Raw genomic sequence first — 72,089 nt, 5'->3', positions numbered from 1 at the left:
AAGCAATCAATAGTTTCCAACTGGACAACGCCTTTAATGGAAACCCTATTTAAAATGCTGTGTCTGAAAAATCATGAGGGGGCACTAGGGCACAAAGGCAATAAAACTAAAATGCAAGACAAGGTAGATACAGAAAAACATCAAGTGTAGAAGCAAGGTCTGGACTAAGAAACCATAGAAGCAAACCCTACTAACAAGAGACAAAGTTAGGCTACAAACATAATATTAGAAACATACAAGGATACAGAAAGCTAGGCTTGGAATAGGATACTATAAGCAACAAGGAATATTTGATTTTAACACATCCACCATAAGCTTTAATGAGTAACACGCTGCAGAAGACATGAATACTAGCCAATGAGAAGCTACAGCCAAATGAAGTTGGCTTCAGCAGTGTGGCCAACTGATTCACCTAATGGATTAGTTATAGGACACTTGCATTATAACTCCCCCAATAACAAGCTAAAAGACAGATAATTCCTGCTGATCAGAACAGTATTGCTTAGCAAATGTTGACTTCTTTTGATATAAATAGGAAAAGCTAAGAAGGCTTTCTAATTGGTCACTTCCAAGGAGAAATCACCAAAAATTATTAGGGTGTTGTTAAATGGGTCCATAAACTGGAATCTGGTCTTAAGAATGTTGATTTGTCCATGAAGTGCAAGTACTTTGCTATCAGCTAACATAATCTGGGCACCCCTTTCTGATTTATATTGACCAAGTGTCACGTTGTGCTCTTGGGACCTGTAGTTCTATGGGTTTCTAGTAGGGCACTTCCACAAGTGTGGGATAATTTAGTTGCTTGAGTGTGTATTGCTCCAGTCAGCCAATCCTCACCAGTCTGCTGTATATAAATGCCAGACCCTTTTGCTAGAGGGAGCTGGCCATTTATCTTCTCCTCATTCCTCCCTGAACCCTGGTGTATGAAGTCATGCATGTGTTGCTTGGTGTTGCTGCATGCATGAGGTTCTGGGTGGGTTTCTCTTGTCTGTCAGTGTTAACAGTGTTCTGTTATGCTTGTATGCTGTTTACCATCTAGGGTGAGCCAGGTCCCTAGGTTCAAGGGCGAGGCCGCCCCTATTGGGATGATTGGCCCGCTTTCAGGATGGACTCCCTAGAGTTTATGCTGTCTAGTTAGAGTACGGATTCAGGAGGCAATGAGGACTTATGGGCTTATGAGCTTAAGTATCTTGGCCAAAATACAAACCAATACCTCATATGTACTTTAGCTATTCCATCTTCTTAGGCATGTGGGTATTGTAGGTAAGTGTTCTGGTGCTTGTCAGTCATTGTTGGATTTCTACTCACAAGTCCAGTTTGCTATTCGCGTTTGTCCTGGGCGTAGTGTTACAGAGACCATTTGTATAAGGTGCAATAGTTTCTGTCTAGGGTTTCATGATTGGTATACTCGCTTCTTGTTATGAGGCCTGTATGGATAAGTCCTGTACGAAGTTATGTGTGTAGAAGGAGTTGCTATTTAAACATTTTTTATACCCTAAGGGTCCAGACGCTCCAATCAGACTTGACACCTAGTTTGTTGGCTCTTTGCCAGACCAATGTGGCATGTCCTTTATACATTATAAGGAGTAGGTATACACAACAATGCCATAGTTTTTTCAACTCCTGTGTGGGCACTAATACATTCGTACATTCAGGTAACTCCATCGGAATCTATTGTCTAGCTCCTGAATCTGTCAAATAGAACTTAGTTCTCCTTTTAAAGCTCTTCTATCAGGAAATGTTATCACAAGGCAAAGTGTCTTGACTTGGACAAATATTTGAATCAAGTACTCCCATGTGGTGGCTCAGTTTAGGACAATATACCTATGATGTTGCTGGATATTTATCCACTAGCCAGTTTCTATGCCAGTAACCGAAGTCTAAAGTTGGGCATTGGTTTGCAGTTTGCATTTTATTTTACAGTTATTCTACCCATTTCATTTTTAGTAATAGTTCTTGTAATTACATTCCTTTTTATTAGTTTAATAATAAAATAAGTTTGCCTGATGAGTAAAGTCTCTCTCAAATAGCTCATGATTTAAAACAAATTCCTACTGAATAAACGTGATTATATTTAATTTATAATATGAACCGTCCATATGGCTTTTAAACAGCCAGTAATCCTCTCACAAATGTATTTCCTCATGAGAGGTTTTTAATGTGGATTTACATGCAAATAGTCTTCACCAACTTACTTTTCACAATCTAACAAAAATAATGAACAGAATGTAAAATGCCAATATACTGTATCAGTGCCGGTACATATTAGTGCCGCTACATATTCTTAATAAGTGTACAGTACTTACAACATGTTCTATTATTTCTACCTACCCTTTTCACCCAATATTGGGGTAAATATATTCTATAAAGTTTGTTGGTATAACTTCAGGGGAAACTAAATTTGGGGACACAAAACCACCGAATGTCATTGTGGGTTTTAGCTTTCTAAACCTGCCCATGCAAAGCTGGCCATTTCCGCACTGTGTAGCAATTGACCGACACACAAGCTGCAGCCGATGATACCATATCCTTCACTATGGAAAGTGAAGCCCACCTGCATAGAATGCTCGGGGTTTAGAGACCGCAAACCTAGTGACAAAATAAACTCTGCATTCCGGGCATAACGATAGCGTCTTCCGTCTATCAGCCGCTGTGATATTCATTTGGTGGACATTCTTCCATCTAATGCTTTGATGTTTGATTTCCCAGTAATTATTATGTATTTATTTACTATTTCATATATGAATTTATTTAGGTCTATGTTTTTTAATGTAGAAAATAGGATTTCCACCTAGCGGATGCTGACAATGCCTCTGATATCTGACCCGTCCGCCTGCCATGATATCAAATGCTGCGGACATTTTTATCAATTTCTCATTATTACATACATATTACTTGCTATTTATCTTTTTTCTTCTATTCTAATTATGAGCTCATATTACAATCAGATTTAGGACGTACAGAACAGTCTGTGGATTGAACATGTGTTCACCGCATCACTGACCTTTGACTTGTAAGCCCACCATCATCACTTTTTCCTATTTAAGTCACCATGTTTTCTTCTACCAGCATGGTCGGTGGAAGCTGTTGATACAATAGTGCAACTAATTGTCTGTCTATTTGTATATTTGAAATTAAAGACATTTATATTTATCTTCTGGGGTCTCTGGTGTGCGCCGATCAGATCTCCAAGACTACTAAAATCTGGTTCCATTTTGTGGCTTTTGCATTATCCCTAGTCAGTCCAGGGGCGGCAGCTGGTGCTTATTCAGTGACTACCACATTCAGTCATGTGCTAGTCACAGCAAATCCAGGTGAGCGGGATTGGTTGTGAGATTTTGCATTACTTGCCAGCAGGTAAACACATGAGGAGCTTCCATCCTGTGTTTTGTATAGTTTAATCTCAAGGGGACTATGGCTAGAAGCATGCTTGTATTTGTTTACATGCTTGCATTAATAATTCTTTACATTTAAAAGGAAAAAACATCAATTATAAATAACTTTTGCAAGTGTGTGCATATCAAAGAGGCAGATCATTCAGCTGCTATGTGGCCATTTCATCTAGCTCTAATTGGTCTCATACCCTTTGCAGCTAGGTCAAGAGAACCTGTGCATGACACTTCTCTCCATGGAATCTGCTTTGCGAGCAGACAGTGGGTTATAAATCGTCCCAAGGGCTATGAAAAAGGCATAAGAAGGGAAATAAACACAAGGGACCTCATGCCATGAGTAGAAAAACTAGAACCAAAATTGGAGCCAACTTTTGCTAAGGCATCCCCTCTCTAAAACTGAATCTATGAGGTCAAAATTCCAATAGGCGGTCCTATCAGTGATTGATAGCTATTAGAGATGAGCGAGCGTACTCGGAAAAGCACTACTCGCTCGAGTAATTTGCTTTAGCCGAGTATCGCTGTGCTCGTCCCTGAAGATTCGGGTGCCGGCACGGAGGTAAGATCTTTCTCTCCCTCTCTCCCGCCCGCTCTCCCCTGCTCCCCGCTGCGACTCACTTGTCAGCCGCAGCGGCACCCGAATCTTCAGACCCAAGCACAGCGATACTCGGATAAAGCAAATTACTCGAGCGAGTAGTGCATTTCCGAGTACGCTCGCTCATCTCTAATAGCTATCTGTGTGTGACTGTGGAGGCAGACAATCACTGATAGGACCAACCTTCGGACTGTTCAGCTTAGAATGAGCAGAGATATAAATGAACGACAAATAGTTCCACTGAATCTATCCCATAAAACTATATATTAATCTGCTCGTCTCCTCCTGCTCTACAACGTGGTGCCTGCAGATTGGAAAGCATTATTGAGTTGACAGACCGCGGGAATCTAAACGATAATTGTCCCGTGTAAAAGGGCCATAAACTGTTATAGTAACTGAATTCAGATGTATCACTCCTAGAGATGAGCGAACGTACTCAGTAAGGTCGATTTCGCAATCGAGCACCGCGATTTTCGAGTACTTCATTACTCGGGTGAAAAGTACTCGGGGGCGCTGTGGGTAAGCGGGGGGTTGCAGAGGGGAGTGGGGGGAGAGGGAGAGAGAGAGAGCTCCCACCTGTTCCGCGCTGCTACCCCCGCTCCACCACGCCACGCCCCGCCCCCCGGCGACCCCCGAATCTTTTCACCCGAGTAGTGAAGTACTCGAAAATCGGGGTGCTCGATTGCGAAATCGGCCTTACTGAGTACGTTCGCTCATCTCTAATCACTCCCAACCAACAACAGCAGGCATTACCCTGTACCCTTATCTTTAAATTATTATTAATTTCTTGCTATTTCTATAATACTAGTACATTGTTTCCGTAGACTTCAGTCCTATCTGTTTAGTCCTTTTCTTCAAAAATATGTCTAATTCCACTATCACACCCTCCCATAGAAGGTTCATGCAAATGAAAAGATGATACATGGCTTGGGAGTGAAGCAGTTCCATGTTTATATATAAGGAGTTACATGTTTATATATAAGGAGTTACATGTTTATATATAAGCAGTTCCATGTTTATATATAAGGAGTTACATGTTTATATATAAGGAGTTACATGTTTATATATAAGGAGTTACATGTTTATATATAAGGAGTTACATGTTTATATATAAGGAGTTACATGTTGATATTTCCTTCTGTTTGTACATTCCAAAATAAATAAACAAGCTGCATGAAGTATTTGCTCTGACAATATGCGGTCCAGATTTACTGTTAATGCAAATGGCATATTTAAATGTAACCTTCATGCGATTTTGGGCACTTAATGAATCTCGGGCTTCTAGGTAAGTTTGTACCAAATATGTTTCAGGAGTAAAGTGCCAACTTGCACATTGCATTTTAAAAATAGTTCTTCCAAGCATATAATTTAGTATGTGAGTGACATTAAAGAAATACTTGCTAAGGCAGTTCATTAGCATGGCTATAAACCTTTGTAATTATTTTTTATTGGAACAAAATGTCATCCTCTTATACGCCGGTAAGAAGTAACAAGAGACTTGAAAGAAGGAAGGTATAAAAACACATTTCTACCTCTAATATTAGATGATCAGACTCTACTTTTCAAATCAAATTATTTTACAATCTTTGTGCTGGCAGGAAAAACAAATTAGAAGCTTCCTTTGTTTCTGCATTGTTCCCAATACATTATTCAGCAGCAGCTAATTTAACTATTTTTGTGCTAATTTACAATACTGCTGAATTAATGCGGGGAAGATAATCTGCTGTATTACTGAAAATGCTTTGTTTTTACTCTATTTCTAATTTATGGTAAATGTCTATTTGTGGACTATTGGAGCACATTAGCATACAGCGCCTCATACTGTACTCTACCCTATCAAATGAGTTTAAAACAATACTTGATGCTTATCATATGAATAACTGATTAATAATCAGCATTTTCATTGATAAAAGTGCATTGGAGGTTCACATTGGTTGATTTCTGCATAGCTTCTTTTAGGGCTTCTGTAGACCGGCGTGTGTTTTTGCCACAGAGAATAGAACCCATTGATTTCAATAGGTTTTCTCACATTCTGCATTTTTGTGCGTAAAAGCCATGCAAATGCTCTATTTTTGTGTGCATTTGAGCACCCAAAGCACCATAGAAGTCTACGTGGGTGCACAAATGCACACCCCGCATGCACAAAATTGTGCACTGAACTGTGCGTTTTTGCCATGTTAGTTAGTAACCCAAGGGACTAATTAGGCTGCCCAGACAGTTCAATCATGGTTGGATGTGTCCAGTACCGATGTGAGCGGCCTGGTAATGTAAAAAAGTACAGTAGAATGCACAGAGCCGCACAGGATAGCGCTCCCTTCACAGCACTACTACGTCACACTATCATAAGCGTATCTACTACAGATGAGCGAACGTACTCGTCCGAGCTTGATGCTCGTTCGAGTATTAGCGTGTTCGAGATGCTCGTTACTCGAGACGAGTACCACGCGATGTTCGAGTTACTTTCACTTTCATCTCTGAGATATTAGAGCACTTTTGTGGCCAATAGAAAGACATGGAAGGCATTACAACTTCCCCCTGCGACGTTCAAGCCCTATACCACCCCCCTGCAGTGAGTGGCTGGCGAGATCAGGTGTCACCCGAGTATACAAATCGGCCCCGCCCGTGGCTCGCCACAGATGCATTCTGACAGAGATCAGGGAAAGTGCTGTCTTGCTGGAGCTGCTATAGGGAGAGCGTTAGGAGTTATTTTAGGCTTCAAGGACCCCAACGGTCCTTCTTAGGGCCACATCTGACCGTGTGCAGTACTGTTGAGGCTGCTTTTAGCAGTGTTGCACATTTTTTTTTGTTTTGTATATCGGGCGTGCAGAGCATTGCGTCCTCAGTCTGCAGTCTTGTACATAGTATAGGGCCAGTACTGGTGAGGCAGGGACAGTGGGAAAGGTGAAAGAGATATACTGTCTATATAGGCAGTGGGCTTTTTCAAACAAATTTGGGAAAAAAAATATATTTGGGCTGCCTGTGACCGTCCTCAGTGTACTGCGTGTCTGCTGGGGGTAGTAGTCCTAATTAATACGCAGATAAGCGTTACAGCAGGCTTGCGCAAAAGTGTTTCCTGGCTCTGCGTTGCCCGTTACATCACCGCCGTCATCCTGTCCACATTGAAACAGTATACATATATACGCTGCCTACAGTATCTGTCTGCTGTCTCAGCTCTGCCTTTCAAAAAATAGAAGCAAAATACTTAAGGCCTACTACTGGCGTTTGGCCACTTGACTGCTTCTGCGCTGTGATTTCCACTAGCTCAGTCATACACACCTAGGTCTTACTACAGGCGTGCGCAAAAGTGTTTCCTGGCTCTGCGGTGCCCGTTACATCACCGCCGTCATCCTGTCCACATTGAAACAGTATACATATATACGTTGCCTACAGTATCTGTCTGCTGTCTCAGCTCTGCCTTTCAAAAAATAGAAGCAAAATACTTAAGGCCTACTACTGGCGTTTGGCCACTTGACTGCTTCTGCGCTGTGAATTCCACTAGCTCAGTCATACGCACCTATGTCTCACTACAGGCGTGCGCTAAATTCTTTCCTAGCTCTGCGTTGTCCGTGACATCACCGCCGTCATCCCGTCCACAGTGAAACAGTATACATATATACACTGCCTACAGTATCTGTCTGCTGTCTCAGCTCAGCCTTTCAAAAAATAGAAGCAAAACACTTAAGGCCTACAAGTGGCGTTTGGCCACTTGACTGTTTGAGTGCTGTGAATTCCACTAGTTCAGCAATCTATCGAACACCCAGAGTTCTGCGCCGTCCACTGCTGCAACTCTGAATCCTCTGGCTGCTGCTCCTCCTTCCTCCCAGCCTCCTTACTCCATTACAATGACACATTCTGAGTAGCAGGCAGACTCCCAGGAACTGTTCTCGGGCCCCTGCCCAGAATGGGCAGCAATAATTCCTCTCCCACCGGAGGAGTTTGTCGTGACCGATGCCCAACCTTTGGAAAGTTCCCGGGGTCCGGGGGATGAGGCTGGGGACTTCCGGCAACTGTCTCAAGAGTCTATCACTCAGGTAGTAGTAATTGCAGTAAGTCCGAGGGAGGAGCGCACAGAGGATTCGGAGGAAGAGCAGCAGGACGATGAGGTGACTGACCCCACCTGGTTTGCTAAGCCTACTGAGGACAGGTCTTCAAAGGGGGAGGCAAGGGCAGCAGCAGGGCAGGTTGCAAGAGGCAGTGCGGTGGCCAGGGGTAGAGGCTGGGCCAGACCGAATAATCCACCAACTGTTTCCCAAAGCGCCCCCTCGCGCCATGCCACCCTGCAGAGGCCGAGGTGCTCAAAGGTCTGGTAGTTTTTCACTGAGAGTGCAGACGACCGACGAACAGTGGTGTGCAACCTTTGTCGCGCCAAGATCAGCCGGGGAGCCACCATCACCAGCCTCACCACCACCAGCATGCGCAGGCATATGATGGCCAAGCACCCCACAAGGTGGGACGAAGGCTGTTCACCGCCTCCGGTTTGCACCGCTGACTCTCCCCCTGTGCCCCAACCTGCCACTGAGATCCAACCCCCCTCTCAGGACACAGGCACTACCGTCTCCTGGCCTGCACCCACACCCTCACCTCCGCTGTGCTCGGCCCCATCCACCAATGTCTCTTAGCGCACCGTCCAGCCGTCACTAGCGCAAGTGTTGGAGCGCAAGCGCAAGTACGCCGCCACGCACCCGCACGCTTAAGCGTTAAATGTGCACATAGCCAAATTGATCAGCCTGGAGATGCTGCCGTATAGGCTTGTGGAAACTGAAGCTTTCAAAAGCATGATGGCGGTGGCGGCCCCGCGCTACTCGGTTCCCAGTCGCCACTACTTTTCCCGATGTGCCGTCCCAGCCCTGCACGACCACGTCTCCCGCAACATTGTACGCGCGCCCTCACCAACGCGGTTACTGCCAAGGTCCACTTAACAATGGACACGTGGACAAGCACAGGCGAGCAGGGCCACTATATCTCCCTGACGGCACATTGGGTGAATTTAGTGGAGGCTGGGACCGAGTCAGAACCTGGGACCGCTCACGTCCTACCCACCCCCAGAATTGCGGGCCCCAGCTCGGTGCTGGTATCTGCGGCGGTGTATGCTTCCTGCACTAACCCACCCTCCTCCTCCTATGCAACCTCTGTCTCTCAATCAAGATGTGTCAGCAGCAGCACGTCGCCAGCAGTGGGTGTCGCGCGGCGTGGTAGCACAGCGGTGGGCAAGAGCCAGCAGGCCGTGCTGAAACTACTCAGCTTAGGAGAGAAGAGGCACACGGCCCACGAACTGCTGCAGGGTCTGACAGAGCAGACCGACCACTGGTTTCGCCGCTGAGCCTCCAACCGGGCATGGTCGTGTGTGACAACGGCCGTAACCTGGTGGAGGTTCTGCAGCTCGGCAGCCTCACGCACGTGCCATGCCTGGCCCATGTCTTTAATTTGGTGGTTCAGCGCTTTCTGAAAAGCTACCCACGCTTGTCAGACCTGCTCGGAAAGGTGCGCCTGCTCAGCGCACATTTCTGCAAGTCCCAGACGGACGCTGCCTCCCTGCACACCCTGCAACATCGGTTTAATCTGCCAGTGCACCAACTGCTGTGCGACGTGCCCACACGGTGGAACTCTACGCTCCACATGTTGGCCAGGCTCTATGAGCAGCGTAGAGCTATAGTGAAATACCAACTCCAACATGGGCAGCGTAGTGGGAGTCAGCCTCCTCAATTCTTTACAGAAAAGTGGGCCTGGTTGGCAGACGTCTGCCAGGTCCTCGGAAACTTTGAGGAGTCTACCCAGATGGTGAGCGGGGATGCTGCAATCATTAGCGTCACCATTCCTCTGCTATGCCTCTTGAGAAGTTCCCTGTAAAGCATAAAGGCAGACGCTTTGCGCTCGGAAACGGAGGCGGGGGAAGACAGTATGTCGCTGGATAGTCAGAGCACCCTCATGTCTATATCTCAGCATGTTGAGGAGGAGGAGGAGCATGAGGAGGATGAGGAGGAGGGGGAAGAGACAGCTTGGCCCACTGCTGAGGGTACCCATGCTGCTTGCCTGTCATCCTTTCAGCGTGTATGGCCTGAGGAGGAGGAGGAGGATCCTGAAAGTGATCTTCCTAGTGAGGACAGCCATGTGTTGTGTACAGGTACCCTGGCACACATGGCTGACTTCATGTTAGGATGCCTTTCTCGTGACCCTCGCGTTACACGCATTCTGACCACTACGGATTACTGGGTGTACACACTGCTCGACCCACGGTATAAGGAGAACCCTTCCACTCTCATACCCGAAGAGGAAAGGGGTTCGAGAGTGATGCTATACCACAGGACCCTGGCGGACAAGTTGATGGTAAAATTCCCATCCGACAGCGCTAGTGGCAGAAGGCGCAGTTCCGAGGGCCAGGTAGCAGGGGAGGCGTGGAGATCAGGCAGCATGTACAGCGCAGGCAGGGGAACACTCTCTAAGGCCTTTGACAGCTTTTTGGCTCCCCAACAAGCAAGACTGTGTCACCGCTCCCCAGTCAAGGCTGAGTCGGCGGGAGCACTGTAAAAGGATGGTAAGGGAGTACGTAGCCGATCGCACGACTGTCCTCCGTGACGACTCTGCCCCCTACAACTACTGGGCGTCGAAGCTGGACACGTGGCCTGAACTCGCGCTGTATGCCCTGGAGGTGCTTGCTTGTCCTGCGGCTAGCGTCTTGTCAGAGAGGGTGTTTAGTACGGGTGGGGGAATCATCTTGATAAGCGTACACGCCTGTCAACCGACAGTGCCGACAGGCTTACACTCATAAAGATGAACAAAGCCTGGATTTCCCCAGACTTTTCTTGTCCACCAGCGGACAGCAGCGATACCTAAACAATACGTAGGCTGCACCCGCGGATGGAAGCATCGTTCTCTATCACCATCAAAAAAGGGGACCTTTTAGCTTCATCAATCTGTGTATTATATTCATCCTCCTCCTCCTGCTCCTCCTCCTGAAACCTCACATAATCACGCCGAACGGGCAATTTTTCTTAGGCCCACAAGGCTCAGTCATATAATTTTTCTAAACAATGTTTATACGTTTCAATACTCATTAAAGCATTGAAACTTGCAGCTGAACGAATTTTTATTTTTACTGGGCTGCCTACGGGCCTAGTTACAAATTAAGCCACATTAACCAAAGCGATTAATGGGTTTCACCTGCCCTCTTGGTTGGGCATGGGCAATTTTTCTCAGGTACATTAGTACTGTTGGTACACCAATTTTTTGGGGCCCTCGCCTACAGTGTAATCCTTGTAATTTTTAGCCCACCTGCATTAAACCTGACATTACCTCAGCTGTGCTGGGCACTGCAATGGGATATATTTATGTACCGCCTGTGGCTTCCTGGGACCCACCCATGCTGTCGGTCCACACGGAGTTGTAACTGCATGTGTCCACTTCTAAAGAACCCCTGGGGCTGGGGCATGCAGTGTGGGCCGAAGACCACCTGCATTTAATCAGACGTTAGCTTTGCTGTCCAGGGCACTGCAATGGGATATATTTATGTACCGCCGGTGGGTTCCAGGGAGCCACCCATGCTGTCGGTCCACACGGAGTTGTAACTGCATGTGTCCACTTCTAAAGAACCCCAGTCTGACTGGGGCATGCAGTGTGGGCCGAAGCCCACCTGCATTAAACCTGACATTAGCTTTGCTGTGCTGGGCACTGCAATGGGATATATTTATGTACCGCCGGTGGGTTCCAGGGAGCCACCCATGCTGTCGGTCCACACGGACTTCACAATAGGGAGTTGTACCTGCCTGTGTCTACTTGTAAAAAACCCCAGTCTGACTGGGGCATGCAGTGTGGGCCGAAGCCCACCTGCATTTGATCTGACGTTGGCTCTGCTGTCCAGGGCACTGCAATGGGATACATTTATGTACAGCCGGTGGGTTCCAGGGAGCCACCCATGCTGTGGGTGCACACGGAATTCCCATTGCGGAGTTGTACCTGCCTGTGACTATTTATAAAAAAAACGCGGTCTGACTGGGGCATGCAGACACCTTGACAGAATGAATAGTGTGTGGCACATAGGTTCCCCATTGCTATGCCCACGTGTGCAGCTCCTGATGGCGGTGGCACAGGATTATATTTCTCATTGCTTCTGTACAGCATTGTGGGCTATCGCCACGTCCCTTTTAAAGAGGGTCGCTGCCTAGCCGTGCCAACCCTCTGCAGTGTGTGCCTGCGGTTCCTCCTCATGGCAGACGCACTTATAAATAGACATGAGGGTGGCGTGGCATGAGGGCAGCTGAAGGCTGCGCAGGGACACTTTGGTGTGCGCTGTGGACACTGGGTCGTGCGGGGGGGGGGGGGGGGTTGGGCAGCATGTAACCCAAGAGAAGTGGCAGCGGAGTGTCATGCAGGCATTGATTGTGCTTTGTTGGAGGTAGTGTGGTGCTTAGCTAAGGTATGCATTGCTAATGAGGGTTTTTCAGAAGTAAAAATTGTTGGGAGGGGGGGCACTCTTGCCACTATTGTGGCTTAATAGTGGGACCTGGGAACTTGAGATGCAGCCCAACATGTAGCTCCTCACCTGCCCTACCTATTGCTGTGTCGTTCCCATCACTTTCTTGAATTGCCCCGATTTTCATAAATGGAAACCTTAGCGAGCATCGGCGAAATACAAAAATGCTCGGGTCGCCCATTGACTTCAATGGGGTTCGTTACTCGAAACGAACCCTCGAGCATCGCGAAAATTTCGTCTCGAGTAACGAGCACCCGAGCATTTTGGTGCTCGCTCATCTCTAGTATCTACACATTTGCAGGAGCCCATATTTCCAAATCTAGCTTAATCTGGCATGTCTGCTCGTGAAGCTGCAAGCTCAGAGCTCAGTGGGGTTTCCCTGCAAGGCATGTCATCTTTAATTTCACAATTTTTATAAGGAAGTAAAAAATAAGCCCCATGTGCGCCTAGGGATTTATATTATGTCCCCAAAAAGTGCTAAATGTGCTGCATTACATCTTATTGGAGGTTATATCGAGCACCAGGTACTTGAATCTGGACCATCTTCAATTTAATAAAAAAACGTTTCTGAAGGATGGCTTCACATGACCACATTTGTGCCTGTTAAATAAATGCACGCTAAACACAGAGAATAGAGCCCTTTGCTTTCAATGGGTTTGTTCTCATGAGCATTTGGCGTGCACAGAAAAAAGTAGCATTGCTCTATTTCCCAGCGTTTTGCATAGCAATGGTGCCATAGTAGTCTGTGAGAGGTGCGCAAATATACAAGAGGAAACAATGCGGAAAATGCAAGGAAAAGAACACATCTGGACCTCATTAGGCTAATTAGTCTTTTAATCCACCGAAAGTATGTGTAGCGCACTAGTGGGCTGTCCTTGCATGCGCAAAAAAGAACAGGAGACAGACATGCACCAGAATCTGCCTCATCAAACCTTCTTCATGAGCAAATACGCTGCAGCGAGCGTTTCTGTCCGTACGCTTGTGTGAAGAAGCCCTAAGGGGAACAATGCTGTAATATATACATCTTGTATACAGTATATATACACTGCAGAGGTAAAGGCAATGAGTTTGTAGTGCAAAGTTTGCATTGTAGCTTACAGATCCATGAAATGCTGCCTGAAAACTGCAACCATTTTTTGAGATATTGAATTTGCCAATCCATGTAAATAATCTTTTAGTAATTTGGATAATAAATTGGTGATATTAATAATAATAATAATAATAATAATATCCCCATTTTTCCCACTTTCCCATTTTCAGAATTTCTTTTCATGTGTTTTTTGTTTCGAATAGACTAGTGTGGGGTTTTGCCAGAAACCAATTACCACCATCCCTCTGCAGCTCTCCGATTTCAGATTTGCTTGATTCATATTCAGAATACCTTCCATGTGAAAACATTGACAGGTGATAATATAGAAACCTAGAAACTCAATCTCGCACTCTGTCCAAACACCGAGCCATGCTAATGAAAAAAATCACTTGTCAGCTCATTTTAAGGAAATGCTGAATTTCTCCGTCTAATGTCTGTGTATCACTTTCTTTCCACCAAATCAATGCTAATAGAGTCATCCTATCATTCAGATAGCTTTTCACTTCTTTTTTACTGGCTCCTGTGTCAGATTCCTTTTTTCATGATGCAGTACGGATTTCACGGAGGTTATTCACAGGGAGATTTTCAACTTTTTCAGGTGCAAATATTTCAGCTGATAAAATGTGTCTGATTGTATCAAAGTCACTTGAAAATGAATGCCACAAAGTGCTTATTTTAGGCAACTCCCCTCTGCCATATCAGCAGATGCTGAAAATATATAAATCTATGTATTTACATTAAATATAGGCAGGTGAAATCAGGGGACCAAGAGAATTGTGATGCTCTACACAACCTAAGGCTCTTCAACACGACTGTATGATTTTCACGATAACCCGTACTATCGTAAGATCGCATGAATGAATCATTACTGTGATCGAGTACCGAACTTTAGCCGCGTATTTTCTGCCATTCACACGGGCGGTTGCTTCGTATATGCAAAAAAATATGCTGCAGCCCGGAAAACCATCGATCGGCAGAAATCATCGGAATGACTGCTAATGCTTAAATAGGGCCAGCTGTCTTCTTTTCCCAATATTGAATGCCGAGTAACTCTGTTCCCCTCCTTTTTTTTTCAGCTTCCGTTAAAATCTATGGGAGACCTACCTTTTGACCCGGCATATAAAATCAGCGTCTGAAAACAGTCGCCAATGTGCTATTTTATTCCGGCGCAATTTCTTTGCCCACCCAAAAACCGTTCATCTGAATGAAAATATTAGAATCCAATGCTTCAGGTGGTCACAATTTTTGTGCGATTTTTTTTTAAGGGCTAAATAGCTGCATCTATATGGTCATGGGAATAAGACCTTAACCCTTTCCAATCCACTGTCTGACATCTAAAGACACTCTGATGTCGGAAGACGTCCAGCAGGGTATTCTTACGGTATATTACTGGCCACTCTGTTGTCGGCGGCCTCTCCAGCATGTCCCATACCGCAGTACTAGCTCTAGCTGGCAGATGGCACCATTGTATAATGGCAGAAAGACAAAGTCCCCTAGAAAACCCTGAATTGAAAATAGAATTGCAAAGGGTTAATCATGGAAAGAAGATGTTACTATCATATGTGAATGTTGCCTGGTTTTATAAGCGTTTTGTGAAGTTTTGATAACGTCTAGTTTTATGAAAAGAATCCCAATTCATGTGCTTCAAACATTGGGGTAGATTTATTATTCAGAAGGTGCCAGTATTGTTCATGCTTTTGCTCCACATTTATGACATTTTAGACATTTTTAGATATGTTTTATGAAATGTTTGAAAAAGGCTTTACAGGAAAAGGGGCAAGGCATTACTGCATCACTATGCACCAAAAAAGTGCCAACAGGTTGATGCAAAAGCTGGCATATAACTAAAGCAATTAATGGCTGCTATAAACTGAAGGTGTGTTTGGACGGAGCCATATCATTCCAAAAATCATTTAAATGAAAAAAAGTTAATGATAATCGTTCATTTTAAACATGAGCCAACGACGAACAAGATTTGTCGTTCAGTTTCAGCTGGCATAAAAAATCATCATTAGCGTCTCATTATGCTTAAACACTGATAGTTCAGTGTTTCACATAGGAATCTATGCAAATAGGGAAGATGGGACAATATCTCTGCGGAGCCATCTATTGGATGGCAGCATTCCTGCAAATCACTGTCCGACCCTTTATACAGGTCTTTGTAACAATGATTGGGAATTGAAAACAAAGCCAGAATCAACACAGCTGTTTCAGGGTGTTTGCTCCTCATCAGTGTGCAGCAGGACCCTGGCTTGGCTAGTGAAAGGCCTATAACATGGGTCAGGAGGGGTAACATTACTCCTTAAGAAGAGCACCTAAATTGTGAGTAGACTTATAAGGCCATGCATGCTCCTCTGGGAAATATATGCAAATAAGGAAGATGAACAATACTTCTGCAGCGCCACCTATTGGATAGTAGCATAAGAATGTTAAACACAGAATGATAAGCGAAGGAGAGGGTTACGATTCCCAGCGATGATTTGCTTGTCTAAACAGGCTGTTCATGAGAATGAGCCAGTGATGACGTCACCAGATTGTTCGCTTAGTCAAACAAGAATCGTGAGCTTCTCGTTAGATATAAAAGAAGCATTAGACTAGACAGCCTAAAGATGCACCAGATTTATCTTCCAGCATGAGGGTGCGTTCACACGAACGTATATCGGCTCGGTTTTCACGCCGAGCCGATATACGTTGTCCTCATGTGCAGGGGGGGGGGGCTGGAAGAGCCCAGGAGCAGAAACTCAGCTCCCGCCCCCTCTCTGCCTCCTCTCCACCCCTCTGCACTATTTGCAATGGGGAGAGGCAGAACGGGGGCAGGGCTAATTCCCGGAACATAGCCCCGCCCCCGTTCCGCCTCCTCTCATTGCAAATAATGCAGAGGGGCGGAGAGGAGGCAGAGAGGCGGCGGGAGCTCAGTTCCTGCTCCTGGGCTCTTCCATCCTCCCCCCTGCACATTAGGACAACGTATATCGGCTCGACGTGAAAACCAAGCCGATATACGTTCGTGTGAACGCACCCTTTGTCCCATTGATAAATCTGGTGTGTTTTAAGGCTGTCTAGTCTAAGGGTGCTTTTGCACGGAACGAGAAATTGTTCACCTGAGCAAATGAGCAAATGGTGACACAGTTTGCTTGTTTGCTCAGATGGTTAGTTTAAACACAAATATAAATCGGGTTTTTTAAGCAGGTTTGTTCAGTCGTTCAGGTCCCTGTACAGTCAATGGTTTAACTCCTGAACTGTCAATCTGTTCACTAGCAAGTATGTTTCAAAGCTGATATTTCTTGGAACTGCAGTCTGATCCTTCAGTTTCCTTTCTCATGTAACAGGCTTCAGAGATCTTATTAGCACATTAACTAAACATGTAATATAGTATGTTAGGCTAAAAAAAGACAAATGTTCATCCGTTTCGGCCTGCCCCCCACCCATTGTTGATCCAAAAGAAGGCAAACAATCCCCAATGAGGCAGCAGCAAATGTGCCCCCCAAAAATTCCTTCCCGACTCCATAATGGCAGTCAGAATCATTTGGATCAACATTTGAAAAGTTCCTACCTGACTCGAAAACCGACAGTCGGAAGATCCCTGGATCAACAACTCTTTTAGATGGCACAATTGCCATTTGTATAAGTGAACAAGTTGATGACATCATCACCAGCTCGTTTGCTCTTGTGCAGCCTGTTTAGACAGACAGATTCATCATTGACTCATTCAACAAGAATCAGACCATTCTCTTTCAGTGTTTCACATTTGCTAAGTGCAAATAAGGAAGATGGAACAATATGTCTGCAGCGCCATCTATTAGATGGCAGCATTCCTGCAAATCAATGTCAGACTCTTTAAACAAGTCTTTATAACAATGATTGTGAATTGACCACAAGCCTGAATCCATACACAGACAGCTGTTTCTGGGTTTTTGCCAATCCTCAGTGTGCAATAGATTTCTGGCTAGTTAGAAGCATATGACTTGGGTTGGGAAGGGTATCATCTCTCCTTAAGGGGAGCACTTAGAAGGTGGGGAGATTTATAAGGCAATGCAAGCATTGTGAAACACTGAACGATCAGTGCCTAAATAGAATGAGAAGTGAATGAGCCAACAATGATTTTTATGCCTGCAGAAACTGAATTACCATTCTCTTCTGGTCGTTTGAACGATTATTTGAACAATAAGCCTTCCATCTAAAAGCACCCTTAATTCTTCCTCAAGATGTTGTTAATGTGAGCAGTGCCGTCTTAACAGCATTATGGGCCCCCCGGGCAATGCAGTGTACTGGGACCCCTACGACAACCACTCACAGGAATAAAGTGGAGTAGAGAGTTAGTAATTGGTGACCTAGACCGGAGAATCGGAAGTCGCCTTTACACATGGCACAGACAGATTGGAGCCAAGCTCATATCCCGCCATACAGAATTGTTATATGTAATACAAGGTGTACTGAAATGTTACCATACATAGATTAGTAGGGGGTCCGCAGGCAACTGCCCATCAGGCCCATGCGTCAAGATGGCACTGAATGTCAGTGACCTCTAGTGATGCATGAGCAGTGAGAAGATGATTTCCTTACAAAAAGATGTTTTTAGTACATTAGAATAGATATGGTCTTATCATAAAACCAATACCAATCATGTATAATTAATTACTAATAGGTTGCAGAGGCAATATCTGACTGCAGAATTTGAAAGTGTTGTTCCTTTAGGCTACAATCGCATTATGCCTCCCTTTACGCCCATGGATCCTGTCCTGATCCTGTTTTCAGGATTTCAGATGTAAATCAGGATAGGACCGCTGGACATAAAAGGGAAATGTAATTTGAATGTAGCTTTAATAAAGTCAATTACTTTATGCTGTTTTGATGCTTTTGCTTTCCAGGTACTCAATCCGCAAAGGAAGTAGGATTGAGTAATATGATTGCACTTGGTCATGCCATCACTTTTGTTGGCCTTTTTCAAAAATGTGTTGTCAAATTAATACATGTCAAAAGTTAATTGATAGAAAATAACACATTTTATACAAGAATTACTTAAAATAAATGATATAAAAATGTTTCTTCCATATTCATAGTAGCAGTCCCAATGTCACAGGGTCATTTCCTTCCATTTCTGATCATTATTATAAGCTTTACTCACTTTAAATCATTTTGTTGAGGCTATTGTGTATTATGTCATCAGATTACTTTACCCACACGATGAATAATAACAAAATACCTGGAATTGTAGAGCCCAGTTGACAGAAAAAAGCTGATCAAGGCCCTTGTTTTTAAGAATAATGTTACTTGTTCGATGAATGTGTCTGCAAAGTGAATTATGGTAGGTCTGATGATCTTAGTGTTTCTTAGCCATGTGCTGTAATACACAGTGGACCGAAATTGCTGCATGCTTCAGTGATCTCTGTTTCATGTTTCATGTCAGTTCCAATGCAGTGCATCAGATCTGACAAGGGGCAAACACACTTATGTGAACAAGCCATAAGAGTAATAGAAATAATTTCAGTTTTATCCCAGGTGACAAAGTAGTTTCTATTGAGTCAATGGACAGCAATAGTCACAATTAAATGGTCGGCAAATATAATACTATTTAGATAACACAGATAAAACATTTCATTTGTTTATGTTATAATAGCTTTTATGTTATAATAACTTTTATGGTTTACATATACACATATGAATTAATTAAAAATCAAGGTTTTATTGGACTAAATTTGATTGCTATTGTACTATAGAACAACATAACTTTGTGCAACGCACTACAGAATGTCCAGGGAATAATGTTTTTCCTTGTTCAGAGAGCCATAGGAGTGTAGGGTGTGTTCAATAGGACGTGTAATGCTCCCTGGGAAAAAATATGCTAATAAGTGATTAAATAATTCCTCCACTACATTAACAATTGGGAGGTGGCTACCCTTTGAGCCAATATCTTACCTCTTAACAGGACTTGCAACATGACTGGGGATGTAAGCCAACCCTGAAACAGCTGTTTGTACATGAATTTTATGGTTTGGCTTATATCCCTAGTCAAATATAGCCTTGAGAATTGAGACGGGCTGAGGAGGTACTGTCAGGGACACTGATGCACCATTGGTTCAACAGGGCACCTTGTTGGCAGGCAAGCACCACCAGGGTCAATGAGGCACTTGGTGGATGTGGTGGTGAGGTGCCTTGGTGGCTCCAGGGAGCTGATGAGGCAAAATCAGGGACTACAAAGTACCCGTGAGATGAAAATGTGGCATCAGGGATAGCAAATCAATTTGCTGGCAGTGAGGCACATATCAGGAAAGCAGGGCATTCTAAGTGCAGTGAGGCACTTGGTGAGTCATTGCATGTGGCATAAAGGTTACATGGGTGGCAAGAGATCAAAGGATAGGCACAGTCAATGTCAGTGATACGGCAGGTGCATAGGGAGTCACCTTTGGATTTGATAGGGTATATGAAGGGCAGAAATGCAGTATCTGGGATGATGAGGTAGTGGGAAAAACAGTATGGAATTAGGAGGTTGGAGTTCAAAAAAATAGAAAGGCTCCAGGATCCTGGGTTGGATAATGGCCCTATACCATGACCCAAAAACATTGGTTCGGATGAGTGGGATGCTCTCCTCAACCATAAAAATTAGAAATGCCATGAGACAGGGCTGGCCCCCATCACCTTTCTTATATGTTTTGGTGGTGGAGTCCTTGGTAAATGCCCTCAGAGGAAATATTGATATTCGAGGATATGAGGCAGGGTTATTTAAGCACAAATTGGCATTGTTTGTGGATGACCTCTTAATCTATATGAAGAATCCTAGAATAGCCTTGCCAATAATCCTAAAAGAATCTGAAAAATTTGGAAGAATTAGTAACTTTAAGGTCAACATTCATAAGTCTGAGATCCTCAACATAAACATCCCAACAACTGAGGTTTCAAATCTAAAAACATTTTTGCCATCCATTGGAGAGATGATCATATTTGATACTTTGGGGTTCTCCTGATCACCAATGTAGACCAACTATTCAATTTGAACTACAAACCCATGCCGTCCTGACTCGAACCAGACTTAAATAGATGGCGACTCCTTACCCTCTCCTGGTTTGGCAGCATTAACATCCTGAAAATGGACTCCCTCCCCAAATTACTCTACCTTTTCCAGACCTTCCCTATCAAATTGCTTAGGGTCTTCCTATCTCGTGTTCGAAAGACCTCTGTTGACTTTGTCTGTACTACAAAGTGGCTATGTGTAAATGCATAATAGATATATTCCACTACTGTTCTTCCAAGTTGTGGATGAAACTAGAGCAGAACTCTTCCTTGCATCAGGCATTAGGAATCTATTGGCTCACATGGTAAAAGGGACAATAGGGACTAGAATTTTCACCTTTTTTGAATAGCTTTCTTGATATTTGGGATGGCTTTACAACAAGTATGGGTCTGATCCCAAGACCGGGCCCACTCACTCCTCTTGTGGGAAACCCTGACCTACTGGACTTGCTCAATAGCTCTTCCCTTCTATCTAGACTAGAATCCCCATTACCACGTATATGAGACCTTCTGACCAACTCAGGCATATATCCTCTCCAAAAAATACTGGGGGAAGAAAGCCCGTTGGCTGGGGCATGGTTCCAGTAGCAACAAGCAGGCCATTTAATTAGATCCCTCATGTATAAATTCCAATTAACTGCCCCACTATCCCACTTTGAGGAGTTCTTCATCTCATCTGCGCATACGACAGTAGGGATCTCAACGGTTTACTTAATTTGGTGGCAGAGGCCGACCCAGGACAACAAATGGGATGAGAAAGGGAGTTGGGACGACCTTTCCCAAAAGAGACATGGAACAAAGCTATTGCTTTAACAAACAAATCTTCCATCTCAAACAAATTTCAAGACCTCAATTATGTTATTATCCCAATCATATAGAACACCTTCTTGACTTGCTAAATGTATCCCCAGACACCAAACAAGTGCTAGAAATGCTCCTCTAATGTTGGTACATTCCTCCATATCTGGTGGTCCTGCCACTTGGTCTCCAACCTCTGACAAGAGGTTAGTACACTATATAATTCAGTACATAGGGGGACAATCTCTCTCTCACCAGAAACAGACCTTTTAAATATGATACTAGGACCTATCTCTAAACATAAAAAGGGTATACTTAGATTCTCCTATTGGCCATGCATCAAATTATCCCCAAACTACGGAGGTCCACAGTACCTCAGGAGGTTGATGTGTTTAGAGGCCCTAGACCATATATTCTACCTGGAGCAACTCAGCACAAACGGCAATAATACATTTTCCAGCTTTGGGTCTATCTGGGATATCATTCTGTGCTTCCCCTGGCCTGATCACATGGTTCCTTAGAGGCGTTGTGTCCGCTAAGCCTCTCTCCTCTCCGCACTTATTATATAGACTTTCTCATTCTTCCTTATTTCTCCTTTCCTTTTTCATAGTCTTTTTTTCCCTTTCTTCCTGCTCTCTTCCTTGCCTTCCCTCCTTTTTTCCCATCCCCCTGAACCTTAATGTTCAATATGGTTGTACGAATCAGCTTGCCCAGCCATTAGTAGCAACAGGAGACTCATACCTAGAACCACATGAAATCCAACATGCTGAATACTTGGACGCAGATTAATACTGTACATGACAAACCTGCGTTGAACAATTATGTTTATTGGATTTGCAACCTTAATAAAAACATTTTGAACCATAAAAGTACATCATGATGGTTTTTCTATGTTCTCTCATGCTTGGGTTATCCAGCCACAAATATTTGTTGACTGCTGATCAGCCTGCTACATAAACATAAAAGAAGGCATGCTCACCTCCCTGACACCCTGCTGCTCCCGTTCTGATGGCACTTGGTACCTGCTGTTCTCTACTTCCTGCTGCAGTCAAAATGGCATTCCAACAGCAGAACATCTATCAGTTGCAACTAATTACAGGCTGAAGTGCGCTGCTGATTCGCTGCAGCTGTCAGATATCTCACCATAAATTTGTGGCTGTTAGTTTGGCAACATCTTCTAGTCTCACTTTCTTCTCACAGAATTAACTTGGTTCACGGCCAGGTTTCCATTGTCCTCTCTTTAGAAACACAGCTCATATGTTCAGTTCACAGTGATATCTGTCAATGAAAATCAATTCATCAGCTCCACATCTCTTCCTCTAAACTCTCTAAAGCCTCTTTAATTAGCACAATTAATTGCTTCATAGCTGTCTTCTCCTTCATGACATCTCTGTTTTCCTAATATTTAATCAGTCTAGAAATTGTAACTTTAATATATACAGTATAGTCACAATGGCTCTATTTATTAGAACATAGCTATACATTTAGATCATCCTAATGGTTTACATCATCCTAATGGTAAGAAGGCACAGAGGCTTTTACCTCTCAATACATTTGGCCCGGGTCACTCCAGGGCTCTCTTTATTTAGAATGTCATTTAAAACTTTGGTCTAACTGAAGTTCCCCTTTTGTTTTCACTTTAAATCTAAACTATGCTGTATAAGACTCTTGTGAACAGTAACTTCATTTTAATTAGGTTGGATGATACATATTACCAGATTCCTAAAAGTACAGGCTCCCCGTTAGTTTTTGAAAAGATACTTTAAACTCAGACTGCATCGTGACCCAATGACATTGGCTTTGACATTGAATCAAATCTTTAGAACTACATCACATTATTTAAATACATGATATAGTTGGGAAAATGGAAAGTTTTGATCCTCATTATCCTGTTTTAGATGCTGCAACAACTGCATTACCATCAGGGCTGCAATGTATGCCCAGACTTACTGCTCTGTACATTTAAATGGTCGTGACTCGTTAACTTTTCAAACCACGGTAGAGTGCTTATATTACAGCAGTGTGAGAACTAACAAATGAGCAATTTACTTTATTTACCTGAAATGATGCTTTGTGCCACTGCCTGCTACTTAAATATTGCCCTCTATTGATGTGCTCCACCCTCCCTTAGCTAAGCAAAACATGGCTGCCAAGTCAGTATCTCCGCACCTACCACCAATTCTCCTCAAAGCAATGTGCTGTGCTGTTTATGGGGTGGAGGCACAGACTTAAATCAGAGTGCAGGGCAAGAATCCAAAAGGCCATCAAGCAGCAGGAGTGATCAGCGGCAAAAACAGATCCAGTCCAGCAAGTGAGACTAGTCTGCCTCTAAACTAGTAAACTACGAGGTGGCCAGGGAGCTCTTGAGATTTCTGTGTGTCTGTGTTTTGTACAGGCAGCGACTTCAGTTGAATGGTTTTTTTTGTGTTTTTTTTATGGTTCTCACCTTCTGATTCTGACCAAAGAACTGTCAGTCACTCTGGCCCCCCACCCAAAACCCATACTATCTCTTGTTGCCCCCTCCCCCGCAAAGATCTTGACACCTACTCTGTCCTCCACAGAGCCCCTAAATTTTCTCTCCCTGATGCCGCTTTCAGAGTGCTTTACTCTCCCCACACACAGAGCCCCTGCCACCTATTGGAAACAAGCTTGGAAAACACCAAAGGGTTCCTATTGTGGTTACATACTGCACATAGCAAATCCTCTGGTATAAGGGAGAGCTGCAGAAACAGATACAGGGGGATTCCCTAGCTAAAGAGTCTCCCCTGGAGAAATATAGGCAAAACACTGTTAATAAAAAAGTTAATCTGCGCTTCAAGATAGTGCAGTAGGGACCAAATAAGTAACAAGGGAAAAAGATAGAGGCGGAGACAGGAGCGTGCGCTCCATTGGTTATCCCGTGGAGCGTTTGGAACGCAGTGTGTGCTCTATTGGCTATAGGTGGAACTCAACGTACGTTCCACCATGAATAGGCATTGTATGTTGCTTGCCTTACTAGGCGGAGCCGGTCATTTGACCGCCATGATAATGTTGCACGATGACGCTCCCATCTTTACCCGCTACAATGGCGCCGCAGAACGCCGGCTACAGAACAAGTGATGTATGTTTTATTATATATATGTGCATTTGCGCTAGTATATGCTATTGTTGGCTTGAGGAAGGTGCCCATGTTTGAGCACTGAAACGCGCTGCCAGTATTGTTCACTTTTGGAATAAAGAACTGGATTTGCATTAACGCTGAATTCGGTGATTCTTCCAAAGCATAGGAGTCAACACTCATAGAAGGGGGCATTTGCTGGTCATACCCCCCTCCTTCCAAGCAAGTGCCGTCCCTGCATCTATCTTTTTCCCTTGGATCTACTTATTTGGTCACTACTGCATCCTGAAGCACAGATTAACTTTTTTTATTAACAGTGTTTTGCCTGCCACCTAATGTCTCCCTTTGCTCATAACTTCTCATAGAGCCTCTGTCACTTTTACTCTCCCACCTCTTGCTCACAACATTTAGCTCCTGCTATCTAATGTGTCCCCATGGGGTAAAGGTTGGGTCGAGGCCCTTTTACTCTATTATGGCTTTGGCATTGTTACACACATATCTTTTACTCAGTCTATACATCTTGTTAGATAATAGACGGAGGATGAAAATGTGTTGTAACTATCTGTGCTGGTCTGTCAAGCCGGAACTCCCCCATTCCTAAAAAAAAAACTAAAAAAACAGTGTTTTTCCCTGGAGGAATGTATGCCTGAATCTATGGCTGGAGCTGTTTTATTATGCTAATCTAAGGCCTGCATTCAATCTCTACTTTAATTATAGTACTTGCTAGTCAATACAGAGGTAGGATCCTGAATATTCAAATTTTCTGTGTTGAATACTATTGCTCAGGTTACTGCATGCAAGGAATTCAGACTCCTCATTTTGAAGAAGCAAATGTAATGCCCCAGCAGTTTGGGACAAGCTCTGTTCATTCTGAAAGAAAAGAAAATGACACCATAAGCATTCCAGAACCCTGCTAGAACCGAGGCTACAGCCATTTGAAGTTTAGTTGGGAATACTGAATTTACAGCTGTCAAGTTTCAATCAGTGTGGGCAAGTAGAGAGGGGGGGAAGGGGACACAAGCCAAAGCAAAGAATAGATTTGAATGTTATCAATCAGAAAGCATACTTGCTCTCTGATTGCCACATACAAGGTTTTCTCCAGAAAATTAGTGAAATGATGAGGACTTGTTCATCTAATCAATCCTGTACATCTTTTAACCCTGCAGATGCTGCAGTCATTGCTGAACATGATATCTAAAAAAAATTTTTTATAGAAAATAAATTTGAAAACTTTTTCCCCTTACTTAAATATTGAAACCATAAAAAGAGCAAAAAAAAAAACATCAGACATAATTTATATTGCCACAATCATAACAATCCATCCTATAAAACATTAAATTATTTATCTAGCACGGTAAATGCCATAGAATACTGAGGGTTCAGTCACATGGGTGCATCGGCGCCCGTGTTACTGCAGGTAGCAGACGGCTGTACCTGAAGACGGACGTCTCTCTGTAGCGCTGGAGGAAAGAACATGTGACCGGCTTCATTGCCGGTCATGTGTTCTTTCATCAGCGCTGGAGAGAGACGGCCGTCTTCAGGTACGGCCATCTTCTAACTGTCAGTCACACGGGCGCATTGGCGCCAGTGTACGGGTGCCGATGCGCCCGTGTGACTGAGCCCTAAAAGCAAATACCAAAATACCTGTTTTGTGTTCATCTCGCTTCCCGAAAACAGGAATAAAAATATTTAAAAAGTAATATGCAACTGAAAATGGTATCAATAAAAAGTACAAGTTGTCCTACAGAAAGCAAGCCCTCATACAGCGCCGTCGACTGAAAAATAAAAATGGTCTGGTCCTGGAATATGGCGCCACAAAAAAAAAGTGTTTATCTTGTGCAAAAGTGGTAAAACAAAATACAAACTCCATTAGGCCGGCTGCACACGAGCGTGACGGGCTCCGCCGTGAAATTCCACGGCGGAGCCCATCACGGCGCCCCCCAGGAGACCCTATACTTACCTGCGAATCCGGCGTTCTCGCTCCCGCATGATGTTTCCCCGCCCACCTCCGCCGCGTCATGTGACACGCCCACCGCAACACATGACGTGGCCGGCCGTGTCACATGACACGCCGGCCGCGTCATATGACATGGCGGCAGGCGGGGAAGCGTTTTCACGCTATCTTCCGCTGTGCTACAGCGAAAGATAGCATGAACGCACGGCTTCCATTGACTGTAATGGAAGCCGTCCGCGCGTACACCCGCGGCAAATAGAGCATGCCGCGGGTGAGGACGGGTGAAATCACGGTGCGGAATTCCGCGGTGAAATTCCGCGTCGTGAGCACTGAGCTATTAGGTTCAATAGAACCTAATAGCTGCGGGTAACGCAACGGATTTCCGCCGTGAATTACACGGCGGAAATCCGTTCGTGGGAAGGAGGCCTAAATGTTGTGTTGTCATGATCATAGTGACCCATAAAACAAAGTAACAATAATTATACCGCAATGTGAATGCCACAAAAATATATTGCACAGAGCAATAGTGAAATTGTTTTGTTTTCCAATTCCCTTCAGCAAAACAATAAATAATAAGAGTTATTTAATACATTATATGTACTCAAAATTAGTTCCTGTAAAAACTAGAACTCATGCTGCAAAATAAAATAGTTACACTGACAAAAAAATGTAAAAAGTTATGACCACTGGAACACTAAAGGGGGAATAATTTACTGGCTCTTAAGGCTGAAGCTAGTTATGTTACTAAGGAGTTAAAAATGCACTTCAGGTGACTGAGTTATGTTTCAAATATATTTACATGAAGCATGAATTCAAAATCTACAATAAAAAAGTGATATTTTTGGGAGTTTTTTCCCCAATTTTAGCATGACTGTATAAGGTTTAATGCCCCCTCAGAATTGCATAGTACATGAAAAGTTGTTGACATGATTAAAAAGCAAGGCAATTGTATTTTAAACTATGTGAATCATAAATGGTCACTAAATATTCAAACTTGTGCCTCTATGATTGCCAATGCGATAAATAGCAAAAAAAAATCACTTTATCTATATAAATTAATGTTTCTTTGCTGAAGAAAGTACTCTAAAGTGCTGGCCACTGGGTTTGTCTTCCTCCTAACTTGCTTGTCCACTACCTATTATCAAATGATGTTATCTGTGTTACTAGAGATGGTATGGCAGAAGAACAGGAAGTGTAGGAGCTGGATGAGTCAACCTGTCAACTAAGGTCTATGAGAGTAGTGGAGTGAGGGGAGTATGAGAGAGACTCACATAGATCTGCTGTTAGAGCTAATGATGAGTTATTTAATGCCTTTTATTCACATGTGCACTGCTCAGTACTTCTGCAGACTATCCTGCATGATGATGTTACGTCACACATAAAAATACAGAGGGGTAATTTAATAGACAACTTACATTTTCTCCAGCAGATGGACTTCAAGCATTCAATCTGTTGGAAAAAAATAAGGAAAATAGTTTAAAATAATTTGATAGTTTGAAAATAGTTGGAATTAATTTTCAATTCATCCATATAACAAAAAAAATAGTTCGATGGTGTTTAATATCATTTTTTGCTAACACAATCCTATGAAAGGGTTGATTATCTTTTGTAAGAAAAGGCTTGGAGGTTTTTGATGTGCTAGCACTTTCTGTAAATTAGTAGCAATGCATTTTTATAAGCAAAATGACTATATTATTGTGACTTTTATTTGTGACTAGTCCTGTTCTTGTCATCAGGGTCTAAAATGATAAATGATAAATGCATGATCTATGAACAGCTACTGTAATCTGCAGCCAAGCAGACAGGATTAACCAGTCTTGGCTAGTGGGAGATTGTAAATTAATAAATGCCATAGCAGAATTATAGAGGTTTACTTTAATCCTACTGTGTTACGTTTGTCAGTTTACTCTACTATCATTGATTGCTTTGGTAGAGCGATCTGACAGCTCGTTACTATCACAAACAGGATTAGATCAATTTGCTAATCATTTCTAAAGCATGCGTTCTTTTGTTCTAAATGTAATATTTATGAATTACAGAAAATAGAACATGTAGTTTATGGTTGTAGTTGAAGATCTTCTGTGTATGTCAAATATTGGCATATACAAAAATCCTTACTTAATTATACACATTCCATTCAAAGTATAAAAGCACAGCACAATCTTATCTAACCATTAAAAGTGTCCTACAGGTCTGAAGAATACTGAATTGTCCACAAGTTACATCTGCGGTAGCTGACTGGCAGGGCTCCACCATCCAGGGCGCCATCGATTAGTGTTCACTGGGCAGTTGTGTCAGCATAAGGAGCCAGAAGCATACAGCTCCATATACTTTACTATGGTGTGGCATGATATTGCAGGCATAGCTTCCACTGACGTTAATGGGAGGTGTGCCTGCAATATTATGCTGCACCACAGCAAAGTGTATGGAGCTGTCTGCTACCAGTTATGTATACTGACACAGCAGCCCAGTAAACAGTTAATTAGTGGGGGTTCTCAGCGGTGAACCTTCACCAATCAGCTATTGATGACATAAATTGTGAACAGTTCATTACTCTTCAGATTTAATTAAAAGATGTATAATTGTTAAAGGGGTTTTCACATGAAAAATGTTATCTATATCCAGGGCGGTCATGTTACTGACTTCACCAGGTGAGTAATGGTGCTTTCTTAGTTTAGAGCCTAAAACAGCCCAGAACATGGTCATAAGAAGCACAATACATGAATGGGGCAACAAAGTGCCTGTTATGTCTGTCCCCTGGGATCTGTGGTACTACAGATGATCTGCAGCTTTCCTGCTCAGGTGTTGGGGATTGTGCTGGCTGGACATGTTATTGCCTCCAGTCAGCCAAGCACTCTAGGTCAGAACACATAAAACTGTCTTTCCAAATGTGGGTGTGGTCAGCTGTCTTCCCTGGTGTGGGTGTGGTCAGCTGTACTCCCAGGTGTGGGTGTGGTCACCTTCTCTGTTCTCATTCTCTCTCTCTCTCTGTGATGTGAGGAGGTTCTGTTTGATTGCTGCAAAAAAGGTTTGTGTTTTGTGCTTGGTTGTATCGCTGAACTCCTGGTTATTGTAGGGACTAGCGGTATAGCCAGGAGCCATGAAGTGGCCTTCTAGCTTCCATATTTTGATCAAAATGTCAACTAATATCTGGAATTTATAGCGTTAACATCTGCTACTAGTGTTTGCATTTTGACTGCTATATGGTGTGATTATGGCTCTGTATATCTTTTTACCCTGTCCAGTTTTCCCTGTCGGTGGTGGCATGTTTGTGTCCTATCTAGGGTGCTTGGGTTCCTAGGAGTAGCTAGGCCCAGTTCCGAAAACCACTGGGCCGCCCTTTATTGGGGTGATGTCCCCGTTCAGGTAGGTCTGTGTCACTAACCCTAGTAGAATATACAAAAAGGTGCTCATCTGGTGTTCTCTATCTTTGGTAATGTTCACGTGGGCTCAGCGCTTCCTTACCCGCACAAACGTAACAGTGCCCTATACATGAATGCGGCCATGAACAGCACAATACATGAATAGGACCAGGAACAGCACAATACATGAATAGGACCAGGAACAGCACAATACATGAATTGGGCCATGAGCGGTACAATAAAAGAATGGGCCATAAGTAACACAATAAATGAATGGAGCAATAAAGGACAAGATAACTGGATGGAGCTCTAAGAGTAACAATAAATGAATAGGAGCTCGATGATGGAATTAAGAGCATAAGGAGCATTATGACTGAATGGGGGGCATAAAATGGAGCATTATTATTGACAGGGGCAAAAGGGGCTTTATTACTGATTGGGGGGACTAAAGTAGACATTATAACTATGTTGTAAGCAGGGCACGAAAAGTGGCACCTACTTGTGGGGCACTATGGGTAACATTATTATTATCTGGGGAACTATGTATGGTGAGATTGTATAGTGATTTGGAAAACTAAGGCAGGTGGCTGTAAAACTTTGAAGACAAAGTTGTCTGTATGTCATTCTGCAGAGACAAGTTATGATTGGGACAAGTTATCATGGCAGTCCCGGCCAAATGGAAAGAAAAGGGAAAGTGAACAACTCCAATCAGAGGGGACGTCACCTGTGATCATTGGATATAACGGTACTTCAATCACTTACATGTTCTGCAAAGCTCTTGTGTAGAACCAGTATCTATCACTATATGATCACTGTATGAGGGAAAATATTGGTCTTTGTGTAGTGTTTATTTTAATAATAGTATGGTTGAATTCTGTTACTATGTAGTGGTATTACGTGGTCATGGTCTGGTGGTATTAGTTGACTCTTATATAATCCCATTATTGGTAATATTGGTCTTTGTGGTGGTCTTTATTCAGTAACAGTATGGTGGTATTTTTCCACTGTAGTAATATGTGACCATGGTCAGTTGATATTATTTGGCCCTTATGTTGAGTTATTATTGGTAATGTTGGGTCTTGGTGTAGGCAATTTTGTTCAGTGAAAGTATAGAGCTAATTATGCAAGCTATGATGATTTCAGTGATTCCATGTATGCATGTTGCTTTTTTCACTTTTTCAAAATAAAAAAAAATATTTCATTTGTTTAATTAACTTAATTAACATTTATTCCATTTTTACATAGTCCTGCTAGGGATGTCACAATGCTATCATTTAATTTCTTTTATAATGCTTCAATATACAGCTATGGCATGCCTAGTGGCCTTTCATAGGCCTCCTGCTGTGATGGCTAGCTGTCAGCATCCAACATTTGCATTTGCAGGCTGCCATCATGTGTAGAGGTTGACCCCTGACTCTCTCTAACCACATAATGCTGTATTCGCTACTGAATGTGGCATATAGAGAGTTTCCTGACCGGTACAGCATGAGCCTGGGTGTCAGTAAAAACAGGACCCAAGATATAAATGTTCTGCATAGAGGCTTAAGGCAAGCCAGTCTATGATGTTCATTTATGTCATTGAGGCTTCAGTTAACATTATGTGGCACCTGTTGCTCTGGTTGGTGATTTGCTGACCCCTGACTAGTTGTGTTCATTTCACTGGTTGTTGGTTTTGGGCCACCAACAACATGAAGCAACTTTGTAATTTTTTTCCAGGGCTACCTTTTGATTCCAATCTGTCCCTGTTTATACCTAAATTAAGCTCCTAATTATAATTTTATTTGTATTTACACTTGCTTAAAAAAATAAATTTATATCCCCAGATATTCAAGAATCGGTTGGTATCAGGATCGGGCTGATTTCACCAAAATCATTGTGAATTGGGGCGGCTGCTTATAACTCCTCTTTAATTCAAAGGGAGAACAAATAAGATTCACTAATTTGCCCCACAGATAGTCCCCAATGCAACCAGAGCCTCCCAAATTGCATGGGAATACAGTCAAACATCTGGAGAACACTGTGCTCTTCCCAAAATTGTTAAAAAATAGTGTACAGTAGTGTAAATGTCAATTGTATCCCAGGGGTGTCACTGAATACAAAAACAATGCTCACATAGGGTCTCATAGATAAAGAATTACTCCCAAAAAGTCGGCAGGTGTGCTACTTGTTTTGGAAACAATGTCATACATTTCACAAGGACAATTTCTGCCAGGTGAACACAACACTCAATCACAGGCTTGTTCCAAGGAGCAGCTATAGACCTACCAAAACATACAGTTTGCAAGACAGCAGGGGTGCAGGTGAACAGAGTAGCCAAGCACAGACCTTCTCCAAGGAACATCTGTAGAGCCACAGCTTTTCTTGTGCTTTAGAAAATGTTCATTTTAGGAGAATGAGGAGGAGGAAACATGGCAAAAGCAGGAAAAGTTGAGCAACAACAGTTCCACCACCACCAGCAGCATCTGGAGGGCAGAGCATTCTAGACGTGGAAACATAGGACCTGTAGCTCCTTGTTTCCATATTTTTCATTTGGGGCTGAAGTAGGAGGAGGAAACATTGCAAAAGCAGGAGAAGGAGAGCAGCAGCACTTCCATCATCATCAGCAACAGCTCCTTGAGGGCACAGTGTGGTCTTTAATATGCATTTGCCATTTCCCATGGCTATTATGGTTATATAGGTTCAACGTTAAAATCATAGGGAAGCGATCAGAGATGCTTCTAGTCAAGAATTCTATAGATGACAACATTCTGAATATTTGATCATTATTAGAGATGAGCGAACGTGTTCTTCCGAGCTTGATATTCGTGCGAATATTAGGGTGTTCGGTATGTTCGTTATCCGTAACGAACACCATGCGGTGTCCGGGTTACTTTCACTTCCTTCCCTGAGACGTTAGCGCGCTTTTTTTTGGCCAATATAAAGACAGGGAAGGCATTACAACTTCCCCCTGCAACGTTTAAGCCCTATACCACCCCCCTGCTATGAGAGGCTGGGGAGATAAGGTGTCCGCCTGATATAAAAGTCTGCCCCTCCCGCGGTTCGCTATGGATGCATTCTATATGCGCTCAATGGGGCCAGCGGCAGCAGCGCTGACCCCATTGAGAACATATAGAAGACAAATCCTTCTTCTCTGGCACAGCTGTAACAGCTGTAGCAGAGAAGAACGATGTTTGCCCATTGAATTCAATGGAGCGGCAATACAGCCGACTCCACTGAATGCAATGGGCTGCCGGCGATCGCAGGATGAATTGTCGGGAAGGGGTTAAATATATAACCCCTTTCCTGCAATTCATCCAGAAATGTGTTACACTAAAAATATATACCGGCGTATAAGGCGACCGGGCGTATAAGACGACCCTCCAACTGTCACCTTATACGCCGGTAATACAGTGGAGCAAAGAATAAAAAGCATTACTTACGTTTTTAGATGATCTGCGGCGCTCCTGCAGGCTGTCACTCCCTCCTAATCCACGGCAAAGTATTCCTTTCTCCACGAAAGGCTTGAAATCCCCGCCTCCAGAAACACAGCCAATCACAGCCATTCAATGACATCATTGTCATTGGCTGTGATTGGCTGAAGGCACGTGTCTTCCTGGAGGCAGGGATTTAAAGCCTTTCATAGAGAAAGCTTGTCTGCCGTGGATTAGGAAGGAGTGACAGCCTGCAGGAGCACCGCAGATCATCTAAAAACGTAAGTAATGCTTTTTATTCTTTGCTCCACTGTATTACCGGCGTATAAGGTGACAGTTGGGGGTCGTCTTATACGCCCGGTCGCCTTATACGCCGGTATATATTTTTAGTGTAACACATTTCTGGATGAATTGCAGGAAAGGGGTTATATATTTAACCCCTTTCCGACCATTCATCCTGCGATCGCGGGCAGCCCATTGCATTCAGTGGAACCTGCTGTATTGCCGCTCCATTGAATTCAATGGGCAAACATCGTTTTTCTCTGCTACAGCTGTTACAGCTGTGGCAGAGGAGAACGATCTTTATGCTGACAGTGGGGGGGGGGGCACTCTTGCCACTATTGTGGCTTAATAGTGGGACCTGTGAACTTGAGATGCAGCCCACCATGTAGCCCCTCGCCTGCCCTATCCGTAACTGTGTCATTCCCATCACTTTCTTGAATTGCCCAGATTTTCACACATGAAAACCTTAGCGAGCATCAGCGATATACAAAAATGTTCGGGTCGCCCATTGACTTCAATGGGGTTCGTTATTCGAAACGAACACCCGGACATCGCGGGAAGTTCGTTCCGGATAACGAACACCCGAACATTTTGGTGTTCGCTCATCTCTAATCATTATCAAATATATATTCAATTCTAAAAGGTGTTGTTCAATGTGAGGTGAAACAGAAGTATAAACGAGTATAAGGACAGGTGGCTCTCTATATATATTTACCCAACCCAACTCTGTTATAAATTTAGAAAACTGGGTAGGACCCAGAGAGACACTCCTTTGAGATCGAGGTACAAATGTGTCTATATGAGAGTCCATAAACAAATTGAAATCTCCCATATATAAAAATACGAGCCATAAGACATTTTATACAAATATAGTAGCTTCCTGCAGGATATTTTTGGAAGCATGTGGTAGATTATATATCCCTATAATAACATACAGGATGTTGTTGATATTGGCCGCTACTAAAACAATATCATCTTTCTGGGTCAGATTTGGTTTGGAGCACTTCCCATCTAAGCGATTTGTGTACTAGCAGAAATACCCCTCTTGACAATGAAGTATGATATGAATGCCTACTCTATTGAACCCAGGCTTTGTTCAATCTTTGGACACTCTCTGCCAAAATATTTGTTTCTTGAAGACAAATCCAATGAGGGCCATACTTGTTTATATATATAAAAACACCATTGCCATTTTACGTGGAGAGCCTAAGCTCCTCACATTGCAGGACAGAATTTTCAGACTAGCCATTTTCAGTACATGGGTAAGATATGCCTGCATGGTAAAGTGGGACATTTGCACTAGATTTGCACTAATGAAGAAAGGTAGTAATCTAAACAATAGGATAAAACTAAACCAAACATTTGTAATTGCAGGGTTAGGAGTAAATCCTCCTGTAGTTCAAAATCTCGAACTACAAGTGCAACTTTCCAAAGTAACTAGGAGTAAACTTTGTGACATGGGAAAAATAGGTGGGTCACACAATCACTTTGACTCACTCTGTTGGGACTCGAACCAGGAGCTCCTGTGCTCTAGTTGACAGCTCTCCCTGCTGAGCTATTCGAGCACTCTGGATACCTGAATCCTGTCATTGTTCCCTGCTCCTGTTCCTGTTTGCTCAATTGGCTCCACTTTGTTCCTTGATTGGACTCACTATGGAAGCCTAGTTTTGTACCTCCTTTCATTGTCAGACTATTGTGCTCTAAGCCTTCAATCAAGCTCCACCACTTGCCTGCCCCTTCACACCGAAAGTGACATTTCCGTGTACTGGCTTCCCCTGACTATGCTACCTGCCTCTTCCTCTGTACTGCATCTGACATCTCCATGTACCAATCTCTGGCTTCCCCTGACTATGCTACCTGCCCGCACTGGTCACAATAGGAGGCTGTAAACCTTCACCTGATTGTTACACACCCATAGTGGGTCTCTGATTGCTTATTATGTACTGCCAGAGAAATTAGAGGCCACCCCAGAAGACATACTTGGATCAAATGCCTATGCAATAAAGGGTGTTAACTGGCAGCAAATACAGTAAAGCCTGGCATTTATACCTAGCCATTAGAAAAGAGCATAATATACTCAGAAACCTATGGTAATTACAAGAAAGTCCTGTTGACCCTTGCACAGGAGGAAAAAAAGAAAGAAGGCAATCTTAAATGCCTGATGACTCCCTCAAGGTAATGCCATAGGAATGAAATAGTGCAATTTGTGTATTTTACACAAAAGTTGTGCATTTGTGCACTGTTCACATTATAATGTTTGGCACGAAATGCCAAAGATGAGCAGAAACAGCTGAAACTGAGACCTATTGGTTCTCATTTCAGCAGATTCCAACAATAGAAGACCTGGCTTCTGTCCCTGTTCTGCCTAGGGTTTTAATTTTTGGGTTTGTAGACGTTAAGCCCGACTGAACTCTCGGACATAGATAAAAAATGAGGCAGGCGCAAACGCTATTACAGTCTTCCTAGTTTGAGTTGACAGTGTCAGAACCACACAGAGTAGAAGTAAAAAAAAATAAACATTATACTCACCTATACCCCATCAGCACAGCAAATCCTTTTCTCTATTCACTGTTGCTGGCCTAATGCAGGAGGCGTCCTGTAGTGACATAATCGTGCCTCCGGCACTGGGACAGTGATCATTGCACAGAAGAAAGAAGATGCTGCATTGATAGGTGAGTATAAGAGCAAACAATGTTAGAGTTCGCTCATTCGCTCGGGCAGCCTGTTTATACAAACAGATACATTGTTGAATCATTCAGTCATTCACATTCACTGTACAAGTGAATGAGGATGACTGAACAATCGGCATTAAACCAAACAATTAGTGAATGAGCCAACAATGATTTTTATGTCTGCATAAAATGAACAAAAAACTAAGGATTTATCGTTCATCATTCAATTGTGGTTGAGTTTATGCTGAAAGATTATTGTTCATTTTTGCTCGTTTCAACGATTGTGTGTAAAAAGTCCTTTATGTTTTTTTTTTCTTTCTGGGTCACACGATGGGGCATTGTGACAGGGGCGATATTATTTATAGGGTGACATTGCTACTTTATTAAAGAACATTGCTGATATATAATAGGGCGTTATTACTTTATAAGGGAACACTACTGTGGCTATTACTATGTGTGGTCATAAAGGGGCATTATTAGGATGCAAGAGTACAAAGAGGGGCATTAGCATTGAGTATTGGGAGGCTAGAAGAGCACTGTTACAGTTGGGATACAAAAGGTGACACTTTGACTGTGTGGTGCACTAATGGCGTCTATGGCACATGGGCACTATCTGTCGCTAATATTTTCAGGAGTACTGACTGTGGAACTATTCTTGTGGGGTAATCATAATTAGGACACTATTATTTCTGAAGTACAGTTTTGGGGTCACTTTGTCACACATCAGTACAGTAATAGGGGCATATAGGATGGCTACAGGCATAGAACTGGGGGTAGCAGCAGGATGAAGAGTTTTTGTAAGTTGGTAAAGGTGTTTGAGGTGCTGGAAAAATGAGCCAAAGATATCTGCATTGCAAACTGAGGTCCTGCACAATTGGCGCATCATCATTACGCACAATCATCTTCAGTAATATTGCTTTTAGCTCAAAAGTTCATTAATCACATTAGTCGCTACATAACTGCCATAAAGTCACTTACAGGCGAAAAGTTTGTTTTGGTGGCATATTGTAGACAGCAGCTGACTTTGCCCAACCAAAGATAAAATTTGTGAATGTTTTCCTGATGATGTTTAAGATCTACTGAATAGCAGTCCTGGAATATATAAAGTGGGCCACAAAAAGGAGCCCAACACCACACTCTTATGAAAGCTGTCCAAAAGAAAATCTGTGTTGCTCATAGCATCCAATCACAGCACAGCTTTCATTGTACCAGGCAGTATAAGAAATAGCAACCAATCTTAGCGCAGCTTTCATTTTATCTCAGCTGTGTAAGAAATAAAAGCTGATCTGTGATTGGTTGAGTTTTTAATTCCACCAGTATTCGCCACCTGGTGCTGAAGAACGCTCAGGCAAAATTTCACTCAAATCGGACAAAACTGGGTGTTTGTATACGACACAAACAAACAGATTTTGCATTTTATATATAAGACATATATATATTGTGAGGGATTAGCGGTTAGGATCGGTAGCAACCTGGGCATAAGCAGTCAGAGACAGTGACACATGTGATAAAGTCTTTAGTCCAGGCTTTGCCTGGGTTTATTTCCAAGCAAACAAAAGCAAAATACAGGCCTTAACATCAGGCAAACATAACGTAAATCCTGCTCGTCTGAGCACTTACTATACATGTAGCGTCCCTGTCTACGTACTGGTAAACAAATGGCTCCTGCACACAGCCAGCCAGGACTCTCAGACCTGCAAAGGTCTCAGCTCTCTTCCTAGGCCCTGTAGGACCAGGCTTTATAAGGCCTGGTACCAGCCCCACCTGGTACGTGGGAGTGACCATCCCACCCTTTACTTTGGTCACTCCAGGAAAAGCCGGCCCGGATTATGCGGTTTGGAGCCACTTACTTACTACAACGTGTTAGTAGCTTAATGCTACTAACACTATACTGCCGGCTTCCTCCACCGAGCCCAGGCTGTTCGGTGGCACGTATCTGCCCAAGCGCTCCCCAAAGCAGCATAGGAGAGCATCCTAGGCGAAATATACCTGCCCTCCAGCACCTTGCCGGTCACCGTCTCACATACCCTCCCCCTCTGTTCGAGCCTGTGGGGTCGGACACCTTTCGCCGTCATGCAATGCGTCCTTGATAAGGCATCGGCATTGCCCTGTAGCTTTCCGGCCCTGTGCTCTACCGAGAAACTAAAATTTTGAAGAGTCAGGAACCATCTAGTGACTCTGGCATTTCTTTCTTTTGCCTGTGACATCCAGGTTAAGGGGGAGTGGTCTGTGATCAGCCTGAAGTGCCGACCTAGCAGGTAGTATTTTAGGGATTCCAGGGCCCACTTGATGGCTAGGCACTCCCGCTCAACGATACTATAATTTTTTTCCGGTGGCGTGAGCTTCCTGCTCAGATATATCACGGGATGTTCCTCTCCCTCTACTTCCTGGGACAGAACTGCTCCCAGTCCCACATTGGACGTGTCTGTTTGGACAATAAATTCTCTTTTAAAATTGGGTGTGACTAACAGAGGGCCCGTTTTAACTCTTGGAACGCCTTTTCTGCGTCAGGGTTCCACTTGACCATGACTGACTTACTGTTCTTTTTCAAGTCTGTGAGGGGCGCTGCTATGCTAGCAAAGTTTTGCACGAACCGCCTATAGTACCCTACAATGCCTAAAAAGGCTCTCACCTGCTTTTTAGTTGTGGGTTGTGGCCAGTTCTGAATGGCTTCAACTTTATTGACCTGGGGTTTTATAATACCCCTACCTATTATATACCCCAGGTATCGTGCTTCTTCAAGACCCAGAGCGCACTTCTTTGGGTTTGCTGTGAGCCCTGCTTTTCTAAGGGAGTTCAGTACTGCCTGTACCTTGGGTAGATGGCTGTCCCAGTCTTCGCTACAGATGATGATATCATCTAAATATGCTGACGCATATTGACGATGGGGTTTGAGTATGATATCCATCAATCTTTGGAAGGTTGCTGGGGCTCCATGCAAACCGAAGGGTAGGCAGATGTACTGAAACAACCCTTCTGGTGTGGCAAATGCAGTCTTTTCTTTCGCGCTCTCTGTAAGGGGAACCTGCCAGTAGCCTTTAGTAAGGTCGAGAGTGGAAAAGTACCTGGCATGACCCAGTCTCTCAATTAACTCGTACACTCTCGGCATTGGGTATGCATCAAATTTTGACACGTCATTTAGCTTCCGGAAGTCGTTACAGAAGCGCAGAGAGCCATCAGGTTTTGGTATCAGCACGATAGGGCTGGACCATTCGCTTTTCGACTCCTCAATTACTCCGAGGTATAGCATTTTCTTGACCTCCTCTGAGATGGCTCGTCTGCGGGCTTCTGGAACCCTGTACGGTTTCAACTGAACCTTTACCCCTGGTTCAGTTATAATGTTGTGTTTTATGACACCAGTACGCCCTGGTATATCAGAGAACACATCTGAGTTACGTTGTATAAGTTCCCTCGACTCTTGTTGTTGGGATTTGGACAGGGACCCTGATACACACACCTCTGGGACCCCACCATGGTGGGTGCTCACTGCAGTCAGGGCTTCTCTGTCCTTCCATGGCTTAATTAGGTTTACATGGTACAACTGTTCTGGTTTCCGCCTACCTGGCTGGTATACCTTATAATTTACCTCTCCGACCTTCTCAATTATTTCATAGGGCTCTTGCCATTTTGCTAGGAATTTACTTTCTAGGGTGGGCACCAACACTAGTACCCGATCCCCAGGGTTGAAGGTTCTCATCTTGGCGGATCGGTTATATACCCGGCTTTGGGCTTCTTGAGCCTGCTGTAAATGTTCTCTAACAATGGGCATGACCGCCGCAATTCGATCTTGCATGAGGGAGATGTGTTCAATAACACTCCTGTAGGGGGTGGACTCGTGCTCCCAGGTCTCCTTAGCTACATCAAGGAGCCCTCGGGGATGTCTACCATAAACTAATTCAAAGGGAGAGAACCCAGTGGAGGATTGTGGGACTTCACGGATTGAGAACATTAAATATGGCAGCAGACAGTCCCAGTCCTTCCCATCCTTATTGACTACCTTTTTTAGCATGCTTTTTAGGGTCTTATTAAATCTCTCAACCAGACCATCCGTCTGTGGGTGGTACACCGACGTCCGTAAGTGCTTAATATTCAGCAGCTTACACAATTCCTTCATGACCTTTGACATAAAGGGGGTTCCTTGGTCCGTCAGGATCTCTTTTGGTATGCCTGTGCGGGAGAACATGTGAAGTAGTTCCTTTGCAATACCCTTGGATGACGTATTGCGTAAAGGAACGGCTTCGGGGTAACGGGTGGCATAGTCTACAACCACTAATATATGTTGGTGACCCCGGGCAGACTTTACCAAGGGCCCAACTAGGTCCATAGCGATCCGCTCTATCGGCACCTCTATGATGGGCAAGGGCACTAAGGGGCTCCGGTAATGGGGCATAGGAGCTGTTATTTGACACTCCGGGCACGACTCACAGTAACGTTTTACATCACCATGTACCCCCGGCCAGAAAAAACGCTGAAGGATGCGTTCCTTAGTCTTTTCGCTCCTGAGATGACCTCCCAGCACATGCTTGTGCGCCAGGTCTAAGACCATCCTACGATAGGACTGAGGTACCACCAGCTGTTCCACAACCTCCCCTCGGACCTTGTCAACCTGATACAACAATTCTTGGTTGACTGCCAGGTGTGGAAACACAGTATCAGCCCCTGGAAATTGAGGCTCCCCATTTATCACTTTAACATTTTCCCTGGCTTTTACTAAGGTGGGGTCTCGGAGCTGCTCAGTTCCGAAATTGGCACATGAGACCTCTAAGTCAGGCATAGCAACTACTTCATCCTGTACCTCCGTCTCACCCGCTAGTACTGTTAAGGGAAAGTTATCCCCATTCTCTTGGGTCACCCCTACTGCCGGAACCGTACCCTCAGGGTCAAACGGTTCTGGACACACATCATACACATTTGCATTATCATGAACCTTATTTGCAGACGACCCTCGGTGTCGCCACAAGTCCCAAAATAGGGGAAAGTCTCTCCCGAGGATCACGGTGTGCATTAAGGATTTTACGATGCCCACCTCATGGGTGGCAAGTCCACACGGAGTCTCAAGTCTTACAAGGGCAATAGGATATTCCTTGGTGTCCCCATGCACACACACAACCCCCATGTGACGGCCAGTGAAGGTTGTGGGATCGACCAGGCTGGAGTGCACCAGCGTAAACAAGCGCCCTGAGTCCAGTAGAGCTGTCACCGCAAAGTCATTCACCTTTAGGTGACATAATGGTCGATCAGTCTCTGACACAGTCTCTGCAGAACATACTGGCCGTGCGAACATCGACCTCCGCCGGGCAGAGTCACAGTCCATGGGTTCAACAGTGAGGGGACAGTTGGCAGCAAGATGCCCGGGCTCATGACAGCGCCAACATCATATGGGGGCCCGGTCTCCTTGGGGTTCTACCCGGGACCCGAATGTCCATTTGGGGCTCCTCCTCTGCCCCAAACGATCCCCCTCTGAGCCGCCTCGCCTGGGGACACTTTTGACACCCCTTACATATGGAACAGTCTTACCAGGTGTTCCGGCCGACTTGCTGTTCCCGGGGTTGGAACGTTGAGGATGCACGGCTTGCAGTAAGTCCTCCGTGGCTTTATACCTCTCGACGAGGCTCACGAGTTGGCCCACATCTTGGGGACCCCCTTGTCCCACCCAGCGCTGGATTGCGGGGGGCAACGAGCGGATGACCTTGACCAGAACCACTCTTTGTACGATCTCTGCCGGGGACGACTCCTCCGGCTGCAGCCACTTTCTCACCAGGTGGAACAGGTCGTACATCTGGGAGCGAACTGGTAGGTCGTCTGCGAAAGTCCAGGCGTGTACTCGTCGGGCCCGCACATGGGTGTCCACGCCCAAGCGTGCCAGGATCTCACCTTTGAGCTTGATATAGTCCTTGGCATCCTGTTCACCGAGGTCAAAATAGGCCTTTTGGGGTTCTCCTGTCAGGAAAGGCGCTACTACCTCCGCCCACTGAGGCGCTGGTAATTTCTCCCTCTCGGCCACTCTCTCAAAGACCGCGAGACAGGCCTCGATGTCATCGGTGGCCGTCATCTTTTGTAGGGCCGCCTGTACCGCGGTACGGGTGGTGGGGAGCGAACCAGACGACCTCTGCACACTTTGCGCCAGGAGAGCATTAGTCTCGGCCTGATCTCTCATGGCCTCCTCATGGATCTTTTGCTGGGTCGCCGCCACTTGTTGCTGCTGGGCCAACGCTTGCTGTTGCTGCACGTTCATTTGTACCAGCTGCTTTATCAGTTCCTCCATCTTGGCAGTATCTGATGGCTGTGTCGTTGCAGCTTTCACCCCGGACATGGGGGTTACAGCACTCTCCAGTCAATCTCTCTTGGGCGGTTGCCCTTAGCAACGGTTCTCCAGCTGCTGCAGCAAAATGTCCATTAATTGGTGTATGTCTCTTTAAGACCGCTGCCCGCATCCAAACACCATATGTGAGGGATTAGCAGTTAGGATCGGTAGCAACCTGGGCATAAGCAGTCAGAGACAGTGACACATAGGATAAAGTCTTTAGTCCAGGCTTTGCCTGGGTTTATTTCCAAGCAAACAAAAGCAAAATACAGGCCTTAACATCAGGCAAACATAACGTAAATCCTGCTCATCTGAGCACTTACTATACATGTAGCGTCCCTGTCTACGTACTGGTAAACAAATGGCTCCTGCACACAGCCAGCCAGGACTCTCAGACCTGCAAAGGTCTCAGCTCTCTTCCTAGGCCCTGTAGGACCAGGCTTTATAAGGCCTGGTACCAGCCCCACCTGGTACGTGGGAGTGACCATCCCACCCTTCACTTTGGTCACTCCAGGAAAAGCCGGCCCGGATTATGCGGCTTGGAGCCACTTACTTACTACAACGTGTTAGTAGCTTAATGCTACTAACACTATACTGCCGGCTTCCTCCACCAAGCCCAGGCTGCTCGGTGGCACGTATCTGCCCAAGCGCTCCCCAAAGCAGCATAGGAGAGCATCCTAGGCGAAATATACCTGCCCTCCAGCACCTTGCCGGTCACCGTCTCACAATATATATATATATATATTCCTTTTTTTGGGTGGGGCTGGGGGGTTACAGCATATGCCTTGGGGCTGGGGCTCTTGTGCCTGATCTGTAAGATCCTAGGGACGCATCTGGTGCTACTTTTTATGTATGTAGGTGTATATGTATGTAAATAGGTGTGTATGTATGTAGGTAGGTGTATATGTATGTATGTAGGTGTATATGTATGTAAGTAGGTGTGTATGTATGTAGGTGTGTATGTATGTAGGTGTGTATGCATGTATTTATCTTGCTATGTTGACGATACGTGAAGGAACTAGAATTCTCAGAGGAGCTGCTTTGATCAGTACTTCATCTCCTTTTAAAGGATACCTCACTTGATTTGCAGTCACATTCAACCTCACTGACAAGGATTAATAGGAATGACTAAGGTGTAAATTTGTTGCTTTCAAATGTGTCTCTGACAATGAATAATGTCAACTTAATTGAAAATGATAATTCAGCACTGATTACAGAGTGACTGACAAAGATCACCTTTTAATTAAAGTTTTACATCTGCTGACAGATTTGAAGGGAATTAGCATTGTAGCAGAATACGTTGCCTTAAATCTTCACTGCAATTTACAGTGATTATCTGGAGTTTATAGGTCTTTCTTTAGTACATGCTGTATTGAAAATAAACCTCATCACACCAGTACTGAAAACTGTATTTTAGAATAAATATACTAAGTGAAAAGGCTCAATGCAGGTTGCATTATAAGAAGCCGCTTGTCTGCTTGTAAATGGGTCATCTATTGTTAGCCTTCTAAATTCAGAATAGTGAAATAAACAAGGATTCGGTCAAACTCCTGCAATACCCTCAGTATACTATACTGTTTACTATGTGTCCTCTACTATTTGCTGGATTCTCTTAGAACAGTAGAAACTAAATTAATTACCCCTTATTTATGGGGACAACCTCTGACACGGTCACTTTTTAAAATTTATATATCATGATTATCAGTAGAGATGAGCGAGCACACTCGCTAAGGACAATTGCTCGAGCGAGCATTGTCCTTAGGGAGTACCTGCCCGCTAGGAAGAAAAGGTTCGGGTGCCGGCGTGGGTGAGCGGTGAGTTGCGGGAGTGAGCAGGGGGGTGTGGGGCGGGGGGGGGGGGGGGGAGGGAGAGAGAGATCTCCCCTCCGTTCCCCCCTGCTCTCCCCTGCTGCTCCCCACATGCCGGCAGCACCTGAACCTTTTCTTCTGAGCGGGCAGGTACTCGCTAAGGACGATGCTCACTCGAGCAATTGTCCTTCCCAAGTATGCTCGCTCATCTCTAATTATAAGGGCTCCACCCACTGCCGTTTTTTTCTCCACTGCACTGCGAGAGTAAGTGAAAACTCTCGCAGAGCAGTGCGAGAAAATCGCTGGGATATCGCAACGACATCACCAGTCTTTTCAATGCGGCCAGCGGTAGCAGCGCTAGCCCATTGAAAAGATATGGAGAATACTGCGGACTTCTGCCACAGCCGTGACAGCTGTCACAGCTGTAGCAGGAGTTTCCTTCATCCCCGCGGCGACCGCGGGGATGAAGAAATCGTCTGTCACAGCTGTGACAGCTGTCACAGCTGTGGCAGGAGTCCACGGCATGCTATCCCATTTCTTTCAATGGGATCAGCACTGCTGCCGATCCCATTGAAAGCAGTGGTTTCTGACAAGCCTGGCAGAATGATTATCGGAGAAGGGCTTGAAATATAAGCCCTTCCCCGATAATCATCAAAAAGTGGTTAAAAAAATAATAAAAAAGTCACTCCCCTCTCCTACTGTCAGCCGCTGGCCCCATTGAAAAGACTGGTGATGTCGCTACGATATCCCAGCGATTTTTGGGCATCTGCCGGCGTTTTTCTCGCACTGCGATGCGAGACTTTAACTTTAGAATCGCATCGCAGTGGAGAAAAAAACGACAGTGGGTGGGAGCCCTAAGGGTTTATCTTTTTTGCTTCAATTGTATTCATTATTTTTTTACATTTTCGAAACAGATTACAATATGCTAAGCAATCATCTTTTATGTACAAAATAGTTATAGATTTGTAATACGTCGAATGTCGCACAAAATACGTTGTACATTATTTGAATCGTGACATAAAAGTGTAAAACATTTAACCAGTGAACAGAAAAGTAAATGAAAAGAAGCATAGATACCAGGTGTAAAGAATCCATCAAGGCTCCCGATATTTGTCAGAAGTGGCACATGCGTTTACCATAAAGACAAAAGTTAAAATCATCCCGATATACAATGGCTGCTGGACATCCAAACATTCCATATCTAGTGAAATTTAATGAGTTTAAAGACATTACAGGAAGCATTTTTTCATAAACATACGTCTGGTTGATCAGAAGTAACAATTTCTCTTATTCTCGGAATGTCTAAATGTCACGTCTGCCCGGGACGTGCTGGATAGGAAACCTGAAATACTACGCTACTGCACACCAAACAGTACAAAAAAATAAAGACAACTGCACTAAGGAAACATATATACATATAGATCTCCGAAGCTTGGCGCAAATCAGGTACCCATTGCGGTCCCTTTTATCTTTTGATATAGTTTGGAGTTAAATGTGAAAAAGTTATTCTTGAGTATGACTGATATGCTGTTGGTGATAAAGTGTTTCTGTTCTTGTGGGGTTGAGGAGTCCGAAGCAAGTATGGAAATAATAGTTGATATACCCCAATCGTGGGGGATATTGGAATAAAGAGCAGAGGCATCCAAGGTGGCCCACACATACGTGGGTTTACATTCTATTGGGGACAGTAATTTTTTTGTGACGGGGTATGCAAATCTATGTGTGGGGGATTTTGAACGACATTTCATATATGCGGAACAAATGAGGTCTAACAAAATAATTTTTTATAAATGGTATATTAATGACCTTATTTTCATTTGGGAAGGGTCAGGGAAGGAATTTAATTGTTTTACAGATTACCTTAACATGGATGATTATTACTTGGCCTTCACTGGTATCAATTCTCCTATTTTCATGGATTACCTGGACCTCTTTCTGGGCCACGGAAGTGGGAGAATTATTACTAAAACTCATTTTAAACCCATGGATGGTAATAGATTTCAGGAACACTCATTACAGAAAATGGAAGAACAAGATTCCATACGGTCTGTTTAGACACATCAGACACAACTGTACCAAGATTGAGGATTACAACGCTTGGAGCTTGATTTTGAAACAAAGATTTGAACAAAAATTCTATCCTAAAAAAATGGTGGACATAGCTTTTAATAAAGCTTCCTCTGCTGGTTCTCTATGTTGTTAAATAAAAAAGAAGCGCTTTCACTATCGTATCTTGGACCTTTAGCTTTTTTTAACTAGCTTAGAGTGTTGCGCCTTCACCACCAATATTTTATCGCATTCTCTTTCGCAATACCCACGCCCACCTTGGTGGAGCGTCATCTGGTTGGCAGCACTTCCATCATTTGAAACACTTTTTACTCCAGAATCATTTCACCTCTCTCACTGGGTCTTGCTCCACCCTCCTTCTTATCTTTGTTACTCACAAAATATCCACAGGCAAGACCAAGAATATTTCAGCAATACTACTCCCACCAGAGCCAGAGGAAAGAAATACACACAAAACCTGCACCAGACTATCGAGCAGCGAAGCGATCCCAGAGTCGCCACAACACTAAAGTTTTCCACTGTCTAAGGATAGCAAGGTTTGATAAAGATAACACTTTGCAACCCAATATTCGGAATTTCCATAGAGTTGTGTGAGGGCCAATAGTAAAGATTACGTTTTTTGGACCCCGTGACCAACCAAAGAGGATAATAAATAAAACACAGCATCCCAGTTTTCCTAAAGGAGAGGTCAGCTCCATAATATATGTAGTAGAGTTCCCTTACTGCCACAGCACCTTCAGCAATCAGCCATAAAATTGGGTCCATTTGACACAAACAGACTAATGTGTAATACCATTGCAATGTAATTTTCATTATGGTTTCCACCTGGGGGTTACATTTGAGTGCTTTATGCATCAGTTGAAGCGCTTGACTCCATTCTTTATCACTAAATTATTGAGGCAGCAGCTTCCCCCATTTTCTGAGTGTGTATGTTTTTTTGGAAATTTTCATTATCATTCAGTAACGTTTACATAGGCTTTAGCTCTCTGATTCCTCAAGTTGCCCCAAAACAATGAAGGTTTGTAGGTATCTAAGAAATGTTGTATATGTATGCTTTTATAATAATCCATTGCAGTCAGAAGATGATGCACTGCAACTGCTTATATAGCACAAGAGATTCTCCATGCAATTGTTGTGCAAGAGTGTGCTGTACTTGTCTTAAAGGGGTTGTCTCGCGGCAGCAAGTGGGGTCATACACTTCTGTATGGCCATATTAATGCACTTTGTAATATACATCGTGCATTAATTATGAGCCATACAGAAGTTATTCACTTACCTGCTCCGTTGCTGGCGTCCCCGTCGCCATGAATCCGTCTAAATTCGCTGTCTTCTGGTGTTTTTAGACGCGCTTGCGCAGTCCGGTCTTCTGCCTGGTGAATGGGGCCGCTCGTGCCGGAGAGCTGGTCCTGCATCGTCATCGTAGCTCCGCCCCGTCACGTGTGCCGATTCCAGCCAATCAGGAGGCTGGAATCGGCAATGGACCGCACAGAGCCCACGGTGCACCATGGGAGAAGACCCGCGGTGCATCGTGGGTGAAGATCCCGGCGGCCATCTTGGAGAAGGAAGAAAGAAGTCGTCACAGAGTGGGGATTCGGGTAAGTAATATATATATATTTTTTTAACCCATCCCTTGGGTTTGTCTCGCGCCGAACGGGCGGCCTATTGAAAAAAAAAAAACGTTTTGGCGTGAGACAACCCTTTTAAGGCCCATTTGGAAGGGGCGACTGTCGAGCAAACAATGTCTGACACTTGTCCCTGCATACACTCGCTCCTGTGCTATTGCATGGCAGCTAGTATTGCTGGCTCACCCACAGAGAAGCCAGCAGGGGGCATGGAGGCTGCAGGAGATTTCTCTCCTTGCTCTCCTCCACCCCTCTCCATTGACTTAACATAGCGGCCGTTCAATACTGAACGGCTGCTATTTACACTGAACGATCATCATTCAGCTCATTGCTCAGCATTTATGCAGCTTATACGATGGACGATGAGCTGAATGATGAGCAATCAGTGAAAATAGCAGTATTGAACGGCTGCTATGTTAAGTCAATGGAGAGGGGCAGTGGAGAGCGAGGAGAGAAGTCTCCTCCTGCCACCCCGCTGTGAGCCAGCGATACTAGTTCTCGTGACGGTGCCCGAGAGTGAGTATTTGTGGGGGTGAGTGCCGGACATCACTTGCTTGACATTCATCCCATCTAAATGGGCCTTTAAGCACCTATCGAATAGCCCACACAAGTCTTGTAAATTCAGGTCCTACCTTGAGACCCTCACATAATGGAAACACGTAGGTTCAGCAACCCCTGCTCAACATTTTCCAGATGAACACTTCCTATACAGTTAAATGGAGACATAGGCATGCTTTGTACTATATGGAGGACGTGTTGGCTGGAAATCTCCAACATTGGATTCACATTCCTCTGTTAGGAAGTCCAGAGGTAGGACAAATATTTATGGCATATCCTACGCGAATGCCAAAAAAAATGCTTAAGCTGTACGAAATGTTAGATGTTTTTGTAGAGCATCTCTATTCTTTTATCACCATTCTTTCTTTTTCCTTTATTTATTCATTTGACTAAATTCACACAGGCCACAAGAACATCTGCAGCAAAATTTTAGCTCATATTTTTGTTGATTATGCTGCAAAATTCGATGTCGATCTGACTAATGCTTTGACCGTTTGGTAATGGCAAGGGTGAAATGTGGAAATATCCGTCACCGTTCTGCAGAAGTATAAATTACATTGTGGATTTTAAGACTTGCAGCAGGGAAATTCTAAAATCCATATATACATTTTTCAGTGAAGTTTAAAGGGGGATTTTCAGAGTAGTTTGCTACATATTTATGGTTCAAAACTTTATGGAAAATCATCAGCAAATATGCCATGTTTAATAGATACTTTCTCCTTTTTGTTTTGGATCAACCTATTGTTACCTTTTAGAGTTTATGTAGTCTCTCTTTATCTGCAACTGCTTGCTAATGTGATGGCCTAGAGTTAGGCCTCCTTCCCACGAACGGATTTACGCCGCGTAAATTCGCAGCAAAAATCCGCTGCGTGGCCCCCTGCTATTAGGTTCTATTGAACCTAATAGCACAATGCTCACGATGCGTAATTCCACCGCGGAATTACGCACCGCGATTTCTCCCGTCCTCACCCGCAGCATGCTCTATTTGCTGCGGGTGAGGACGGGCTGTACGCGCTGATGGCTTCCATTGCAGTCAATGGAAGCCGTCCGTTCACGCTATCTCCTGCTGTAACCAGCGGGAGATAGCGTGAAAAAACGCTTCCCCACCTACCGCCGCAGCATCATTTGATGCGGCCGGCGCGTCATGTGACACTGCCGGCCGCGTCACGTGACGCGGTGGGCGTGTCACACAACGCGACGGCGGTGGGCGGGGAAGCGTTTTCACGCTATCTCCCGCAGGTAAGTATAGGGGCTCTGGGGGGCGCCGTGACGGGCTTCGCTGCGTAATATTACGCGGCGGAGCCCGTCACGCTCGTGGGAAGGAGGCCTTAGGGGTTCCCTCCAGCACCTAAGAATACATGCTTTATGTCTGTCTTGTGTCATCATCTTGTTTGTGGAATGCATCAGAGATATGTGTATTGGCACTTGCTGGCATGAAAGGGTTAATGTCTGGTTATGTCTCGTGTTGTCTGGAAAATGTATCGTTTTGTCTAGTGTGGTATAAAAGTGTGATCATCTAAGGAGTAACAGGAGAAAAAGGAAAAAAAGGAGGCAGGAGAAGGAGAGAGTCGAGAGAGTGAGCAGCAGGGAGTCGGTTGGTGAGTGAGGAGATGGAAGAAGCCGAGCAATGGTTTGCCATCTGGCTTGGACCCAGCACTTCCAAGAACCCTCTATATAGCCGCTGACCCTGAGGAGAGTGAAAGCCCAGACATGGTGGAAATGTGTGAGTGTGTAGCACCGGTACCACATGTGTTCAGAGGAATGAGAACCGCTTATTAGCAAGAAGAAAAGTGAGTATATGACAGTGGAGAGAGAGCTGTGCCGGGAGAGAGATTCAACAGATAGCTGAGACTGTGGATTATACAAATGCCCCGAGAATCCTCCCTGTTACAAGTTGTTTCTGTACAAAGACTGTTCTATTAATTTTCATACCAATAGTTTAAGTTATTGAACAGGACTGAACGTTCCTGGCTCTCATTTAGAAAATACCCTGTTTGTGGACTACTCTATTACATCTGAGGGATCCGCCACAAAGGATGATGTTGGCATCACGAGTGACAAACAGGACTTCAGGTAACTTTAGTTTCCCATTTGTGAACTCCCCCAGAGGTAACGAGGTTGAGTTTCTAGACACCCATAGCGAGGAGACGGTAGAGCCCTGTGACAAAGTTATTTTTTCTACCCCACTGTCTCCTCGACTGAGGGCCTGCTCCTCAGATGCAACACTAACTTGATTCAACCTGCTCCAGCCCCTTGCCATGCATTTATGGTACTGATGGAAAGTATATTATACTCAGAAACATAAATGTAGTGCGCTACGATGAAGTAGGCTCAAACATAGAATCCATGCCCAACAGCGAGTGTTACCTGTAACATACAACAAACATCCTACTGCAATGGCTAAGACTGAATTTAACTTTGACTCTAACCATTTAATTCCTTGGATGCCATGATCAGAAGTCAGGGGCCTCACAAAGGTTTCCAAGTATGCCATGGATATGATTCTATGATGCCCTGCCTGCCCTTCCACACATAGTGTAGAATTAGTTCTGTGAATCCATACAAGGTTTGTTCACCAAAATCTGCAATGAAACTCACATATGATTTTGTTGTGGGTTTTAACGCAAAAACAGTTGTGCATTCACATACTGCATTGAAATAAACCAAATCTGTTGTGAAAATAGACAGATTATTAGAGATAAGCGAGCATACTCGTCCGAGCTTGATGCTCGTTCGAGTATTAGGGTGCTCGAGATGCTCGTTAGTCGAGACGAGCACCACGCGGTACTCATCTCGATTAAACGAGCACTGACCATTGAATTCAATGGAGCCGGCAATACAGCTGGCTCCATTGAAAGCAATGGCCTGCCAGCGAGCGCGGGATGAGTTGTCGGGAAGGGGTTAAATATATAAGCCCTTCCCTGCAATTCATCCAGAAATGTGTAAAAAAAAATATATATTTACTCACCTGGTCCCGGCAGACGGAGTTCAGCGCGGCCAGCGGCAGTCCTCCTGAACTGCTCTGAACAGCTGTGAGTAGTATTCAGCAGCCGGGGATTTAAAATCCCCGCCTGCTGAATGAGATGCCTCTGATTGGTCACAGCCTGACCAATCAGAGGCATCCCTCACTCACACCCATTCATGAATTTATGAATGGGTGTGTGACTGCTGCCTCTGATTGGCTCAGCGGGACCAATCAGATGAGAGGCAGCAGTCACTCACCCATTCATAAATTCATGAATGGGTGTGTGAGTGGAATCTGCCTCTGATTGGTCAGGCTGTGACCAATTAGAGGCAGCTCATTCAGCAGGCGGGGATTTTAAATCCCCGGCTGCTGAATACTACTCACAGCTGTTCAGAGCAGTTCAGGAGGGCTGGCCGCGCTGAACTCCGTCTGCCGGGACCAGGTGAGTATATATATATTTTTAATTTTTACACATTTCTGGATGAATTGCAGGGAAGGGCTTATATATTTAAGCCCTTCCCGACAATTCATCCCGTGATCGCCGGCAGCCCATTGCTTTCAATGGAGCCAGCTGTATTGCCGGCTCCATTGAATTCAATGGGCTAACATCGTTCTTCTCTGCCACAGCTGTAACAGCTGTGGCAGAGGAGAACGATCTTTATGCTGACAGTGCGGGGAGGGGGGGTCACTCTTGCCACTATTGTGGCTTAATAGTGGGACCTGGGAACGTGAGATGCAGCCCAACATGTAGCCCCTCGCCTGCCCTATCCGTTGCTGTGTCGTTCCCATCACTTTTTTTTTGAATTTCCCAGGTTTTCACACATGAAAACCTTAGCGAGCATCGGCGATATACAAAAATGCTCGGGTCGCCCATTGACTTCAATGGTGTTCGTTACTCAAAACGAACCCTCGAGCATCACTGAAAGTTCGACTCGAGTAACGAGCACCCGAGCATTTTGGTGCTCGCTCATCTCTACAGATTATCCTTAACAGGTAGAGAGTGCTGCAGAATTGAAAATCCGCAACATAACTAGAATCTGCAGCAGATTTTTTCTATGTAAGTGAATGGCGTTTTTTGTACTGTACGTGTATGCAGAATTTTTGTGCATAATCCACAACTTAAAATCTGCAACTAGTATGTCATGTAATGCACTACAATAGAGATGGATTGCAGTGTATTATAGAAGTGATTAAACCATCACATGCTCAAGTGTCCTAGCGGTACTAACAAAAATTGGTATAATTTACAGGAAAAATTTATCCCAATTTAAAAAAGGAGGAAAACATTCTCCCTTACAATGCTGTATGCTTAATTATAGAAAACGCGTAAAAGAAAAAGAAAAAAACTACACATACCTGTAATTGATATTTCCACAACTGTAATAACCCAACTATCAAATAGCTACGTTATTTAACCTATATGGTGAGTGTCATAAAAAAACCTAGAAATCAATTCTGTTTTTTGTTGATCTTGCCTCCAAAAAATGTAAAAAAAAGTGTCAATGAAAACTTAAATTTGTCCCATAAAAAGCCCCCATAAAGCTGCGTCAGCTAAAAATGGAAATGTTATGGCTCTTGAAATGCAGAAACTCAAAAACAAACTGTCCTATTTAAAGTGTTTTTATTGTGCAAACGTAGTAAAATATAAAAAAAAAACAATATAAATTTGGTATGACTGTAATCAAAACAACCCATCGAATAAAGTTATTGCTTCATTTACAGTGTACCAAATTGGGAATGTCGTAATACCAGAATGGCAGCTGCACTATTCCCATCACCCTCCAAAAAAATTAATCAAAGTTATTACAATACATTATATGTAAACCAAAGTAGTTCCATTAAAAACTACTCAACCCACAAAATAAGCCTCGTACGGCTTTGTTAACTGAAGAATGAAATGAATGCAGAGATGAGAATGAAATGAAAAGAATAGCAAAAATATCACTGAATCCTTAAGGCCAAAACTAGGCTGCGATCTTAAAGGGGTTGTCCCGCGAAAGCACTTCATGCCTATATAGATATTTCAGCCCTTTCTCCATTTTAGTCCAGATGTCTCCAATAAGCTCTGCTGTTCTGCATTACAGTTTGCACATTGTGCAGCCTACATATTTTAAATGGCAGGACGAGCACTCAGTGATGTATACTACATGATCTGTATCACAATTGATGTGATCTCTGATTTCATAAACTCTTTTATCAGGATCCCCACTGAAGCATGACTTTTTTCTGGAATATCTGCAGACATTGCACCTACTTAAAGGGGTTGTCCCGCGAAACAACGTGGGGTTATACACTTCTGTATGGCCATATTAATGCACTTTGTAATATACATCGTGCATTAATTATGAGCCATACAGAAGTTATTCACTTACCTGTTCCGTTGCTGGCGTCCCCGTCTCCATGGTGCCGTCTAATTTTCAACGTCTAATCACCAGATTAGACGCGCTTGCGCAGTCCGGTCTTCTTCTTTTCTGAATGGGGCCGCTCGTGCCGGAGAGCGGCTCCTCGTAGCTCCGCCCCGTCACGTGTGCCGATTCCAGCCAATCAGGAGGCTGGAATCGGCAATGGACCGCACAGAAGACCTGCGGTCCACCGAGGGTGAAGATCCCGGCGGCCATCTTCACCAGGTAAGTAAGAAGTCACCGGAGCGCGGGGATTCAGGTAAGCACTATCCGGTTTTCTTTTTTAACCCCTGCATTGGGTTTGTCTTGCGCCGAACGGGGGGGCTATTGAAAAAAAAAACCCTGTTTCGGCACGGGACAACCCCTTTAAGCTGTTAAAATAGGTTAAACTAGTTTTTGAACATGTAGATGCAGCATTTTTACCTTGATTGGGATAGCACAGCCCAGAAAGTTATCTTCTCCTAACCCATTTAAAAGCTGTTGTTCTCTTATCTTAACACACCAAAACCCATAGTAAAGTAATTCAAAGTGTAAATGAACCACCTTGATAGCGCGGCACACTGATATCACATTGTTAAGGCTGGTCTCATATGGGCGATCCGGATTCCGTCATCACTAGGTGTTTACATGGGTTCCCACAGTCTATCCGCAATGTTAATTACGTATGGGCCACCAGTTGGACGTCTTCCATTGACCTCAATGGGAGCCGTCCATGTGGAGTCCACAGCAAAACTAAGTATGCTGCGACTTCTCCTCCGCTCACAGAAATCGCAAGTTGTTTGTGCAGGTGTGCAAGTGTTCTCTATATCTTGTAGTATGCCTTAACACCCTGCGCCTCTTGCCCACGACCTGAAGGTTACAGGTTCAATTCCTCCATGGTTCAGGTAGCCGACTCAAGTGCTGTGGGATAAGTTGGTGCTTTTCCCTGAAAGAAAAACCATAATTTCACATGGTGTGTGAATGCGAGTGCGATATTGTGAAACACAGCCCGCTATTGTGCTCACCAAACATCTCACATCACTTCAGGAGCGATCCTCCTGAAAACTACCCTATGGTATTTCAATAGCAAGCAGCGTGATTCTGTGCCGGCCCCATTGAAAACAATGAGCAATGCGAGGGTATGCCCAATGATAGGACATGCCGTGATTTTTATCTCGCATTACACAGAGGTGCAATGAAACTTATGCCTGTAAAAGGTGACGAAGCAAAGCCATTAGCAGGTTTAAAATAACTAAGCCTAAACCCACGCATCGCACAAAAATCGCAAAGCACAAACTTGCAATGCGTTTTTAATATTAGAAAGTCCTATTGACAATTGCGATAGAAAAACGCAGCGATATTGCAGCTTTAAAAGAGCGCAAGTGGGTAGGAACCCTTAGGCTGGAGAAACTCGAATCAATATTGCAATCATGAACCTGCAGTTTTTTCCTGTGATTGCAGTGCGTTTTGCTAGAAAACCCATCAATGTACATGCAATCTTTGCACGCATTGGTTTCATGCACGTGAAAAAAAAATCACAAGTACTTCCAATAGTTACATTTGCAAAAATTGCAAAACACGGAGCATGCGAGTGTGATGTGTTGTTTTTTTTTGAAGGTCCCATTAACAATATTGGGCGATTCTTTGTGAGGGATCACCCAAATATAGGACATGCAGTGAGTTCTCTGTCTCGGACCATCAGTCCGAGACAGAAATCATTAATGTGAATATACAGATTAAATTAATAGATACTTTACACGCGCAATATCCTTCCATATCGCTATCAAACGGAACTCATGCATGAAAATCCCCCGTGTGAATCCATCCTAAGGGCTCAGTCACACGAGCAGCGATCTGTGCGTATTTCCGCACAGAAAAACACCCGCACCTCAGGTTTAGATGAAAATCTGCACCTGCCAGAGAAAGAACATATGGCTGGCAATGGACCTGGTCATGCGGATTTTCATCTGTGTGCGGCGTGGGCGTTATTCCGTGCGGAAATATGTGCGGAGCCCTAATACAGGGTTTTATATTGCTGGTGCTCTTTCACCGTAGGCAGCTTGATCTCTAGTTACTTTCCATCTAGCACCCAGAGATTGGAATGTACAATCTCTACTGAAGTCCATTGCCCGATTCACAAGCAACCACACTGACTGATGGGCAAGTTGCCTTAGATAAGTACTTCTACACCTGATGCTTGCCTATTGCTTCCTGCACATAACCCGCATGCACCTTGTCAGTGACAGCATATAAGGTGCAAATAAAATTCAGAAAACTGTATTTCTCTATGAGCAGCCATGTTTCGACCTTAGAGGTCCTTGTCAAGAATGTATGTATCTCCCCTGCCAGTCCTGGTCTCTGGAAGAGGGGCTGTACTCTATTCTTCCTGACTGCTTTATCAGTCTATGGACACACATATTCTGTAGCACCATCCATACAGACAATACAAGAAGGAAGCGAATGCTTCTGACATGGCAGCCCCCAGGCAGGGTCTTACAATTAAAATTCAATCTAAAAAAGCTTTATTTTACATTTTAAATGTCATTAATAAAACTAAAATAAGTAACTTTCCCTTCAAAACAAATCATAACTGAGTATTGTGTTTCAGTTCTCCTAAAAATAAACTGTGCTAAAATCAGAGTGCGAGTTCAGTTCTTTATTTGCAATACAGAATCGTGAACCTCAGAGCTCGCCGCAGAGGGTGTTGTGTTTGTATGTAAAAATAGATGACTAATTAATATTTAGAGTCTTCCTAACACAGCCTTTGTTAGATACTTCAGACAATGTGTTAGAGCTGGTTTTCCATATGCTTGTAGGTTAACTTGGCAATTAGCTTACAGCATGCTTAACTTTTCAATTGACTTTTAAGAATAATCTGCTGTGTGTACAGGAGAAATAACACTATTTATGGTCATTATGGGACATATTTGGCATTTATCATTTTTCTCCCTGCAGGTAATATCTTTAGTAGAGATGAGCGAGTATACTTGGTAAAGGCAATTGCTCGAGCGAGCATTGCCTTTAGCGAGTACCTGCCCGCTCGAGATGAAAGGTTCGGGTGCCGGCACGGGGGGGAGCAGTGAATAGTGGCTGTCAGTAGGAGGGAGCGGGGGGAAAAGAGGGAGAGAGAGATCTCCCCTCCGTTCTGCTCCGCTCTCCCACGCAGCTCCCTGCCCGCCGCCGGCACCCGAACCTTTCATCTTGAGCGGGCAGGTACTCGCTAAAGGCAATGCTCGCTCGAGCAATTGCCTTTAGCGAGTATACTCGCTCATCTCTAATCTTTAGTTCTCTCAGAGCTGGTGGAAGGAGCCTGCTGCTGTGCTGTCTTCTCTTCACGGCACACAGAGAAAGCTGCAGATTCTGTGCCCTAACTTTCTGTAACATACATCCAAGGACATAAACCAATCATGTAGGAGAAGTATTTAGTGCTGTAGATGTGATTCCAGTAGCTATAATATGGTAAATAATGACTTACTATTAGCTGTAGGCACATCTGCATAAATCTTTTTCCATCCCTCCAGGGAGCCTAGTGTGACACAGAGTGTAAGGGCAGCAGAACTGCAGTCCTAAGCTCTTGCTCATGACCTGAAGGTTGTGGGTTCAATCTTGGTTCAGGTAGCCGTCTCAAGGTTGACTAAGCCTTCTATCCTTCCGAGGTCAGTAAAATGAGTACCCAGCTTGGGGGGTAAAAGATGACTGGGGAAGGCAATGGCAAACCACCCCGCAAAAACAGTCTGCAAAGAAAACGTCACGATATGACATCACCCTAGGAGTCAGAAAAGGAAGAACTGGCAGCATCGATTGGTGCAAAAGTTTCTTAAAGACTTTATTCCCCCATTACAAAAAATTACAGCGATGTTTTGACCTGCAATGGATGGTACTCTTGTGCTTCACTATGCGGGAGCAGACCTCCATTGTGGTTTCGCCCACATAGGCCAGACCACAAGGGCACTTGATATATTACAAAGCTAGAAGCATAAGAGTACCGTTCCCTAATCCAATATTTATTGCCCTGTAGTGGATGTCTGAAGCAATCTACATTAATGGAGGTCTGCTCCCGCATAGTGAAGCACAAGAGTACCATCTGTACCAAGAACAGTGCGTCACCCCTGCCCAAACACTTTATTAAGAAAAATCATGCCACATGCCAGTTAAAATATCATGCGATAGATCATGTTCCTGTTTCACCGAGGGGTAGCGATAGAATCTTACAACTAATGAAAAAAGAACTATATTGGATCTATGAACTTGATACTATGACCCCAAAAGGACTTAATCTAGAATATCACTACATGCCTTACATTTAACCCTTTCCAACCCACTGTCTGACGTCTGAAGACGTTATGATTGAAGCCTGTACAGCTTCAATGTCAGAAGACGTCTGACAGGGTATTCTTACTGTATATTACTGGCCGCTCTGTTGTCGGGGGCCTCTCTGGCATGTCTCATACTGCAGTACTGGCTCTAGCCAGCAGATGGTGCCATTGTAAAATGGCAGAAAGAGAACGCCCCCTAGAAACCCCTGAATTCAAAATTGGATTGTAAGGGTTAATTTCATCTACCATCAGTGATCGCTGCAGTCCCTGCATAGACCATATAAGAATAGGGTATATAAAGTAATGTTTTTCTCTGAACTGCAGTTTTATGTGATTGTATTTATTGATATTTTTATTTTTGTCTGTTTTAGGGTGCGTTCACACGAGCGCATAAACGGCGCGTTTTTGCGCCCAATTGTATAAACGTGACCATCTGAGGTGTTAGTTTCCAATGTATTCGTTCGCACGGGCGATTTTACGGCGCGTAAAAACGGCAACCCGAAAAAAACGGAACATATGCGACCGAAATACGCGCCAACGCATATTCGATGGCCGAAAAGATAGTTTGCAAAGTAGGAACAAACGATAATACGCTTTCTAGCTCTGGTCATGATCGCCGAAAAACTTTCTTTCTGGCAATTAAACGCTGCGCACGTGCGAACGTAAATACGCCTACGCTCGTGTGACCACGCCCTTAGGATTATAATATGTTCCATCCAGTTTGATCACATCCATCCCTCCAGTCAATATGTTCTGATCAATTAATATGTCCTTGTCTCTGTGGTTTAATAAAATCTATACTGAATATTATAATGAGATTGTATTTGTTTTATTTTTGTGCATATTAAATGTAATGACCTTTAAGATTTGCTTCCCTTTATGGGTTTGCACTATCATTCATGTAATGTGATTCTGTCCAATATGTTATTGGCAATTATGCAATTATGTGGATATTATGTTTTTCTCTGATTGGTGGTCTTTCCGGTATGTTGGATTGCCCCCTTTTGTTGGGTTTCCTCCCAGGCTTGACAAAATATATTCCCATTTTTGTTATGCCCCATATAAACTAATGGTTACCTATATAATATAAGGATTTTTACAACCCATTATTAAATCTACCATTAGAGGCTTGGATTTACTAAGTGTTTTTGGGATGAACTTTATTTATATTGGGCAGTCTGCCTTCTCCGCTTGTCTGCTGAGTTGTGCTTTGGCACATACACCTCGTTATACTTACGTCATTAGTAACTAATGGATAGCCGCTATAAAGCATGGTACCATGGTTACGCGAAGGTGCATTCATTACCAACTCTGTAATGGAAATATGTGATGTATTATGGGTGCACATGATGTACTGCACATGCGCGTCTATTTGGACCGCACGAACTCTCGCGGGATTATCTTGAGCTTCACATCAGTGCAGTGTGGATCTATGACTCATGTGGACTGGCTTTTACAGATGCCACAGCGGAGCGGATGGATGGAGGGATCGTCCTGAGATGGATTGCACTTTATGCATGCAAAAATTATCTTGTGTTGTGTATTTTAAATGATATTAATGAAATATGTGGCACCTGGGTCAAGGGTTAGATTTGGGCGTGGATACAAAGGGATTGGTGGATTGGTTTGGAGATGTTTTCTATTTAAGCCATGTGTTTGTATGCATTTGTGAGCTTGACAAAGGCCTAATTGCAGGTCGAAACGTCGCTGTAATTTCTTGTTATGGGAGAATAAAGGATTGAAGAAACTTTTGCACCAATTGATGCTGCCCCTTCTTCTTCTTCTGCCTGTACCTTTGGACATGGTCCGTATTTTGGTGGCTGCTGCATCTGTAATGAGTCCTGCCCCTGTAGGGATTATCATGTGCTGCTGGTGATATCTTTGTCACCCAAGGAGTCAGCCGTGACTCTGTGCTTGAACCAGGGGACTTTACCTTACCTTCTCCCTCTAACATCCCCCCCCCCCCCCCGCCTTCCTCTCCATAGACTTTTAGTGATTTTAGACAAAGCGAGAGACTGTTTGCTTTTTCACTATCACTTTGGCTATGGTATAGGTACAAGTTGCTTGAAAATGTAGTTACCACCTAAAGCTCACTTACAGTTTAAAGCTCACTCAACTTTTGTTTTATCATGTCAACAAGCAAGTTCTCATGCATTATGCTACCCTGAAGGGACAGTACATTTGCTTCAAAATGAGGGGTCTAAATTCTTTGCATGAAGAAACTTGAGGAATTCTTCTCAACACTGAGACAATTATAATATTCAGGATCCTACCCTTGTGTAGCAGGTACTGTACTGTACATAAAAGAAACTGAAGTTGCTGCCTGTACAGAACACAGACACAGAAATGTCAAGATCTCCCTGGCCTCCCCCTTAGCAATTTGGAGACAGACTAGTTTCATTTGACTGGATCTGTTTTTGCCGCTGATCACTCCGGCTGCTTGATGGCCTTTTGGATTCTTGCCGCTGCACTCTGATGTCTGAAGTCTGTGCCTCCACTCCATAAACAGCACAGCACGTTGCTTTGAAGAGGAGAGGGGTAGGTGCGGAGATACTGACTTGGCAGCCCTGTTGTGCTTAGCTAAGGAGGGATGCAGCGCAGCAGCAGGGACAATCTTTTTAAGTGGCAGGCAGGCATGGCAGGGCTCCTTTTAACCTTCCATCAGACGCAATGCCAAATCCCACCAGTTCGGGTGCAATGGGCCTAACAGGAACATGTTTTAATAAAAGTAATTAAAACCTAAATTGCAAATTCAAGCAATCTGCAACTAGTCATCAACATTTTGAGGAATTTTTAAAGAGGAAAAATCCAAATTAAAAAGCTAATATAATTAACTAATTATAATTACTAGAAAATTTTAAGTAAATCTGATACTCAATGTCAAATACTTTTGTCATGTAAAAAAAATTAAAGTTAAGAAAAAGATCAGATCAAAACTTGAAAACCTTCTCCTGGGAAATACACAGAGAAACACGGTTATAAACAGTAAAAAGGGACAGCTACTAGACACAATAGTCGCCAACAGATATGTTCTTCATTACCGCGGTGACATGGCAGCGGTGGACAGGTAATTTTTTTTTTTTACACTAAAATTATTGTTTTTCAGGGAAGGGCGTATGTTTAAAGCCCTTCCCTGAAAACTAATGATAGGATGCCGGCAGCAGGATCCTCTACCGCAGCTGTCATGTGTGACAACTGTGGTAGGGAAATGAAAAATTCTTCTGCTGCATCTATCACAGATATGGCAGGTGAGGCAGCAGGGAATTCTTTTTACTAGCGGTGATGAAGGAAACATCTGCCACATGCTGCAGATGTGTTCTTCATCCCCGCGAAGAGGTAAGTTTATTTATTTTTTACACTAAAATTATTGTTTTTCAGGGAAGGGCTTATATGTAAAGCCCTTCCCTGAAAAACAATTCAGGGGTGCCGGCAGACCATTGTTTTCAATGGAGCCGCCGGCAGCAGCCGCGGCTCCATTGAAAACAATGCAGAGCATGGATCACCTTGAAAAATGCTCGAGTCTCTCATTGACTTGAATAGGGTTCGTTACTGGAAACAAGCTCTCGAGCATTACAAAAAGCTTGGCTCGAGTACCGAGCACCCGAGCATTTTTGTGCTTGCTAATCTCTAGTCAGGATCAGTGGATGTGGACCAGCTGTGCCACACACCAGTTTAACGTTGGGTAAAATTCAGAGCAACATCTGAGGAACCCTGGATGTCACTCTATCACCCCACCAGTTAGGACTTCACTATAGGGTTGCTAGTCCACTACAGTAATTTGGCAACTGATGCTACAACAGACCAAGCATGTGAACAGAGGTGTAGTCAATTCGAGTGAGGGCAGGAGGAGTAACTTCAGAACAAGGAACAAGCTAGAGGTCAGGAAACACAAAATGGCTTTGACACATTATAGACAGACCAGAGGTTAAGGCAAGAAGCAGTCAGTAGAATGATTAATATGGCAAGATCAAGAACAGCAAAGTCAGGAATAGACTATGGCTACCTGTCCACGGCCATGATGGAATATCGCTAGAAATATTCCACCATGGAGAGGCAGAGGGGAGAACTGACAGGTCTCCGCATGCTACGGAAAATCGCAGCATGCCGCTATGATTCTCTGCTCGTGGACGTCGGGCTGCACTTTCCATGGTTCTCCTATGGAAAGCGTTCACTGCAGTATCCGCCGACAGATTATCATCCTGGATAAAGCAATGACAACTTGCCCGTGGACAGGCAGCCTAAGTCAGGAACCAGGAAGTCAGAACACACAGGATGATATGTTATGCTGGACTAAAAGACCAAAAACTCATAACTGGCCTTAGGCCTCCTTCCCACGAACGGATTTACGCCGCGTAAATTCGCGGCAAAAATCCGCTGCGTTGCCCCCTGCTATTAGGTTGTATTGAACCTAATAGCACAATGCTCACGATGCGGAATTCCACCGCGGAATTTTGCACCATGAAATCTCCCGTCCTCACCCGTGGCATGCTCTATTTGCCGCGGGTGTACGCGCTGACGGCTTCCATTGCAGTCAATGGAAACCGTCCGTTCACGCTATCTCCCGTTGTAACCAGCGGAAGATAGCGTAAAAAAACGCTTTCCCGCCTACCGCCGCCGCGTCATATGACGCGGTGGGTGTGTCACATGACGCGACGGCGGTGGGCGGGGAAGCGTCTTCACGCTATCTTCCGCTGGTAAGTATGGGGTCTCTGGGGGGCGCCGTGACGGGCTTCACTGCGGAATATTATGCGGCGGAGCCCGTCACGCTCGTGTGAAGCCGGCCTTAGAGAGATGGCCAGGATACCAAATGATTGGCAGGAGAAGATTTAGTAAGGTGGCTCTTTATGAAAAAGAGCATGCGCATGTCTGCCCTCTGGTTTGCTGGCAGGGACAAAGCAGGTGCTGGAGCCAGGCACCTGAGGGTGAACAGGAAGACCCGCACCTTACCTGACAAGGAAACACAATAGAGTAAGATGGCATATGTGGTCGTGAACTGTAACATATTGTTTTTTATTTGTCCTTGTTTAGTCTTTCTGAAGTGTTACTTGTTAATAAAATATTTAAAAAAAGGGTTAAAAACAAAACATGGCCTACAAGGTGTGGGGACGAGGGGAAGAATTGTGATCATCTAGCATATTCAGATCCTTCTCTACTAAGAAGTCAAAGTGATCTAGGGCAGGAACTCTGAAATTGAGTAGACATAAAAGGGGATTAGGGGTGTTAAATTTGAGCTTGGGACTCTAAGAAGCGTGACATACCGTATAACAGTACCTTCTATATGTAAATCACGTAACGTGCAGAGAAATCTGATCCTGAAGACTGAAATCCCCCCAAATAATTGTGTTGAATACGAGAAGACATGTCATCATCAGGTTCCGTATTATCAGTATAAACAATGCCTTTTAAAAATCATTAATCAATAATTTATTTACTTCCAAATCAATCTGAAATTAGTTAAAATGGCTAAGTAGAAAAAAAATCAAATCCTGTAGCTAAAACCTGTAACTTAGTACCATCGCAGGCAAAACTTTAACATTTCACAACGGATTGTTCAATTGTGATGTCTCATGCCATTTTGGTTCAACATCTTCTTTTTTTTTTGTGTCAAGATCCTGCTCTACTTCTTGGTCATTTTTTGGACGTGGTCAGAATATGAATGAAGCTAATGAACTGTTCAGTGTGGTGGAATTAATTAATATAGGAGGCCAATGATTCTTTGATATATTTAGAGATGTGTCCACCCTTACCTTATCTCTAATTCAATTAGAGACTGGAATTTCTCATGAAACCAATTCAACACAATATTGTGACATGCTAGCAAACTCCTAGAGCTCTGTAAAGCCTGGTTTAGTCACAACGATTATTGCTCAAAAATATTTTGAGTAATTTTTGAGCGATAATCGTTCAGTGCTTAAAGCGCAAGGTGATCACTCAAACTTGCTCAACGCACGTTATTTGCAATAATATTGACAACGTGTTTGAGCAGTATTTGATGCATCAGTGAGTGATGTATCGCAATGGGCATCATTTTCAGTAAGGCCTCAGTCACATGGGCGCATCGGCACCCGTACACCGGCGCCGATGCGCCCGTGTGACTGACAGAAGACGGCCGTACCTGAAGATGGTCGTCTCTCTCCAGCGCTGATCATAGAACACATGACCGGCAATGAAGCCGGTCACATGTTCTTTCTCCCAGCGCTGCAGAGAGACAACCGTCTTCAGGTACGTACGTCTGCTGGTGTCAGTCACACGGGCGCATCGGCGCCAATGTACGGGTGCTGATGCGCCCGTGTGACTGAGGCCTAAGATTTAATTGTTGAAAAAGCTTCTCAATAGGTCGCACATACTTCACTATTTACTGTTCTCAGTTCTTGGAAGGATTTCGGTTAATGCATGTTAACTAACAGTAATCGCAAGTAAAAACATTCTTGGTTGTTTGTATGAACTGTATACAGACAGCCAAACGAGTCAGACGAATATAAATTTGGATGTCCTTCAACTGGTTTGCCCTGTTTATGATGTTGAAAGTTTTTCGCTGATGCATTCCATGTGCAGTATTTTGGCACTTCTGAGTAAAGTAGGGTTCCTGCGAACAAATCATCCGTGCACTATGAGAGCGCAGTTATCGTTGTTTGCGGTGGCGAAGATGCTCTTGCATGTACATTTTCAGTTGTAAAATACACGCGCTGTCCGTTTTCAAGATGTAGTGCCAAATTAACAACTGTTGGATGACGTTCATGAATTGCAAATGAGAAAATAAGCCAAACAGCTTCATTGCTACTAATGTAGCGTCCCAATTTATATCGTTCAGTTTCATCAATTGGTGCAGATGCATTTCCCACTCCAAAAACTGCCACATCGCTTCCTTTGTTGACATATTTGTAAATATATTTGATTGATTTCACTGAATTCCAATACTCGGCATTGATGTTTGCTTTGAACGTCTTTGAGATTAATGGTGAATACGGCAAAACCCAACAATTATCGACTTCAATGTCATCGTTGCGCACTTTTAGAGTGATGAATTTGCCACCATCTTCAGTTGATCGTCGACGATATTGTGGATATCCATCATTTCCAGTGATGGTTTCGGCATGTAAGTCTCTTGGATAGCATTTTGTGCATTTTCCATCCTTCATGCATGGAAAATTGCTGTTGATCGCGCCACATAGAGCATGAAGCATGTTTTTGGTAACGACTTCGAATAAGCCTGGATCAATGTCGACATCTGGGATTTCTGCTGAGATGACTTCATCAATTTTGTCTGGTGTAATTTTGTCGATCAACCAAATCAAAATGTGTGCATGAGGTTATCCTCTTTTCTGCCATTCAATGGAATACATCCAACAGTGTGTCTCCCCAAAAACATGATGTTTGACAATAAAATCCATCATAGATTTCTACTGTTGTTTGAACACACGTGTGATGATGTCACGGCAATCCGAAGACGACTGTCCAGGCAACAGAAGTCTTTAATTTCATCCCACGTAGGATTGTACGTGAATGTTATGAAAAAATCTGGACGGCCATATGCGCGAACATAAGTCATTGCATATTGTGTGTATTCATGCATGTGCCGTGGGCTTCCTCTGAATGTAGCCGGCAGGATGACCATTTTTCTCAGTTCATTTGTATTGCTATCAGTAGCAATTGCATCACGTAAATGAATTTACTCTTCTGAATGCAGTTTAGTTTGATTCAATCGAATAAAGAGAAGTCGTTCCGTCTCGGTATTTGCACACATATCGACAATGTATTGATGGAACAATTGCTGACATTTCAAAATGTGATTGTCTGGGTTCTCATGAATCATCAATGCATATGAATAGTAATTCATGGCACTGACTTTCTTATTGGTCTCCTCATGTGTTTGTGGATTTCTCATTTTGATGTTGAAATAATATCCATCTTCTCCTTGCCAGAATAAAATTGGATATTGCAATGCATCGTATGAGCGATGAGTTTCGGAGACTCGGTGAAGATTACCATCTCTGCGATGAAGAACTACATCACGCGAGTTAAATTCTTCGCCAACTATGACGATCGCCACTTCATTAATTGTTGGTGGTTGTATTGTCTTTCGTGTTGGCCGGCTGGTGTTTTGTCAGCTCTAATGACAACAACGTAATCATCAGCTGGCATTTGCTCAAGGGCCGTCCTGAACAGTTGAACTAATTGGTTGTGTTGTGCGAATAAATTTTGTAATACAGCAACAATTTCTCGATTAGTGCTGGTATTGAATCGACAACGTTGATTAACTTGTTCATCAGTGGTTCCCATTAAATACATTTGGAGAAATTTGTGATCTGAATGTGGCAGTGGTGGAAGTGATCCAACGCGATGATAAATTTGCCCTTGGACTTTGAACGTTGGCATGTAATTGTCACATATGATTTCTGTTGCACCGAACGATGTCATTTGGAAACATGAATTGTACTGGCGTATGTTTGCCAATAAATGTTTAGATTGGCTTGTGTCACCTGATACCAATGTTGATAATGGTTCGGGTGGGAAATTCAATTCAGGAAATTTAAATTTTCCACCTGTGCAGCAGATCCCTGGAGTTTCATTTTTGAATTTCAATGCACGGCAAAATTTGCATAAGTTGTCCATGTTTCCAATAACGACACTTAGATAAAGACTGTAATCATAATCAGCATCGTAATGGAACGCAGCAAGATTCAAATCAACGTGCAGTGTCCGTCTGGATCGAACATTGCGTTCTCGATTGGTTCCCAGTCTTGCGTTCCGTTGGTCAATTGTTTCATTTGAATGGGCTTGAGCAGTACATACTCAATCGGCTTCTAATCTTGATTTTCATTGCTCTCCTGTTTCATTCTAGCGGGCTTGCACAGTGCGTAATCGATCGGTTTCCAATCTGGATTCTCGTTGCTCGTTCGTTTGAGAAGAATGGGCTTGAGCAACTTGTATTCGAACAGCTTCTAATCTTGCTTCCCGTTGCTCATCTGTTTCTGAAGCTCGCAATGCCTTTTTCTTTCATGCTTGAGATGTAGATCGACCAATCAATTTCCGTTTGGGGGGCATAACTGTCGACAATGCTCGCAAATTTGCTGAAAAAACAAAAATAAATAAATGGAAAAATGCAGTATTCGAAAGATTATGAGAATTGAAATCGATTAAACTCACGATGAAAAAATGTGTGTAAATGTATTGAGTGAGAGCGGTGATTGGATGTTCACAATGAATACAAATTCTTCCAGGTTTCACACAGGGTAACTGTCGACGATGCTTACTAAAATAATAAAACCTTCGACACCACCTATCATAGGATAGATGTACTATACTAGAAACCTTCGCGGGAGTGTAATCAATAACTTCCCAAAGTCTCACGGCGATCGGATGAATGGTGTAGTAATGCATAAAGGACAAACAGACAGACAGACAGACAGACATACGTTCATTTTTATACATATAGATTGAATAGGAATATTGGTTTTGAAGATCTATCTAAGAAACTTTAAATGACCCTCCGGTGCTGGACAAATATGTGATCATATGCATCATAAGCAGAGTCGTATGTTGACACTTCTGGGCCCCAATGCAAAATCTGTAATGGGGCCCCTAAATGTAATGCTTTATTCATAGTACTGAGATCCCTGTTTGGAGAAGAGAGGCCTTATGGGCCCCCTAAGGACCCTGGGCCCGGGTGCAACGGCATCCTCTGCATCCCCTATGGTTACGCCCCTGATCATTAATTTACAGTGATCCCTTTGAAAGCAGTATGTAGTGTCTTAGACTACCAATACGTACTAATGCACAGTGTATATCAGAGAGTCAGAGAAGTGGTGCAGCCATCTTTATTTTTTCAAGATCGGAGGGTCATTTTAAGTTTTTCTTAATTCTATTATTGCATGTATTTAGTTAAACATTGTTATATTCTGCTTGGATTCTACCTAAAACAGAATGCATAATAAAATGAATATATATTTCTTTAAATCCTTCTAAGCAGTAATACGAACAAGCAATCTGGAAGCAAGGAATATTAATAAAATTGACCCTTAGAAAATTAAATCTATCAATCTCATTGTCTTCATCTTACATATATAACCCCTTAGCAAGAAATAAAATACAAAGGAACACAAAGCAATGTTTTGGAATGCATGCAAGTATATTACATATTTGGCACAACATAAATCACACGTTTGCACATAGATATTCCAATAAAAAATGTAATTATTGATGTCTAAAAAAATATAATACTTGAATAATGATAATAAATAATTGCTTAGGAAAATGTCAGTACAAGTAAACACACAAATACACACACATAAACACAAACTGTGTGTATATACACTATATACATGCACAGTATATACAATATTCCAGGATAGCAAAGGTTTGTATTGGCTGAGCGCTTTGAACAATCACAGCCAGAATGGCTGTGATTGGTCAAAGTGCTCAGCCAATCAGAGGGCAGACCCATTCACAACAAGGCAAAACCCCTGGATATGACAGCATCTAGGGGTTTCACATCCAAGGAATCCCCCTCACAGCCACAGCAGGGGATAGCGATCCTATCCCATTGCTTTCAATGGGGCCGCACTATATGTGCGAGTTTTACCTTTATGTGATCGCACAACAATTGCAAGTAAAAAACACGTCTGAAGCTTTGGTCATGTGTTTTTTATACATGCATTTTGCATTTCATTTTCACAGACCTATACATCCATGAAAAAGAAAACTCTCGTCTGACTGAGCCCTTAGTGTACAAAAGTATTAACACACTAAAAAATAATATATAAACTGGATATCGTTGTAATCGCGCTGCTCCAGAGAATAACATTATGCTATTTTACCACATGGTGAGCACTGTAAAAACAAAACAAAAATCATAAAAGTTGACCAATACATCATATGCACCCAAAGTGGTGCCATTAAAAAATACAACTTGTCCCCAAACAGATAAGTTCTCATATGTGGGTGACAACAAAATAATATAAAACTGATGGCTCTTGTAATACAACGATGGAAAAATGAAGAAAATCACTTGTTCATTAAAGGGGTTCTGTCAGTAAAATTAAAAAAAAAACTGTATACTCACCTGCATCCCTGTAGAGTGTAACGTGTAAAAAGAAAAGAGTGAAAAAAAAACTAACTCACCTTATCCCGTAGTTGTTCTTCCCTCCATTGTTTAGGTGCCGCATGTGTGCTCCCGCCGTCCTGGCCACGTCTAACCTCTGCTGTCCACGGAGTGCTGACGTCGAGTGCGCATGATCGCTGGGAAGGGGGACGTATACGCACTCGCTGTCGACTCTCCGAGGACAGCAGAGGTTAGATGCAGCCAGGACAATCAGTGGGCAAAGCGTCACTTGTGACGGGCCGACCACTGACACAGGCGGCAGTACTTGCCGCCCGGCATGGTTGGAGCAGGGACGGAAACTGGAAATTTGCCAGCTTTTGCCCTGCGATTGGACCGCTGCCAGAAGGAAAGAAGAGGAGTAGCAGCCTCCCGGTAATCGGCCCCGTACGGCACAGGTGAGTATGTTTTTTTGTTATTCTGACAGAACCCCTTAAAGATGCAAAATGAGCTGGTCACTAAGCTGTTAGGGAAAAGCACTGAAATGAATGTGCTTTATACTTATGCACATTAAAGATCTGTATTTTTTTGTCTTAGTGATTGTTTGTGTTAAAATGGAATGTGATTGTTCTCAGTAAGAGAAACGAGGTAGTCTTGTAGATATGATACCTTTTAATGGCTAAAAAAAATACATGATGTAATAATAGCGAGCTTTCGTACCAACGCAGGGGTACTTCTTCAGGCTAATGGATTGGATCTGAAGAGACACACAAAAAGGAACTTATCCCTGTAATGTAAGGAGCTGTAAGACCTGCTCACATATACTGACTGCGGACAGGATACGGATCCCCAACACACAGCAGGACTATAAGATCCCAGGGACATTTACATGTTCCTCGTCCAATGTTGTGTACCTGATCATGTGCAGTAAATGTACTGTTGGGGGTCTTTATGTTGGGGAAACAGGACAGAAACTGAAAGCCAGGATGAGATCTCATCGCCATACAATTGAACACAGAAAAAGGGAATTACCTGTGGCCGAGCACTTCTCTAACCATGGACATGACATAGGAGATATGAGAGTTTTGATATTGAAGGGTGGTTTCAAGTCACAAAACCACAGAAGAATTTGGGAATATAAATTGATAACAACCTTTGACACGCTGAATACTGGGTTAAATTATTCCCCAGGATTTATGCGTGAATGGGAAGTGTGAGACTTGATTGCACAGATAAGACCCCCATCAACAGTAATTCAGGGACCATAAACTGTCACTCCCTTATCAGTGCTTAGCTAAAAATGTTTGTGTATCTCTTGTAGAAAGTCAAGCCTGATGACCTCCCCCCCTCCAACAGTAATTTAGGGACCATAAAACTTTCACTCCGCTATCAGTGCCTAGACAAAAAAAAGTTTGTTTGCTGTTGCAGAATTCCTTTTAAGTGCGAACCAATCACATCCATATCTGTGCCTTGTCATAAGTATGTATGTTATAAGTGTGTATAAATATGCATGCCTCTTCAGATCCAATCCATTAGCCTGAAGAAGTACCCCTGCGTTGGTACGAAAGCTCGCTATTATTACATCATGTATTTTTGTTAGCCATTAAAAGGTATCATATCTACAAGACTACGTCGTTTCTCTTACTGAGAACAATCCCATTTTGCTCTACTGGCTAACACGGTACCAGATCTTTGTTAAAATGGAAAAATATTTGGCGCTTTCAAAATGGTAGGCATGTTGTGCAAATCAAAGTGTCAGTTGGCAATGCAACAAGCCAGTAAAAACATCATGGAGGGAATATGTTTGCAATATATCGTAGGTATAGATGTAGGACTTGTTAACATGACTGGCACACTGTGATTTACAGCAGTGTAGTACATTGTTGTAAAGTTATCATAATATGTTAAATGTCAAGTTAATGTATGCTACATCTGTATAGTGGTTATATAGAGCTAACTGTAGCTGCAAGAAGAAGCTGAAAACAGCTGAGTGAGTACAAGCTCTACAGCATAAAAGCGTCGGTACTCTTTAAATAATAATGAGGATACACACAGACCAATATCAGACCAATTTCTTGCAGTGTGGGCATCACAGCCCATAGCACAGATGGTTTCTTAAAAGGTAGGCTCTTTGACATGTTTTTCTTTTTTAATAGGTCTGGAAAATCCCTTTAAATGGATTTCTATAACATATGCACAGGATAGGTGATAGATAGAGTGGTAGTTCATGTTTGTGACCAGCATTCCATTCACTTCTATGGGTCTGATCAATATAGCCATGTACGGTACTTGGCTATCTCAAAAAACAGTCATGTATGCTCACTGTCACTCCATTTACAGGGTGGGACTTGATGACCAACATTTTCATGATCATTTGCGTGCAGTGGTTCAACCTCCATCAATCAGACAGTCATTAATTCTTTTGTGGATAATTAATAAATGTTACCTATTGAAAAAACCCTTTAACTTGATTTTTCCCATAATAGCTGTTTTTATTAGGAATATACTATACAATCATTGATGATAAGTCTCTCATCCTGGCTGTCATCAGTCATCTGACTGCAATATTTAACCTATTTTCTCTGGTATCTAACGCCCACTTTCCTTCCTACTTTAAGCATGCTGTCACATCCCCATTACTAAAAAAGCCAACTCTTGATTCTTACTGTGCTGCCAACTACTGACCCATCTTCAATCTGCCCTTCGTCACCCAACTCCTGGAATGCCTTATGTGCTCTCATCTAATTGCTTACCTCTCTGCAAACTCTCTTCTTGACGCCTCACATTCTGTATTTTACATTCTACAGAAAGTTTCAAATCACCTTCTGACTACTATATATAATGTTGACTACTCTCTACTGATCCTCCTGGATCTCTCTGCAACAATTGACACCATAGACCACCAACTC

The sequence above is a fragment of the Eleutherodactylus coqui genome, chromosome 9 (genome assembly GCF_035609145.1).
Source record: "Eleutherodactylus coqui strain aEleCoq1 chromosome 9, aEleCoq1.hap1, whole genome shotgun sequence".
Taxonomy (NCBI): domain Eukaryota; kingdom Metazoa; phylum Chordata; class Amphibia; order Anura; family Eleutherodactylidae; genus Eleutherodactylus; species Eleutherodactylus coqui.
This window is presented reverse-complemented; position numbering follows the sequence as displayed.